This window comes from Falco punctatus (assembly GCF_963210335.1).
Source record: "Falco punctatus genome assembly, chromosome: 1".
Taxonomy (NCBI): domain Eukaryota; kingdom Metazoa; phylum Chordata; class Aves; order Falconiformes; family Falconidae; genus Falco; species Falco punctatus.
In genome coordinates this window covers 63,201,114-63,273,202 of record NC_137580.1, presented here as the reverse complement: position 1 = coordinate 63,273,202, position 72,089 = coordinate 63,201,114, and the positions used below count along the sequence as shown (strand labels likewise).

General features: G+C 40.0%; 1 long non-coding RNA gene across 1 annotated transcript; it reads right to left on the bottom strand.

Annotated features, from left to right (window-relative positions):
* Positions 1-26,896: 26,896 nt before the first annotated feature.
* LOC308060276 lies at positions 26,897-60,048 on the bottom strand. Its single transcript, XR_013926657.1, has 2 exons — positions 37,863-60,048; positions 26,897-37,261 (listed from the first exon to the last, which is right to left on the bottom strand). It is a non-coding gene; the product is annotated as an uncharacterized lncRNA (long non-coding RNA).
* Positions 60,049-72,089: the final 12,041 nt, after the last annotated feature.

Here is a 72,089-nt window from a genome sequence, read left to right as displayed (position 1 = left end):
TATTCTTACAGCTGTTGGAAAAGGCTTCTACCCTCCATCTTTGGTTGCTAGGCTTCCTCTACTGTCCAAACAATCCTGCTGCTGGGTTAAATATTGCACTGTTTATGTGGGTAGCAGATTCCTACACTGTACTGATACTCAGTGAGGATCTGGCTCTGTCTTGATGAGAATGGGAAGGAAATGACTTTACAAATATATTTTGGATTCAGGGATTTGTTTTCCAACCATACACATCTTTTGGTGGAAGCCTTGGCTTGGAGAAGTACTTTAGGGAGCAACATCAGAAGGTACCAGTGTTACAAGAACATATATATACCTGTGTATTCACATGGGGCTTACTCTCTACATGAGCCAGAAGACATCTAACTAGGGCACCAAGATGCTATAAGTGATATAATAGCTAGGAACTCACTCTCTTTTTTTCTTTGGGCCAGCTTGCTGCTGCTCAGGAGGTGAGAGATGAGCTGGATGATTTAGTAGCTATATAGCTACAACAATGATCAGTTCTTCCCTAAAGCAGCCACAGCCACCTGTACTTCTGTTCTCTTACTGTAATGCCAGCAGTTGCATTTAGCCTGCCTTTCCGGGGCTCTTCTCTTCACTCTTTCTTCCACTGCCACCCCTTCCCTAGCAGGAGCACTCAGCTCCCAGCTGCTTAATCATGAAGCTGAGAAGCGACACATCTTCTGTACCACCCTGCAGGATCAAGGAGCATGCTGATTCATAAAGACCATTATGGTTGATGCAATATGTACACCACTGCAGGCTACAGCTGCATACCAACCTCACCTGTCCTGGAGGAAGTGTGTGTGAAAGTTCCTGATACCAACATGCCTTGTTATATACTGAATGTAGATATGTAGTTTTATATTTGAATAACCAAATAAGGAATATCAAATGCAAGACAGAGAATGACATGTTTCTTTAGGTCACTGTAAGTGTATATTTGTAGCTGACGGAGTGCAGCAGTACACACTTTGGTCAGATGAACAATGTCACCATCACTACTTTGTCTCTATTTTAAATGACAGGGTAGACTTGCAACTATAGATCTGGAATGTTTGTCCACATGTGAAGGAAAAGGTGACTAAATTATTTTCATGTGCTCTTTCTGTGCTTCAGTATCTGGAAAACATGGAGAAAACAATGATTTTTCTAAACCTTTTTCTAAACTCAGTTGCAGTGCTGAGTGTCACAACAGTATTTATCTTACAATCCTGCGTCAGCAAATTCTGATAGAAGTCCTGACAGTTTGAGAAGGTCAAACTATTTACAGACCCATCACTCAAAAATTACACCCTGTGTCTACAAGGTGAGTGAGCCTCAGAAGATACTATTGGTCTCAAAATTTTGGGTAAGCGTTGAGAATATCTAAACCACAAAAACTTTGTTACCCATTTGCAAGCTGCAATTTCAGTTTAAGAGTTGACCTTTTTATCTCCTGCTCTCTGAACTATCTTTTTCCTGCCACCTTCCAGTCCTTCTTAATCTTGGAGTCTGAAGTACTTACCTGTTAAGCACCTTCTCACCTGTATTTGTAGAAAAGAACATCCTTATACTGTGTCTCCTTTTACAGCTCCAGGGCTGAGGCTTCTTTGTGCAGGCTTTTCATTTGGCCTTATGTTTTTTCCTAAGGTATGGGAAGAGCTGTGGGGCAGCTCAGGAAATACACATCACAGGGACCAAATTAAAAACCCTAGTCATTGAACGAGGAAGGCAGCTGATAGTAGGGCATGGGGTTGGTAAGAATGTGGGAAGGATGAGATAAGGGTCATTTTATAAAGGTATTTTATCAATGCAAAGTGCTGTACAGAAGAAATAAGAGGAAGGAGAGAAAAATAAGAGGAAAATGGGGTCCAATGGCATAGGGTTTTTTTTGTTTATTTTGCTTTTCTTGCTTTCTTTAACACTTCACGAGAAAAGCTGTTTAAATATAGCTCCTTTCCATTTGCAGTGTATCGATCATCTGTTGAAACTTTGAACCTTGCCATTCACCATGCTTTGGTCAGCCTGAGGGACAGCAGCATGCTTCCAGGGAGACAGGTACTGCAAAGAGAAAGGAGCACAGACTGAGCACAACCCCATTCCCTTCAGCCATTCATATGTATCAAAAAGAGCTGCCCTTTCTATGAAGGGAACAAAGAACCAGTCACTCCCTTCCTTGTCTCATAAAATAAATAAAAAACTGGGGAGATGAAATCACTCTGTATTTCGTACCTGTCTAGAGCTTGTAGGAAGCCAATGAGAAATTGTGTTTGATTTCACCAGGCAATATCTTCTTCAGGTGTAAACTGATACAGGTCATAAAAAAAGAATCTGGTGTGGAGTGATCATGCACTGGAAACATTTTAGAGTAGTCTCTGTCCCTTACAGCTGATGACTACCAGGGGAAACACATGTTGACTCAGCAGAACAGGTTTTCAAGGTCAAGAATTTATACTCTACTCTGGTTGTTTTTTCAAAATCTGTGGATCTGAGTACCACAGAAATAATCTGAAGAATTTTAATATTTAATTAGATTATCCCTGCACTTTAAATATGTGGGTAGTCTTGTTGCTTAATGGCATTGAAAAAGCTTTGAAGATGGAAGAGAACAATAACTGGCGAAAAACAGGGAGCCAGGTTTACTATTTTACTAGTAAAAAACATTATAAAAAAGAAAAAAAGCCTGGAATGCACAATACAACACAGACTACTTAATAAGCAGAAGGCTGTAAAGGCAAAAAGAAAAGCGAGGTCACTTTTAAACAGCTTGTTTAAAAGCTTATTTCAGTTTTGTTCAGAATGTATTTGCATAGAAGAAAGATTTATATTTGTTGTAAAAAAGAGCAGTAAGCATTTCCAAGATGCTTAGCCATAAAAGATCTTCACAGGGAGTACGTAAAATATTGACCCAGGTGATTTGCTAGTGTGGCTTTGCATATGACAATTAAAACCAGCCATGACAATTGAATCTCTTAGAGATCTTGGAAAAAATAGCTTCACTGTGCTCAGCAAGTGAAAAGATTACTTTTCAGCACATAAGAATATGAAGGTTCAGCTACAGTTTTGATAAGGTATCAAATCTACAAGAAAACAAACCCCCAGATACCTTTAAAGCAACCATCTAACCATTCCCATTAGGTGATGGTGCTTTTCACCCACAAACTGGTGAATCGTAAGAACTTTTCTATGCTCACCATGTTCATATGAAAAGCAACTAATTCCTTCTGGAGCAGTATCTTTAAGCTTAGCCAGACATCTGAATATATAAAAGCCTTAAACCATCTGTTCTTTCACATTAAGTCAACTGAAATCTTAAATGTCCTAAATCAAGCTGCTTTGAATGGAGAACATCAGGATGGGTTTAAGGACTTTTAGACGCGTATTTGAAAGCTTGACCAATTATTTAGGAATGAAGTTAACTGGAAAATCATATGCAATTCTCAAGGCCCTATGGGACCCTGCTGTACTTATATTTGTTGCCCTGAACCTTTTCCTAGTGGTCAGAACAAGCACCCACAGGAAAAAATATAAAAGATCCTCACAGATTATTAACCCAGAGAAGGCACTGAGTTATAGTACTTATAGCACTGCATTATAAAGGCATCTGTGTACAGTCTCTCATAGTCAGTGAATCATTGCGAAATATTTTCTTTCTGGTTGGATCGCCACAAACCAAAATATTTCAGAATGTTTTGTATAGATCAGTGCCAGTTCATACTACATGGTGCAGATCCAAATTACTGGAGGGCATCACGGATGTGAAGTGAGATATTCCCGTCTCTCAACCTCTCTTATAGCATGTGTCTTTTTGTTTACTCTCTGATGTCTTTGATACTTGGCAAGGTTAGGAACTGTTTCCACTTCATCATCGCATGGTAGTGGAAGGAAGTCTTTTTCCTTGTGGAAGAGGAAGAAGCAGAGACTGATTTTCCACGTTAAATGATGTATCCATGAATGGATAGCAAGCACAAGTGAAGAGCTTTTTCAGTACTTTGTCTTTTCCTCTATGTATATTTTTTCTTTGTATCTTTTGGGAATACAGGGCCTGTGAAAATGAATGGAACTGAACTTAAAACATAGTTAGCTTTTCCTTTTCCCACAGCAGTGTTTGCTACCACAGTGTTTTAAGTGATGGGGGCTCTTTCATAAAAACAAAAGCATCTTTCCTCAGTCCATTCATGTCTTCGGCATGTTTTCTGAGTATTTTCATGCAAACAGGGCTGTAGGAAAAAAAGTCTGTTGAGTTTCTAACACTGCCTGCTCTTACTGATGTTTCATGAATGTAGAAAATAATTCTTTGTCTCTTTGCTTTTGAAAAACCTGGACTCAGTCTCTTCAAAAATCACAACCCCCAAATTAACTGTCTAAAGATTTGAAAGAAAAGTGGGTTCTAATAATACCCTGAGAGCTTGATATCTAATCACTGAAACAGTGGGGAAGTTGAAAGATCCATTAATGAAAGCTTCTATTTTGCATTACTTTGATCAAAACAAACCATTTAAACTGACAGCTGGTGTTTCACAAAGAGGACTGGGGGCTGCTCTGTAACAGCATAAACCATGAGTTGCTTATACTTGGAGATCAGTGAAAGCTCTCTGCTTGTATGGACACAGAGCAACTCGGCACAGGGTGTGGGAGAGTGGAGTTTTGCCAGTGTTCTTGCAGCAAAGTGGCCTGGATTTGACTATAGGGGAGCCTTCACGTCTATTGTGGACATAGCCTTGGATGGTGCCATTTACAGGGATATAAAGATAGTGTTTGAGAAGGTGAAAGGCTGGTGTGTTAGAACTGAGAGATATACCTGCCTTGCCCCCTCTAAAAGAAAGTGGGATTTATTGTGGCATAGAATCAAAGGGCTCCTTTGCTCCTTCTGCTTCTTGGTTATCAAATAGCAGATGTGGTAACGCAGGGATTCAAGATCAGTCCATATCATAGCTGTACCCAGGCAGGCAGCTAACTCATGGGATTTTGAGAGGTATCTTGTTCTATATATAAAAAAATACCTCACTTAGATATGCATTGCTTCCTATTATTACAATCACTAATATTATTACAATCATTTTATTACAATCATTTATTATTATTATTATTATTATTATTATTATAGAGTGCAGCACTTCATCTTACAAGCTGCTGAGCACTTCCAGCAATGCTTTGGCAGCTTGTAGTTTTGCTATAGGACTGGCATCTGAGGACTAAGTACCTTGGAGAAATGAGTCCTGTTTATAATGACATTGCCTTTTTCACTTTTTTCTTGAGAATACTGTGCTTATCTACTTACTCATGCTGATTAATGCATATAGAAACAGCAATGAAAGGCAAAAATATACCCCAAGCCCTACAAAGGTGGGACTTGACAGCATCCAAACTGGATCATATCTCAAAGCAATTCTGTGGCAGCAACAATTTAATGTTAACTGTGAGATTGTCCTAAATATAAAACCACTGTGGAGTACAACACACAAATGCCAGGCTGCTAGAATGTACCTGATTCATTTATGAGGTTGCAATAGTTGTGTCAAATGCCAAGTAAAGTTTTCTGCTTGCACTGACTGTTGGTAAAGCTGTGCTGCTGAGCACATTTAGCCAACTGCTAAATAATTCATGGGCAGAGGTATGTTTACATAATGCCTTCTGATAGATTTCCATTTTTATAGACAATCCAAGGAGTTAATACACCCATTTTGCTTTGTACGAGTAGCTGTAAACTTCTAGCTGATGTAATGCCTTCCCAAGCAGCCTTGGGTACAGGGGAGGGGACATGAACACAGAGTACTCGGCTGTCTCCCAATCTTCTTCCGTACCATACGGGCAGTAAATTGGTTAGCAGGCTGATTGTTGACTAAAAATTGTTCAGTAGTGATAATATTTATTTAAGCTTTTTTTTTTTTCCCCCACATGTATCTTTGCTGAATTTTTCCTTTGTGCTCCTCTCCACTATTAAAGGAAAAAAACCAAACACTGTCCTTGCACACTGGTGCTTTAGCTACATGGTATTTCTGTGTATCCTCTTTGGTCTTATATCTGCAAAGGTGAACACTACTGCTATTAAGACCCCTACAATTTGCTGATAGCAGCAAGAAGGAGCTGCATATACTCATAGAGTTTGCAGAACTTATAGGATTCATCAGCTGCTGGATGCTAATAGCAGGGACTTCATGCAGCAGTAGCTGGCATCTGGGCTAATGGAAGCCTTTGCCATGGCAGATGTGTTCCTGGGTTCTCCGAACCCATACCTAGCTTGTTCTCTTGCCAGCCTCTCTGAGGTGATAAAATGCAATTTGTTAGTGATTTCCTCTGCCTAATGAATACTGAAGAAAATTCTACAAAGTCTGATTTGACTTATAACAGAGAATCATTATGTGATTTTTAATGGGAATTCTTGTGCACAGACTTATTCCAGGAGTCCAGACTAAAAAAGGTACATTTTTCTGTACTATGCACTCTTCTGGTTACATATGAGTGCTTCCTTTGGCTATTATTGGATTTCTAACAAATTGATTTCCAAACTCTAAATGACAAGTGCAAAAAACATAAGGTCACTTTTCCCAAAGGATTTGCAATCTGTATTGCAGTCTCTACAGTCTCAGATAAAGCACATTAAACAAGGATATGCATGCACAGGAGGAGCAGTTGCCTCTTTAAAATTCAGAGCAAGTGGTTACTATTTTGGAGCATAAAGAAACAAGGTTATTTTTTGGATACAAATCATGGAAACACTCTTGTCTACATGGCCTTTCAAACACCTCTCAGGAATGCACTTTGGATGATACTTGAAAAGGCACAAAATGCCCACTGAAGGATACTAGGAATTTGACATCCAGGTACTTCCAAACATGTTTAAAATCCATCCCTTTTTTCCTGCCACACTTCAGTCCCAAGTACCTGCTAGTTTAGATGAATGGTCATTCTGAAAAGACATACAAGAATGTGGGATCAGGACCCAGGAGCAGGAGACTAAAAGAACAGACATTCAGCTGCTGGCTTACTAGGATAATAAGTTCGGTACACATGGAAATAAGATGTGGCTATTTTGAAAATGAGATGTTTTCTAACAGGTGCTAGCAAGGAAAAAACTCTTATTTGTTGCTATCAAAAGTCATCTCTGCCATTTTGTTTTAAATTTCAGGAAATCAAGTAGAAGCAGACTTTTTAACTAGTAATAAAGTTGAATCAAAAGAAGAGCTACAGTACACATTTGCAATTCAGCACATTCTAATATGTAATAGAATCATAGAACCATTTTGCTTGGAAAAGACCTTCAAGACCATAAAGTCCAACCATTAACCCACCACTGGCAAGTCTACCACTAAACCATTCCTCTAAGCACCACATCTACATGTTTTTTAAACACTTCCAGGGATGGTCAGGCTGACAGCCCTGTAGTTTCCTGGATCCTTCTCCCTGCCCTTGTAGATGGGCATCACATTAGCTAATCTCTAGTCTACTGGGGCCTGTCAAGTTCACCAGGGCTGCTGATAAATGATGGAGAGTGGCTTGGTGAGGCTTCTCTGCCAGTTCCCTCAGTGCCCTCGGGTGGATCCCATCTGGGCCCATTGACTTGGGCATGCCTAAGTGGACCATTTCCTGCTGGACTGTGGGGGCTTCATTCTGCTCCCCATCCCTGTCTTCCAGCTCAGGGTGCTGAGTACCCTGAGGGAAGCTGGTCTTGCTATTAAAGACTGCTGCAAAGAAGGCATTAAGTACCTCAGCCTTTTCCTCATCTGTTGTGGCAATGTTGTCTGCTGCATCCAATAAAGAATGAGGTGATCCTTGGCCCTCCTTTTATTTCTAATATATCTGTAAAAACATTTTTTGCGATCTTTTACAGTAGTAGCCAGCCTGAGTTCTAGCTGTGCTTTCACCTCTCTAATCTTTTCCCTGCGTAACCTCATGACATCCTTATAGTCCTCCAGAGCTGCCTGCCCCTTCTGCCAAAGAAGCCAAACTCCCCTTTTTTCCTCTGAGCTGCAGCCAAAGCTCTCTGTTCAGACAGGATGGTCTTCTCCCCCGCTGGCTCATCTTTCAGCCCATGGGGATGGCCTGCTCCTGTGCTTTTAAGATTTCCTTCTTGAAGAATGTCCAGCCTTCCTGGACCCCTCTCCCTGCCTTTCAGAATTGCCTCCCAAGGGGGCTCTGTTGACCATGCTCCTATGAAGGCCAAAGTCTGCCCTCTGGAACCCCAAGGTACTGGTTCCGCTGATCCCCCTCATTACTTCTCTGAGATTTGGAAACTCTGTCATCTCATGATCACTGCGCCAAAGACATCCTTTGACCACCACATCACCCACCAGTCCTTCCCTGTCTGTAAACAGCAGGTGCAGTAGGGCTTCTCCCCTGGTAGGCTCACTGACCAGCTGTGTCTTCTCCCACACACTCCAGGAACCTCCTAGACTGTTTCTTCTCTATTGCGTAGTATTTCCAGAGAGGTCCTGTAGGTTGAAGTCCCTCATGAGAACAAGGGCTAGCAATGTTGAGACTTCTCCCAGCTGCTTGTGGAATGTTTCCCCTGCCTCTTCATCCTGGCTGGGTGGTCTGTAGCTAGGTATTGATCTGTGTCATCTTCCAATTACATGCCCCATCGTTCCCCGCAGCTGGCAGTGCAGAAGCAAACACTGCCTGTGCTCCTGATCCCTCAGCCAGTCGCCCCAAGGCCCTGAGGTCTCTCTTGGTCGCCCTCAGACTTCTTGTTGTTTGGACTTAACTGCTGCCTACTTGGAAAAAGCAATAATGTGTAACAATCAGAGGGCTGCACCAGTAAAGGGACATTTCTAGTAATGTCCCTGACCTGGGCTTCAGGGAGGCAGCAGGCTTCCCTATGGGTTGGGTCTGGTCAGCATATCAATAATAATGATAAAGAGCTGGATAAAAGACTTTTTAGTCAGGCCCTACAGTAGGGTTTTATTTTCCTTTGGAGGGACTCTGTTTTGTGTATGATGTATTGCTTTCCTTCTACAACATTATCTGTATATGCCCCTAATTCCTGCAAAATAGAAGTTTTTTTTGGCCTGTGGAGCCTTCACTGCTCCTGAATCCCTCTACATATTACAAGGTTTAGATGGTAATTCTGTGCACACTATATTTCTACTTAGATGATAATGCTTGTTAAACAGTATTGAACACAGAGCTTGCTGGCTGGAGACTCAGCAGAGTCAGTCTGGATGGCTCAGGATTCACTGTTGATGAACTGCCTCAGTTCAGCTGAAAAAAATTATAAGAATATATTAGGAATAATTTGGGTTGATTAGATAGTGTTATGCAGGATGTCAGGTTAAATAATCCACTAGAATTTAACATCTGTCTACTGATACGTCCACGTTGAAGAAAAAATGCAAAAAAAGTCTTCTCAGTGTTTCATTGTGAGATTGAATAATTTTACAGATAGACTTTTGAAAGACACCAACATTTTAGCTGGGGTACTCTTGCAACTTAGAGCAGACAGTCATAACTCTGAAGTTTATAATAAGCATTGCCAAGCATGATCTAGAAGCAAATGTTTTTACAACCATTTTGTGAGTGGGAAACCAAGGCACAGAAAAACCAGTATACTATAGTATTGCATATAATGCTATACTATGGTGCTACAGTACTATCTTGCACTATAAAGCTAGGACTATGCAGTGTAGTTCATAGTTTAAAATGAAATTATTCAAGTTTCTCTTTTTTCCAAATTCAGGAGCTCCATCAAAAAATGCGGCAAAGTTTGTCTTGCAATATCTGCTCTTATTAAAGACAATTTCTGCAGTTGTCATGCTAATAACCTCTAGGTCTGCTTTGATTTGATTCCTTCAGTAAAAATGCCATTAATGTATTAAGGACAGAATTCAGAATTATAATATTTGCTATGCTTTTTCTTCTCTCATCGCCTTTATTGTTGTTTTTTGAGTTTAAAATCTTTTAAAAGTTACAGAAAAGCCATGGCATTAATTGCAATTGTAATTTTAAAATGCAGGGGGTTTGGTTGTGAATTCATGGATATATTACCAAAAATAACAGAATGAGAGATCTATTTCAGTCTGAGGTGTAGGGATGAACAGTTTATGATCCTCTTCGGTAGTCCTTCCTCTTTGTTTTTTGAAGGAAACCCTAATTTTCTACTGGTCTTAAAAAGATGCTCAATGCTTCATAAATTCTGTACAGACTTACATTTGAAGGGAAAGTTAACTACGTGAAACAAAATGACAAATGTATTGGTCACACTTTTGCATTCTGTATACTAGCAGGGAGAAAAAGATTATTTCCTAGGTTTACAATTAAAATTAATGAGGTGTTATAAACCAAAACACATGCTTCAGGATGAGAAGTAGTAAGTTATGATGTACTTTTATGTGTGTATGTAGATTATAATGAATCCATTAGATTACTTGTATATTCATGTTATTAATGGTTTCTCTGCTTTCCTCAGCATTTTAAACTCACTGAATAGATTCGGTACCTTGAACAGGGCAAGTAGTAATTCCTGAGGAAGGCAGAATCAATATTTTGCTTTCCATTTAATTAAAAATGAAACAAAAGCTTACAAATCACAACTTTGACAGTACCTTTGTAAAATCCTGAAGCAGATTTGTCTTCATTTAGGGCTCATTTGTGCAGGAAGCTACCATGCTTTGCAGTGAATTTGCAGCGCATTTGCTGCTTCCTACTAACTTCCTCTGGACACAGTGCTGGTCAGAAATTGCTCACTATTTCCAAGACAGGTTTGATTGCATACACATGGTGAAGGCAAGGCAGGTAGTGTGCTCCAGTCCTCTTCCTATTTCACTATGAGCTGACTGATCAATAGCTGTGAATAACCTTTAGCAAAGTATCTATAAATCATCATGTGGTTTCATTCATGGGTGGTACTGGGTGCCTTAGCCTGGCTGGAAAAAAACCCCAAACAACACAAACCCAAACAATTAAAATAATCTTTTAAAGGTCCCAAAATAATAAAAAGGCCTTGGTCTTCCCTCAGTTATAGGCCATTTAGAGTATGTCTTCAATTTTTCTTGGACATTATTACAGAATCTCTGAATAGTAGAGCTTGGAAGGGACCTCTGGAGATCACCTCCAGTCCAATCTCCTGCTCAAGCAGGGCCAGCTTAGAGTAGATTGCCCAGGACCATATCCAGCTGGGTTTTCAATGTCTCCACACAGAGAGAGGCCACAACCTCTCAGAGCAACCTGTGCCAGTGCATGGTCACCCTCACAGTAAAAGTGTTTTATTTTGTTCATACGAAATTTCATGTGCATTCAGTTTGTTTCTTGTCCTGTCACTAGGTGCCCCTGACAAGAAGAGGCTGGCTCCATTCTTTGCTCAGCCACATACTTATACATATTCCAGATACTTACATATGTACTCCAGTCAGCCATATACTACAGTGATCCTGAGGTTCAGATCCATTAGCTGTCACTTTGAAAGATGATTATCACCTGTCTATTGAAGGTCAGGATGACACACTGGAGTAGTGAGAAACAGAGCTGTTAGTCCTCCAGCAGTATTCTACAGTCCTAGAACCTGAGGTCATGCAGGGGGCAGCTGCTTCAAAAAGCTGTAGGAAGGGAGCCCACTGTCCTCCTTCAACCCATTCCTGCTAGTCAGTATGTGCAGAAGAGAACACTTTCACTGAGAATTATCTTGAAGTTGTTTTTTCTAAGGCTGTGGTACTAGCTTCTGCAACACTTCATGCTTTTCATACAAAGAGCCAATTAATATCAGACAGCAGTGGATTACTTTCTTTAAAGGTGCTTAAGCACTTTGCTGCTTCTTCCACCATTGCATCACCCTCATGCTCCCCTTGAAGAAATTTGGTAGCACTTTCTGCCTCTAGGCTGTTCTGATTTTCTAGCTGAGCTGAGGATAAAAGCTAGTATCTCTCAGTCCTTAGGGCTGTAGCACAAGGGATGAGATTTATCATCTACCAATACCTATATCAGAGGCACTTATATTGACTGCTTTTGTAGTTGGTAGAGAGAACAATTCCTGAGCCCTATTGATCTGACTTCTTTTAGACATCTGTTTTGAGATCGGATGCATGTCACCCTGGAATGCATGTGTCTGTTTGTAAAATAAAAGTGTAGACAGCTATTTCAGAGGTATAGAGCTATTTCAGATGTAGATATATGGAACAGGCATTTCATATTAAGCAGATGAATCCTGACCAAAGCTTTCTGCTAAGAAGTTCAAGTGGTAACCCTGGTAAAGGAGGATCACTATGAATTCATTTGACTTCTGTGAAGAATGAAGTCAGTGTAGGTAACAGCTATCCAAACAGTGTGCCAGAAAGGATCACCAAAGATTATACCGCCTCTTTTTGATTTAATGCTGGAACAAGCACTGTGGAAAGTAGAATTAACAGCTATGAAGCTGCTTCTGCAGGTGTCTAAAGAGATAATGAAACACATAAATACAGATATGTATACATGTATGTTTCTCCAGTCCTGGGCCTGTCACATGACTTTTGGATGCTTTGAATTGCAGCAGTTGCAAAGAAAATGATATTTTAATACAGAAAATGCCTACTGCTTCTAGTATGCCTGTAATGTCGTCTAAGTGGAAGTGAGTGCCAGAGGAATGAATACCTATTACAAGCACACCTAACAGGTATATAGCTGACCTCAGCTCACACATCTGCATGCTTACCTGTTGGGCTACATGAGACACTGTTGCTTACTTGAAACACTTTGACCCTGAGCTAAATTTTGGTGAAGATGCTGGTTGCTGTTAATTGTTAAAGTAGGATGTTTGTCTGCTGCTACGTTTAGTCCAAATGGAGTGCATGAAATGTGTGCTTCTGAGTGCTTTTCTGTCATGGATGCCAAAACTCTTCCTAAAGGAAAGACTTGCAGGACTATTCAACATCTTGGCACACCAAATGGATGCACCATGATGACAGCCCGCTTTAATCTACACACCATGTTGCTGGTTTATTTGGAGCTGTTAAGAAAAATGGTGCATTATCTACTTTCTCACTTTGCTTCATTTGATTATAGTACACCATAGAGCCCAGGCAACCATAAAATAATATAATAAAACCATAAATAATAAAAACTGGGGAATGATCTATCCATAATACACACACTCAACCTGTATCAGATAGATATCATAAAATAATAATTTCTCATTCATAGCTCATCCTTGTAAAAGATTTAATATCTGTTGCTTCAGTGAGGTTAGGGTTGCTTTTCTGCAACAGGAGCTCATGTATTAAGTAAAATTAAAAAAGATAGAACCTCTTTAGCTGTAAAATGGTTTTAAATCAGTGAAAACAGGATAGTGCAGTGTTGTACATGGCAAAGGGGTGGAAGCCCTGTGTTTGTAACATCCTAAACTTTAACTACTCCCAAAATATTACAGAAGGCTAACTGGCACTCCTATTTAATTGCTGTTATGTCTAAAAGATGAATGGTTCTTGCCAAGACTTGTTACTATCCATAGTGTTAGAGAGTTTAAGTATTAATATATGGGAATTCAAAACAATAATTTTTTCTAATTGGTCTTATTTCATATTAAGTCCTACCATCTGTCTCCTGCTCCTGATCGTGAATAGAATGATATTGAAAAGCACAGTAGCGTGATCTTAAATGATCTTCTCTGTCTTCTGCAGCATCCTTTCTTTCAGTACATAACACTTATGCTTTCTACTAGCAGACACTGGAATAAATTTTACTTTCATAAAGGAAAAACTAAAGCTCTGACAAGATTTATAAGTAACTGGGGTGATCTGACTCACAGTAAACTGATCAGTCATAACACAGCTCATACAGTAGTTGCTTGTATAAATTGTTCTTTTATTTTTCATAGTGAAGGAAAAAAGCAGGATTAGCATACCAATGAGTTTTGGCTAACTTGATGCTGTGATAGTTTTTGCCTTTTTGCCATTGAGTGTCTTTTACCATCAGAAGTTGCTGCCTTCAAACTCTTCTGTAAGTTGCTTGTCCAGGATTGCTTGAATTTTTTTTCTGTTGGTATCTGCTAAAAGTTTTTATGAGTTTTTTTATTCTTTGCTGCGATGGTAAACAGGATGTTTATAGCAATGAGAAGGAACATTGTTACATCAAGCACATTGTGTTAGATTTTGATCTTATTTACAAAGATGTGAAAAATGGAATTATGCCTATCAGTGGATGGCAGATAAGAATCTCAACTGTAAATGTAAGCAGCAAAACATAAAAAATACTGATGTTTAACACTGACAAAAAAACTTCAAGTATATGACCACCAGATTATATTTCTACTCTGTAGATAGCAAAGCTAAAGTTCTTAGCTCAAAGCAAAGCTTTTCAAGGCACAGGGAATTTAAAATCAGTTCCCTGCAGTGCTACATCAATTCAAAAGACATTCCTTCCAAATAAAACACGTTACAGAACACACTTTCTAAATTACATATAAATGCCAAAATAAGTACAGAAGGACACCATCTTATAATTTTATTAACAATAATAATTTAATTATCAATTATGCCGTGCTGGAATACTGGTCCCTTGAACGGATGTGGAAAATGTGTAAAACAAGGCTGTGTCTCAGCTGTTTTCACAGCAAGTTATGTTTTGTTTTATTTTCACAAACCACCAGTCCTGCTCATCATCATTAGAAGGGTTTACGTGAGCCCTACATCTGCTTCTCTTTCACTTCCTCATATTTGCTGCAAATGCTGTCTTTAATGTTCAAGCTTAGCAATGAATGTGAAGTGAGACATTTAAGAAATGTCTCTGAGTGAAATTTGTAACTGTACTTAAAGATCCGTTTAGGAATGTTGAAGGATTTTCAGAAGCACAGACTCCCAGCTCCTACAAATCCGATCCTTAAGGGACTTCGGGGCACACATTCCTATGACCTTTACAAACCTTGCACTCTTAGGTAATTGAGCGCTTTGAAAATCTTGCTCTTAGCTTTGCAGTTGATTCACTAAGGATTTTCTCTTAGAGGTGAACTCTTCAGAGCATGGACAGTTTCTTTATGTGGATGCTATTGTTAAAACACACATAGCATAGGGAGTACAGTTTCACTGTTTCTTTAACTGGGCATATATACCCCCATGCCACTGAAAGCAGCAGATCCATCTGCCTGTTGTCCCGGGCTGCTCATTCCCACCAGCTCCTTATGCCAATACTGGTGATGGTTAGTGTCCAGCTGGATCAGTTCCCATTAATCCTGGGGTAAGGCCAAGGGGCAGGGCTTGGCAGCTGCGGTAGGAAGGGAAGGCAGCTGTGGTCTGTTCAATAGCAGCGTGGACCAGGTTAAGGTAAGCACTAAACCATTGCCTAAAAAAAATACAATGGTCTGGTAAAGATAAAGCTTCCAGTGCTGTTCATGCTTCATATGGGCAACTTTTGGGGTCTTGCTTCAGGTTTATATTATTATTCCTTCTACAAAAATTACCTCTCCTCTCTAACCTTTGAGCACTGAGAAGTGAACAGTATTAGTAAGATGCAAAGCAATCATTTCAGTCTGGGAATTAATTCTGAAACTGTAAATTAAGCTTCAGTTTAATATTCCCAGTCATCTGACCTGCAAACTAACTGGAAGAGTCAAGATATACAGCAAGAGAGACTTTTAAAGGGTATGTCATCTGGTTCTTGACATATGGTGCGAGAGAATTACTATACAAGAGCGTCAGCAGTACTTGAAAGGTTAATGGAAGTGGGATTTACAGAAACATGACTGATTCTTCTAGAACAGGTGAGAAAAAAAGATGATTTGGACAAAGACCTTTAAAACCCTTTTGCTTTTGCATCTTTCCATCTGAAGGGAAGAAAAGCCCTAGTATCTCTTTTAACTTAAATCACTCTAATTTTTTGGAGGGATCCAAGACTTGTCAAAGAACACATTTTCAGACTAAGAATGAGCTATCAGAATGGGTGAAATAGTGTGAAACTTATGAAAATGTATCTATCATGGTGTAGGTGAGCACCTTATAATATCAACAGACTTAAGGTTGAATGTTTTGGTTTTACTGTGTGTTGCCCTTTCTCAGACATGTATGCACATATCTGATGCATATGCACACATTTCTGACTCACTTTTTCCACATCTAGTTGAACTTTAGGTCCTTTTTTCTCTCTTTTTTTTTTTCTTTTAAAATGTAATAGGCTGAATTAAAATACCTTACACAAGGAAAGCAACTCACAAAAAGGAATTATTCTGTCATCAGTCCAAATGTGATTTAAATTCCTTACTTAGATTAAAATAAAATTAAGTAGTGGTCCTGTTGTCTGTTAAATATAAGACACGTTCTCCTTGCATTATATGAATCCACTCTAGGCCAACAATTAAATTTAAACATAATAATAGTATTGGTAATTTTGCTGGCTGACACCAAGACTGGGAAATATAGAAAATGAAAATAACCCTTCTTTTATTTTTTTTTTTTTTTTTTTTTTTTATAGAAAACAACTTCAAGTAAAGCCCTATAACAGTAGCTGTAGTAAGCATTAGTCTTCTTACTCACTTTAATTCCTAAGCCTTTGATCTAGATCCTGCTGCCTCAGCATCACTGAGCAGGTTGCAGATGAGTAGTGTTGGCCAGAATTCTGCATACATGAAACCCTCTTTGGTTCGGTGGTGCGATATCAAACCCATTTAAAGATGGGGGCGTGTTGACCACAGTTGTAAACTGTTCTAAGTTATGTAGTTGCCACTACCCAGTTTAGATTACTTTCTTAATATTCCCAGTGTCTCAGCTTAGTAGGATGTGGCACTGGAGACTTAACTTGGCTTGTGATGTGGGCTGTAACTGCTTCAATATGGCCTGGCTATAAAAAGACAATGAATGTTAAGCTACAGTGAATAGAACTAAGCTTTTCCTATAAAGAAGATATCCCATAACTGTTTCCTATTGTATGTTCATATCTTCCTGTACTACACATGAAATTAGAAGATGGCAGGCCATCTGCTCTGCATTCTGAACTCATTTGGCAGAGTCTACTTCTGCATCTGTATTCTTCTCTTGTGGCCCTTTTCTTATGGCCTGATGCTGGTAATTTGCCCTCATTTCAAGAGAGCAGCAATGCCAGGGGTCAGAACTGGATTATTCCTGCACAGGCGTTTTGCTTGTGTGATACTGGGAGATCATTCACCAGAACCTTTTCATTTTGTGGATGTCAAGACAACTTGTCATGGGAAGGGTCCAAGCTGGAAATGCCACGATATTCCTGTCATTACCCACAAGAAATGTATTGATGAAAATGAGAGGATTGTTAGAGGAGCTGTGAGCTTTGGAAAACCAACTGGAAAGTGAGCAAAGTCAAGAACTCAGGATTTATCAAAGTAATGGTTACAGATAGTCTAGTAGACTAAGATTTTAAAACCTAGATTCTTCCTGGAACTAGTGCATTTACCAGCAGTGAGAACAATTCATCGCTAGAATGGTGTGTCTGGGATTGTGGTGTTTTCCTCTGGCAATACTTTGAATTTCAGAAAAACTGGTTTGGATTTTGCAGGTCACTACAGGGGACAAAAGACACAGTCATAGCAGTTCCTTCTAGCCCTAGCAATGCATGAAGGCAACTCTCTTCCCTTAGCGGGCCATGACTTTCTATCACTGTGATGACCTACAGGGTGTCATTTGGAGAATGTTTAAATGACCATTGCTCTCCTCTAAGCTAAAGCATTCCTGTGACCATTTCCCCATTCATGTTCTGGTTTATGTAACATAAAGTAAAATGGATAAAATAAAATTAGTTTAATCATCACTTAGTAGATGGTGGCAATTCTAAAACAGCCCCTTTGTCTTTCATATATATAACATTATTGACTTACTTGCTTTGTTAACACCTTAACACTGCAAGGTAAAAGTAGCTTGGTGTTTGTTGTTAGATTAATTTTTTAAAATCTGTAAATCCTAAAAATAACATGAAGCTGTGTTATCCTCAACATTAATTTGTCTGCCAAAGGAGGACATCACATAACTTGATTTGATGCCCAGTAAAATAATGCAATTTGACAGAATGCACTGTTCAGGGAATTGATTGACTAATCTCAGTTGACATAACTGTTGGGTAGATGGCCTGAATTTTAATGGAATATTTGATGACATAAAGGACCAGCTAAAAGAGGGTAAGTATAATTGCATGAAAGTCACATCTCTAGCTTATTCAGTAATCTCCCAGTCTTAACCGTGGACTGGAGAGTTCATGTGTCTTTGTGTGCCTTTCTGATTGTTTTCTGGCTGTGTCTTTTAACATGTTTTCTGCCTGCTTTGTTTGGTGTAGGGCTGGGGGAACTCTGCAGTATTTTCCATCTACTTTATCTGGATTTCAGGGCTTACAAAACTCATTCTGATTTTATTTTTCTCAGGAGTTTAACCTCATACAGACTCCTGTTTCTCCAGTTTCCCACTGCTACAGTTATATGCTAGCCAGAAAGAATGCTAGGCTTCTGATGAAGAAAACTATTTACATGGTATAAGTAGAAGTGGTATTGGTGATGCATACACACACACATACATTCCTGTCTAATAGAAATACAACTTTCTCCTCCATGACACTGTTTTTATCAATCCCTGGGAAAAATATTTTGGCTACGTTGATTTCACACCATTTTAATATATGTTCAATTCAAACCAGCATACACTAGAAAAAAATATAAATTCTTGGCATCTTGGATAGCTTTTCTTCCTGCTTTTTCTTGGCAGGATATGTCAGCTTACACCTTTCTTAGGTTTTCCATCTCTTCATTTATGGTGCTGCTCCTTCATATATTTTCTTTCAGGCCTAATCCAAACAGTATTTTTGTGATTTTTTGCTCTATAGGCTGCATGTTATGCCTAAAAATAAACTGCATTATTTAAGAACGTGGATTTTTTTTTGTTAGTTTGATTTGACTTTTAGGTTTTGTTTTGAGAAACTTAATAATTCTTTGAAATATAGTATCCACATGCCTACTTACCAGCTGGTACTGATTGTCTGTCTTCATAAATGTGAATATGCATATGTGCAAACTATGTTTTTCTTCATTTTATCACTGTTGCAATGCAAGAAGATCCATTTATCTATTCATTTAAATCAAAATGTACCTTCTTATTCCATAGACCCAAGTCTTTGTTAGCAACAGAGTAAGTGGGCCACACTAATGGGATCTTTGCTCGCAATATCTGTAGTCAAATATTTTTCATAGCAATTGCAGGGGTTCAAAAAGTTAAAAAAATCCTTACAGCATAAAATTTAGGAAAGTTTTCAGTCTCGAAATGAGCCTAACTTTTTGCAGGCATTTGCTATGCTCCTGTGGGCCAAGGGAACACAAAAAAAGATTAGGAAATATAGTTTCAGATTGACAGCACAAGGGATACTGAATATTGCATCCATACGGTTCCCACACATTTCCAGTTTAAAACTTCCTTTTAAATGCAAATTCTGCCAACTAAATAGTATCTACATGTTCTTTATGACACTATAATTACTGCTTTCCATCTTGCCAGACCTGGCATACAATAAAGCCAGGGGTCATTTTGCTAGTCCCCTGAAAGTGCAATTGAAACCAAGAACTCATCTTCTGTTATTTGTGAGTGACACATATGTTTTAGGAAAGATCTGAGGATAGAGTTAAGTAAATGCTCTAAAATCATGCCATTGTACTTAAAAGAACATTCCCACTGAAAAAAACAAGACCACTCCAGAAGTCATCTCATCTAAATGTACACTCTAAAAGTTAGCCCTTTAACCTAGGGTAGTTATTGAGACTTTCTGCACTGTCCATGGAGGAAACTTTGTACTGCATTGGGTCATCTTTCCCCTACTAAGAGAAGTGTCCAAGACTGGGGGGAAAGTGCTTCCCTTTTCCCAGTGGCTGTAGCAGGAAGGAAGGTAACTAGCATAAATAAGAAGCTCTAACACTCAGATCTTAGCTGAGATAAATCCCACCTTTACTGTCTGTTGTTCCTTCCTGCTGTCTCCCAGAATCAGGACCTGTTTTTTCTGGCCAAGGTATAAGTGTAAAGCCACATTTAGTCTGTTTCAAGGATGGCAAGGGGCTTTCAGATCTATCATTCTGTGTTACATTAGAAGCCATGAGAGTGTAGAGAAATGAAGCTGGGTTAATTAGCATTGATAACATACAGCTGTGGGCTGGCTTCAGGGGCGGTGGGTTGGCCGATGTAGATAAGGTGCAGCTGTGGCTGGTTCTGTTCAGTGGCTGAGAGACAATGAAGAGAGAGCAGCCGAGGAAGAAGCAGAGAGGGGAGAGAGTGGGCTCTGGATGAGGTGAGGAGAAGGCAGCAGAGGGACTATATGAAGTGTATGCTGGTATGTGATGGTAAAAGACCTTGTTGAAGCTTGATAGTATGGAGAGTGCTGTGACATGTGAGGATACTTTTGCAAAGGAATATTTATGAAAAAACTCTTGATAGATTTTCTGCTGTTGTCTTGAAAGGTGATTCACTCCTTAGTCCCTTGTTTGTGTCCATCCTTTATCCAGGGATAATATGAAAGTGAAACATGGCTATTATCACCCTTTTTCTGACTCTGTGCCCTTTCAGAGAAAACAATAGTCATCAGAGTGAGTCTCCAGGCTTCTCTTGCCCATGGTGCTTGCAAAGCACACAGGAGAAGAAGGGTTATCTTTATTCCAATTTAGAACCCTACATAGACATGTGAGGCTTTTTAGGTACTTATCCATGTATGATATTAGCCTAATCCATCTATGGGGTAGTTGCTCACAATGCTCCTTTTGCCTACTGCTCACCATCAGCAGGAATATAAAATTTCCTGGGCTAATCAGAAATATTTTATCATTTCTGTTTTTCTGCAGTTAACCTTGTAGACTTGGGTTCAGATAAAGTTTTACCACTGTGACTTAAAAGTTTTCCTGGGTCATTTGGCTGATCTGGGTAACTAGCCACACACATTCCTAGCCCATAGCAAATGCAACATACTGCACTGAAGGCTAAACCTAATGCCCTTGCTTTTTCCAGAGACCAGCTGTGAACGCATAAGCAGTTATCACCAGGCTCTGTGGGGCTTGGTAACATGAACTGTATGTGTAATATATGGATACAGAAATGGTATTTAAGTTTATTGTTGTGTGTCCTTATGATATTCAAAAAGACAGGACTCTTAAGAGTATGATCTATATATTTGCAATAGAAAGTGAGGGGCAAGGTACATTTTTGACATATCAACCTTCAGAATATTAAAGTAATGGTTTGCAGCCTTGAGATTTTCTTTGTCCTTTTGTTGCAATTAGTCTGCACTGCTTTGCAAATGTGGTGGCCATTGTAATGGTAGTTGACACTTCTGAATGACTTTTCTTGTTTAAGAAGTGAGTAAATCTGCTGACAATGTGAGTTCCCCATCTCTGAGTTGTTGAATCATGTGCTATACTATGTAACAGCATCTCTGTATGTTGCTTTCCACCTTCTGTGTTTATCCTCCTTTTTTGGCTACAGTAAAAACAGAAGGCTGCTCCTGAAATTAGGTCTCTGCTGCTAATTAAAAAAGCTGTGTACTCTGCACATAAAACACTTAACATGCTGTTAAGACTTAACCAATTGGAAGCATCTACCTATGCTAGAATTATCCACACATAAAGGTATGCTAATTTAATCAAAACTGATTTAAAACCTAAGCTGATTAGGCTAGTACAACCCCCAGTATACATACATTTTTGTCCATTCACGCTTCTTTCCTATTAGTTAAGCTTACTGTGGTAAATTAGTTTATACATTGGTCTTAATTAAAGTAGAACAACCTTTGGGTGTATATCAACATCAAGTTTATTGTCTCTTTGGTCTGAATTTACAAGAGTTTTGACCTGAACATGAATTAGAGAGGCTAGCACCATGAGCCCACAGCTCAGTACATGTTCTGTACCTCATACACAACCCTTGAAATACACTCCCACTCTTTTCTAGAAACGTCTAAATGACAAAATTCTTTTATGCTAATTTAGATTAACATGAACCAGACAACTTATCAAGAATATTCCTGTCCATCCCAGAAAGGCATGATTTAAAAAATATTTATGCTGTGAGAAGAGATGATATTGAGGAAACATTTCTATCAATATAACTAAGTTCAGTGGCAATGAAGAAATAAAAAAATATATATATTATTTGGAATTACTAGGAAAGAAAGCAGAAAAATGGAAGACATCATTATGCCATTATAATTCTCAATTTATACTGTAAATATTGTGTGGCTCCTTTCCTACAAGTGATATGGTAGAACTGGAAAACATACATTGGAAAGTGATCAAAAGTCTGGAAGAGTCACAGTAAGGTAGAGTCTAGAGTAAGAGTTGCAATCCCAAATTAATCCATTGTAGGACTGAAACAAAGATGCTTTATTAGCTGCAAGGCTTTTTGCTAAATGCTGGAGCTTGCATGGGGAAATAAACAAATGGTCAGGGTTGGAAGGGACCTCTGGACACAATCTAGTCCAACTCCCTGCTAAAGCAGATTCACCTAGATTAGGCTGCACAGAGTTACATCCAGGCAGGTTTTCAATGTCTCCAGAGAAGGAGACTCCACACCCTCTTTGGGCAGCCTGTTCCAGTGTGCCGTCACCCCCAAAGTAAAGATGTTCTTGCTTATATTCAGGTGGAACTTCCTGTGCTACGGTTTGTGCCCATTGCCCCTTGTCCTGTCACTGGGCACCACTGGAAAGAGCCTGGCCCCATCCTCTTGGCACTGGCCCTTGAGACATTTGTAGACATTGATAAAATCCCCTCTTAGTCTTCTCCAGGATAAACAGGCCCAGCTCCTTCAGCCTGTCTTCATAATGGAGATGCTTCAGTATCCCTGATCATCTTCGTGGTCCCCTGCTGGACCCTCTCCACTAGTTCCCTGTCTCTTTTGAACTGGGGAGCCCAGAGTTGGACACAGCACTCCAGATGCACCTCACCAGGGCAGGGTAAAGGGTGAGGATCACTTCCCTCAGCCTGCTGGCCACATTCCTCCTAATGCACCCCAGGGTCCTATTGGCCTTCTTGGCCACAGGGGCATGCTGCCAGCTCATGGGCAACTTGCTGTCCACCAGCACTCCCAGGTCCTTCTCCACAGAGCTGCCTTCCAGCTGGTCAGCCCCCATCCTGTGCTGGTGCAGAGGGTTGTTCCTTCCCAGGTGGGATGAAGATCAAGATTTAGCATATTGAGAGACGATCTTCTGCACCAGACAGCTTTCTTTAAAATGTCAAAGGTTAAACACCATAGGTCAGGATACTTTATAAAATGGAAACATTAAAATTATTTTCTAGAGAAGAACTACTTCTAAAAATTTGTTTCTAAACTAAAACCTTTGTGTTTTGGTTTTTTTGTTTGTTTCTAACACCTCCCTCCCCTAATTAATAACAGTACATGTTTTTTAAAAAAGAATGGAAACATGCATGGTTTATTAGGAAGCTTTGAACTAGCTCTATTCACCATTATCACTATTTGTTTTTTTCTGAATGCTATTTTATAAACATAAGCTCAATTTAACAGGGAGGATGCAAGACAGTGTCTGCATGCTTTTGAAGTTGCATTATTTGTGCTACTTTTCCCCTTGCTGAAATGTTTGGATAAAGTCCTAAGGCCTTCTGGGCCTCTGAAATAGCCATTCCACATACTGCCAAGCTTACAGAGGCAATGGAACCTTTCTGGGTTGTGTTTTATTTGTGTATTATCCTAAAGAGATACATGAATGAAGGAAGAAAGAACTGGCAAAATCATTATTCACATTAGGTGGAGTGATATATCAGAAAATGTTGACAAGGCCCAAAGGAGGTACCCAAGGCACTGACTAATCCAGCAGCATTTCCATCTGTTGTTGGAGGCAGTAAAAATGGATGATGTGATTACTGAAGTGATCACAAAGCATTAGCAGCCTCTAGAATGGATGCTACAGTTGTCCCAACAGCTCCTGGTGGTAACAGTTTATACATTCCCCTATAGAGCACATTCTTGAAATATAGGTCACCTCATTAAAGTACTTTTGAAGCAACCAAGATATACACTGAGGCTTCTTCCACTGTATGACAGTGTCAAGTCCACAGGAGAGCAGAGAAATACTGGGAGCAAGGGGGTGGGGGTTAGGGGGTGGTGTCCTAGCAGAGAACAAAAAAAGGAAACTGGATGATGGAGGGGATGGAGACATGATAATGGTAACTTTAGTAGATAAAAGCTGGTGTAAGATTAAGGTATTTAACAGCCTGCCTCCATGCCCAAAGAAATTGGAAAAGTAATGAAATTAAATTCCAGCAATGTTTACTATGAGGAGACCTCTTACCTAAGAGGGACTAAACACTGCAATATTCTGCAGGAAAAGGAAGAAATCACCATCAGTGAAGGTCTGGAGGTCAAATTAGATCAAGCAAACACCTGCCAGAAATGCATAGATATAGCTGATCTTCCTTTGGGTACAGTGGTGGGCTAGCTGACCTCCTGAGGTCCTTTCCAGCTCTACTAACAATAGTTTTGCGAAGACTGATGGGTCACAGACACACCACATTTCAAAACTCTTTCAGGAATCTTTGAAAAGTTTGCTGAGTTTTGTCCATAGTACATAGGTGACTGAAGTGTGCAACAATACAGAATTTTACCAGTTGGGTGTGGAAACCTAATTTTCTCATCCAACTTGCTGAATCTCTTGTGTCTGGGTAGCATGCTTCATCCTCTTACTAGCATGGTAGGTGACTGGCCATAGAGCTTGTGTGGGAAGCAAAGCCAAGCATTCATCACAGGCTGGATTTGTGTTCTATATAGGGGAAGAAATTACTTTGTTCTTTTTTAAGGAAGACTTTTCTTTGCACCAGAAGCCTTGCATGTGCAGTGATACTATAAAGTTCAGTGGTACTCCATCTTCCCATATCCATTTCTTGTATAAGCTCTCAGATGTGTGACTTTTGCTGTGTATTCTGTAACACTGGAGTCACAGTAGAAACAGGAGTGACCCAAAGGCTAAAAGAGGTAATGGCCTCTCTCTTTGAACAGCAGAGTAAGGTCTGCAGCAATCTCTTTCTCTGTTGTTTTTGCTTTGGTTTTTTCCTCCGCAGGTCTGCAGTGTCTATAACCAAGATATTTATGGCCTACAGGTATGAAATATTCTGTGTCCATGGAAAGATTCCAGGTGAAAGGTAGCAGCAGATTAATGTAGTTTCTGTCCCAGTCTTTATTAAAGAATTTATGGTGTATGAATTGTTCATTGACTAAGTAATGGGGTAGCTGATTAAATGGAACACCTGGTTGGAGAGAGCAAAAAGATGATACTGTTAACATATATTACAGTGTCAAGTCCTTGAGATCTACTGGTCCTGGAAATGAATAGATGCAGTAGCTCCAAATTTAATAAGCTAACAGCTGATTCTTTTGCAAGGCCAGAAGGCAACAAGAGGTGGGAGGGAATAAGGAGATGGCTTGAAGGAAACAATTCAGAAGTGCTAATTGTTGTCAGAGCTTGCTCTGTGAGGACGTTCCAGAGGCTAGAAGTAACATGTTAACTGGAAAGACATCAGAACAAAAAAATAAACTGAAATATAGCAAAGCCATGGCTATAGAATAATGACAAAAGTCAAAAACACTAGCAAATGACCAGAAAAGCCAGCCCCATTGCTAGCTGTGTTGCATTTGGCTATGATGCATTCTTTTACTAAAAGTGTTCTGGTACAGAGTGGGATCATCAGGTAGGGGTAACGGTGAGCTGTATCTAGCATATAGGTTGTCTCTGGCATATTGAACAAACTGTTACAACAAGTCAAGTGAGTCTGTCATTGCTGCATTCCATGCAGTGATCTCTGCCATGAGTTTAAGGTTAAAATACAAAGATGTACCTCATTGGTAAGTCTTGTCAGTGGAAGGAGTCCCACAAAGTAAGATGTTATGAAATAGCCCTCATACCCCCATGAGGAGACATTCCTTGCTCTCTTGTGCTTTCCCTAATCACGCATATGCAATATCCAGAATGGATGAATCTCATCTTTTGATTTCCAGAGTCTTTCACTGTGGGGTTGTGTTATCGCTGAGTCTTTTGATCGGTAAATGATCATACCAAAAAACCCATTGTCTTCAGCAGACTGTCAAATTTGATGTATGGCTGGCCTGTCAGATTGGTAATTGGCATAAAGCATAACTATATTTTTTTACTGGTGTTTGTAGTACTCTTCTTTGTAACATGGCTGTTTAAACAAGAGTGAGCGGGCATAGAAATGGTTCTGTATACTTGCTTAGTAATGATTTACCTGGAAAATAGGCTTTTACTTTGATTTGTGGCAATTCTAAACTAAAAACTAAAGGACTTGGGGGTGCTGGTTGATGGATGGATGAACATGAGCCAGCAGTGTGCCCAGGTGGCCAAGGCGGCCAACAGCACGTGAGGCTGCACCTTGAATATTGTGTTCAGTTTTGGGCCCCTTACATCAAGAGGGACGTTGAGGTGCTGGAGTGTGTCCAGAGAAGGGCAGATGAGACTAGTGAAGGGTCTGGAGCACAAGTCTTACAAGGAGCAGCTGAGGGAACTGGGGGCATTTAGAAGAGGAGACTCAGAGGGGATCTAATTTCTCTCTGCAACTGCCTGAAAGGAGGCTGTAGGCAGGTGGGGAGAGGTTTCTTCTCCCAGATAAAAAGTGACAGGACAAGACTAAATGGCCTCAAGTTATGAAGTTAAGCCAGGGAAGGTTTAGACTAGATATTAAGAAAACTTTCTTCACTGAAAGGCTGGTGAAGCACTGGAACAGGCTGCCCAGGGAGGTAGAATCACCACCCCTGAAGGTATTTAGAAAACACACAGATGCAGTGCTTAGGGACATGGTTTAGTGGTGGGCTTGGCAGGGCTGGGTTAATGGTTGGACATGACGATCTGAAAGGTCTTTTCAAATGGAAATGATTCTATGATTCTCTGATACTCTGGCCTTGAAGGATCATCTGGTCCAACATTTTGTGAGAAGGGGAGTCTACATGTTATTATGCAGCACTCTGCGACAACTGCATCTTGAAAAACTTCAAATATGTCCTTTTTTAAAAACAAAACAAAACAACAAACTTCCAATTTGTCCATCGCTGCAAGCCCCAGCTTCAGAAGTTTTGGGTAAGTCTAACAGATGGACTATCATGGTTGTGTGCTAAGTATTTTAAAAGGCAGAAAAGACAGAAGTTATTACGACCTTTTCATTGCTTGGATAACACTGATCAGGTAAGAGGATATCCTAAAGGGTTAACCACTATAAACACCCTGTTTAACTGCACAAGAGGGAAATTTAGTATTTATACTCTGCAGAAAAATCTAGCGGTAAACTTGTTTACTAGTTTTAATGAATTTAAGGTGGGTAAGCTCAATGATATTTAAGTATTTATAATGTAACCAAAAAAGCCATGCCAAATTAAAAACATTAATGTTCTTGTTTGATTAGAATCAGAAAAATAAAGGGTAGTAAACACAAACCTTAAATCAAGCAACAGTTTCTCAGTGCACAGCATGCAGTGAAGTTTGTCAGACTGGCTTCTGGAGCAATTAGTTAGGTATTTAATGTGTCTAGAGCACTTTGAAAAATATGAAGTGCTTTATAACAGCTAGGAATTGTAGGTTTTAATTTGTTAATTCTGTATTTATTTATTTTTAGGTGATGCAAATTCCAAAGCAGATATAAAAAAACCTCAATAGCTTACTTCAAGAATTCAGATTGTGTTTCAGAATGTCTTTTAAAATATCTGGTCTTTGTATTTGCAATATCTTTAATTTCAATAGTTTTGTGCAAATTGAAATACCTTATTTCTATGCTTAAAGGATTTTTGCTTATGCTGTAATGAATCAGTGGGAGGCGGATGCAGAAAATATGGAGCACACTTTGGGGTAGAATCACATAAAGACTCGCATGCCAAAACAGCCAGGTTTCTTACTTTTCACTATTTTGTATCACTGAGGAAGGATCCATACAGACTACAAAAAAGTTATCTGAGGGAACACAAAAACCCAGGTTCTTCTTTCTAGAAATTGCCCTGCCTACTAGTCTACAGACTTACTAATTAATTCATTTGCTCTCTCATTCTCATTCACTCCTTGCCTCATTTTCTTTCTTCTAGAAGCTTTTACCATCACAGAAGATGTGCAGAGGAAAGGAAGACTTTAGACTTGTAGGTGAGTACAACAGATCTTTTTCCAGACATTGTTACATGTTAATGGCTGGTATCCTCTCAGAGATCATTGTGATGTGGATGGGTTTTAGAAAATTGAACTGTCATGGAATTTTGTTGCCTCTTGGGTAATTTCTATTAGCAGCACAATTTAATTTTCAAGGGACTAAATGTAATTTGTGTTCTCAAAACACTTCTTGTTTTGAACCTCTTTGTTAATTTCACTAATGAGAGTATCAGCTGTTTCTAGTAACCTCTGAAAATTAATTCAGAGTTATATGAATTGTAACAACAAAGCTGCTTCTAAATATTGCCTGGAGTTAGATATGAACTCAAAATTCATGGTTTCTGAATTTTAATGGAAAATTGCATTTTTTCAATAGGAAGTAACTTTTCCAGTGCACTGTGACTTGTTTTTCTTTCCCCTCTTTGCTCTTCTTTTTCCCAGTTACATATTAATTTGCTTCTTCCCCCACCACCCTGATGCCTTTTCCATCCCTCCCCATGTGTTTCAAACACCATTATAAAACCCAGCTGCCTGGCAAGCTCTTTCAAGCCCATTTTCTGGTGCACCACTGAACTGATGTTGACAATAAATTGCTGTTGGCTGGGCATGTAGTCTGTGTGAATTAGTTAATGAACTGTGTTCATTTATTTTAAATTTTCTCACAATAATGAGGCTCAGAACATGCAAATTTTTTGCACACGTAACCATGTGTTCCCCTTGATCTAGTTGTTGTTCCCTTCTGTTCTGTTGGCTGCATTTTCCAACACATTTGTGTGCATCTAGATTATAGTCTTGCAGCATGTACAGCAGCCAGCACAAAGAAACACAGATCCAGACCAGAATGTATGCTGCTGTCATGCTAATAAAAGATTTCCAGTGTATTTACTGTTCTCTCTAAAGCTTTTGTGCTCAGATGACAGTGGTAGAGCAGTCTGGCTTGGAGAAGCAAAAGCTGTCTCATTCAAACATCCTTGGGAATTGGGGGCTGGGGCGGGGTGGTGGAGGTGGAAAGACAAGGGGAGACCTTAGGGTCAATCCCCATAAGGGATTGTCTACATTGTTATTTTTTCAGAAACATGGCTGATGAGTAGGTGGGCACAAAATGCAGTCTATCCCATTATCAATCTATATGCACCATTTATTACTATATAACTGTCAGCACAGCAAATGAAACTAGATTATGCATATAAATGATAGACTTTGGCTGGCTAGAATACTAATGTAGGGAAACAGGGCTATATATAAGCATTGACATTTTAAAAAAAAAAAGGGTGATAGTTTTTTCCTCAATCATTTTGCATCATGTTTTGTGCTTTTATCAACATATTTATAAGCAATGCTCATTGTTTCTGTCCTTGGTATAACGGTCTTGTTGTAATGGATAGGGAAATATCAATGATGCACATCTGACTTTGTGTAGCCAGCTGATGGGGACTGAAAAAGAGTGGCACTTTACAGTGACTCTCAGGGGCCAATGATGTCTTCATCAGATGAGGAATATTTTGATGGAAGGCTGGGACTTGTGCATATTGGGACAGACAGGATATTATTCAATTAGTTCATACCAGATATGGCATCAGTATTTGAGAAATTTATGATGTCATCTTCAGCTCTAGTTTTCCAAGCTGGCTTGTACTCTTGCCCACCATATTACACCACTATCTGTAGTTTGTTCCAAGCATGTTGGAGATAAAACCTCCCAACTCAGGGGCTGTCTTGATTGTTGCAGACTCCTGTTGAATGAGGCTGGAAGGTATCAGTCCTGAAACATCTGTGATGTAGACAGGCTCATGGTGAACGTCAGGTTATAAGACAAACTGTCAACAGTGTGCAAAAGCTGTCAGGCATCTTGTTCCAGTCTTTCTAAAGAGAATCCTACCTTTTATTCTCCAGGTATACCTTCAGCCTGGTCTCGGGCAGAAACTAGAAGGCTGTTGCTGTTGTCTTAGAAAAAGATGTGAAGAGAGGCAGACAAAATATTCACCTTCTCAAATGTCAGCAGTCCACTACAATCTTTTCTCACATTGTACAAATGGATGTGGTTTATTTTGTGTGCCAGAATGATTGAAGACACTCTGGAATGCTATCACTTTGCAAAGGATTTGTGCCTTTTGTATGCACAAATTATCTGAACAAATATCTTGTAACTGACAGTGCTTTGGTTTATTATGTCATGCATTTTCCCCATCGCTGTAATAGGAGGCTCTCTATGCTAGATGTTTGCTTGCTCTTAATTTTAGGAGGCTGAGGCAGTAAGAGCTGTGCCTTATTCTGGATTATTTTTGTATTCATCTGGAATGCAGTTTGCTCCTAGCAGCTTGGGAGAGGAGCTGTTTTACAGCACTGAATTTAACATTCAGTAGAGAACTGTAGGAAAAGTGACCTGAAGTCTCAAAATATAGCTTTCTAGTGTGACATTACCCCCTCACCTTTTTTTTTTTTTTTTTTTTTTTTTTTAAATACTAGGTATCTATGTATGATCCCTAGGGCTTTTACAGTGTTGGGTTGTTTGCTTTTATTACTCTTTCTATTAACTGAAATGAAATTATTTTAGTCTCTGGTGTATTTTACTTGAAAAGACATACATTGTGATGGAGATACTTTCCACTGTGACTAGCTCAAAAGAATTTTACAGTACAATGTGTGTACTACATTTTAAATCCAAATTCTAACACACAAATGCCTTTTATTTTTTAATCTCTAGCATCATGCTTTTTTAATAAATTCCCTCTTGTTGGTATTTTATGCACCAAACCAAAAGGATATGTTTTAAAGGATCTGAATAAAACACAAAGTGACCTGGAAAAGTGTCAGTGAGAATTTCAATAGAAAAGATTCTAAGCCTGTGTAAGAATTTCCAATTGGGTTTGTGTTCCTCATTTACAGAAAAGACTGCCTATTTTTGTGTATCTTTCCTGGTTGGAGATGAAAATGGAAAGGTGATGTAGAAAACACTGCACATGATGTTTATTACATAGCCGGCCCCAGTGTTTCCTTGAGTCTTGAGAAAATATCCTCTGTGGGTTCACTGCCATCAGGAATGCCTGAGCCAGGAGGAACTCTTGTTTTCTCATCTAAAGTTTATAACAGGAAATACATCTTCTTTGACATGTAGTTCCCTGCATGCACATCATCTGGTACTTTGTTGCCTATTTCTTTCTGGTGGTGAAGGTTTCTCCTCTGGGCTGCGTGCTTGCTGTACTTCTTAGTGCAGTTTGGCCTAGTAGGCCTAGCTGTAGGGATCTTCCATGTCTTTGTTCTCAAGTGAGCTAGAAAGGAGAATTTCTTTGTGATCATGGCATAAGCAGCAATCTGACCTGTCTGTCATCTCAGCTCCCCACAGGCAGCCACTGGGATGTGTTAACAAAAGGGTTAAAGCAGCTAGGTGTTCCTTGCCGCACTGAGGCTGGGCTAGCTGGAAGGGTGTCACCGGTGAGATGGCTGAATCCGCCTGCCTATGCCCAGCTGAAAGTTGAGAAACACAACACGGGGTAAAGCCAACAAAACCATTTGGCTTTGTAATGTTTGGGGTTTTTTTAAGGCAAAATCTGGGGGAAAGGCAGCTCTGTGGCCACATGGCCTTACTGAAGCAAGATGTCCTCTTTCAAGCAAGATTTTGTACCGTACAGACAGGTTTGTTTCACTGACCTTCAGCTGGTTACCAGCTGGGCAGCTAGCTAGGCTTCCGCCATAATCAGTAGAAAGACGCACCTCCAGATGTGAATTCATTCCCCTTCTTGTTCTGTGTTAGGATGGAAGAACAAACTGTGGCTGTGCCAGGGGCTGCAGAGGCAGCTTGGAAAGATGCAGTATACTTAGAGGCTTAAATTATAAATGCCCAGCTGTGGGTGAGATGACTCCTCTCCATGTCAGCAATCCATTTACCTCTCAGTATACTTCCTTGCAGAAGCCATTTTCCACCTCAGCAATTACCTTAAAAAAAGAAGGTTTTGTCTAAAATGAGCCCAGTAAGAATTATTCATCACCCTTATCTCTCAGATCGCCTGTCTTGGCTATCACTGAGAATTTTCAGGCTGACTCCAATATGCCAAGCCCCGAAGCTCTCAGTCCATAGGGAAGAATTCAGAGGCTTTGAGTCCTCTGGCGTGTTCAAAGCAAATCTCATGGGCACTCTGACCCTATAGACATGTTACGGTCATTGACATAAGCACTATTACCATGTGGTTGAACAGGCGCGATTGCACGGGCTTTGGGATCACAGGCTTGGGATCCCGCTATCAACCTGTATCATCTGGCTTAAGAGCTCTTCTATTCAGAGCCAAAAGTTCACATCTGGCTCCCTTACTTACTGTATCTATAATATTTGTAAAACATGAATGATGAAAAAAAAAGAATTATCCACTTGTAAAACAAACCTTTACTGACAAGGAGCTGACCTTAAATGATCCATTGCTTTATTTTATACTAATACTTAAGTTGAGATCTCATAGTCACTGATTTATTATTTTTATACCCTGCTTCATTTTCCACTGCTAACTGGGAATTCCTTTATATAATAATCTTTTTTTTTTTTTTTTTAATGGTACTGTGTTACATGGGAATGGGTCCGGCTTTTTTGAAAAAGTCCTCATTTTTAGGAAGACTGGAAAGCATTTAGATATTGTTTAAACATCCTCTTTGACATTTTCAGAATGAAATCAGGAATGTATTTTTACATTTCTACTGATTTTGTTCTTCTGATACTCAGTCATTTTTGTTTCTAAAAATAAAAAAGGTCAAAACCAAAATGAAGTGGTTTAAAACTGGAAGTTCTGAAATTAAGTTGCAACTTATCAATTAGTTTATGAATAAATTCATAGTTTTTCCATTTTATCCTGAAGATGGAAAAAAATTCAAAACCTGAAAAATGTTTCTCATTTGGGAAAATTCTTTTTTCACCAAGTTTTGTTGAATTTCCATATTCACTATTACCCAAATCTGTCCTATCTGCCTTCTTTACAAAGATGAGATAGAACAGCTTGAAATTGTCTGGTAAGAAAAGATATTTCATAAAAAAAAAAAATAAATTTTCCTTGTTTCCCTTAACTGCATAATTTTTACACATGCTGCTCTGAAAAATTAAAACAAATACTTCCATTCTGAGATACTTTCTCATGCAGACTGCAAGGTGGCTATAGTTCACTGACTTCACTCAGCCTCCTCTTTATTCTGGTCATTTTTGATTAGGAAACTCTTCACTTCTAATAACTAACTAAAGCTGATATGCTCTAATTGTTTAGTTAACTAGATTTTATTGCATTCTAGTGGGAATACTTTACTCTGGGTTATTGGTTTGCCTATCACAGGAATAGCAGTTCATACAAATGTTCTGACTATTACACAATGTATGGGCCCAGTTCTGATTTGGGGTATTACAGTAGGTTTGCAAGGCTGAGTACCAAATGAAGCAATAGAGCACCAAGGGGAAATCAAATCAAGTGGTTTTACACTTCCAGTGACATGAAAAAAGGATTACTCTTCTTCTACTCACACTAAAAAGCAATTATTCTGTAATGAGGTTCACAAATTATCATCATAATCATGAAGCTTTGCTATGGCTTTAAATGCTTCTAATTTATTACACATATTTGGAATATTATTGACAATCATTACCTTGGATGATATTACTGGCCATCCTTGTAGTTCTTTGAAATTAGAAACTGATTTAAAACCATGACAGTTAAAGGATCATGGAGATCCCCATGGCTTTATGGAACAAACATACAAAAGAAACAAAAAGAGATTTTCTGAAAGCTTCTAGAAGGGAATGAGTATTCTTCAGGACAGGTCACACCTAAGCTACTGCTGGGAAAAACAGAAAGTGGATCAGCTTTAAAGAACTAAAAGGTTTAAATACATTTAGTGCAGATTAGACAGGGCCTATGCCATCTAAATGGATGCTGAACCGGATGCACATAACACATAGAATTTCCGTGTCAAGGAAGAGCTTCACCTATATTTTCTTTTCTGGGGAGCACTGTTCACTTGGAAGCTGTGGAGTTCACAGTAGCAAGAAAGAAGGAAAACCACAGTACAGTGACAGACTGAGGGCAGGCAAGCATTCCATCTTTTGTGCTTTGGGGCCTAGGAAGTCAAGGGCTGCATAAGACTGCCTGCCTTTCACCTGCCTTGGTGGTTCACAAGGGTAGGCAGGTTTATAAAGCCCTTGCTCTTCATGCAATTGTAGCTGCCCTGGGCTGGGGACTCGATGAGGAAAGGCATCTCAGCAGCAGACCTTGTACACTTCTACAGACCACAGACTCAGGGGCTGAGTGATCTTATCTGCCTTTCCCACGTGCATTAATAAAGGAGGATAGTTTGGCCACCACCACAGTGGACTTGCTAGCCCCAAACTAGTTAAACATTTAACAGCAGGAGATGTGAGTAGTGAGTTTCCACAGGGTAACTGTCACTGCCTTCAGTACAAGTATGGGCTTCCAAACTTCTGTTCAGCAAAGCACAGTTCTATGACAGAGAACCTCTGCCATGGCCCCGTATTTGTCCCTCGGGGCTCTGTATTGGGACCAGTACTGTTTAATGTCTTTATCAGTGACACAAACAGTGGGACTGAGTGCACCCGTATCAAATTTACAGCTGACACCAAGTTGGGTGGTGTGGTTGACACACCTGAGGGATGGAATGCTGTTCAGAGGGACCTGGACAAGCTTGAGAAGTGGGCCCACATGAACCTGAGATTTAACAAGGTCAAGTGCAAGGTCTGCATCTGGGTCGAGGCAATTAGCAATGTCAGTACAGAATGGGGGATGAATGGATTGAGAGCAGCCAGTGGAGAAGGATGTAGGAGTAGAGATGGATGAAAAATTGGACCTGATCTGGTAACGTTCACTCACAGCCCAGAAAGACAACCATAACTGGGCTGCATCAAAAGAACTACAGCCAGTAGGCTGAGGACAGTAATTCTGCCCCTTTATTCTGCTCTGGTGAGACCCCATCTGGAGTATTGCCTCCAGCTCTGAGTCCTCAGTACCTCAGACAAACATGGATATATTGGTGTGGGTCCAGAGGAGGGCTACAAAAATTATCAGGTGGATGGAACAACTCTTCTGCAAAGAAAGGCTGAGAGAGTTGCGGTCCTGTAGCCTGGGGAAGAGAAGGCTTTAGGGACACCTTATTGCAGCCTTTCAACACTTAAAGGGGGCTTATGAGAACGGTGAGGACAGACTTTTTACTAGGGCCTGTAGCAATAAGACAAGGAGTAATGGTTTTAAATGAAAAGAGAGTTGATTCAGACCAGGTATCAGGAAGAAATTGTTTGTGATAAAGGTGGTGAAACACTGGAACAGGTTTCCCAGAGAGCCTGTAGCTGCCCCATCCCTGGAAACATTCAAGGTCAAGTCGGACAGAGCTCTGAGCAACCTGATCTAGTTGAAGATGTCCCTGCTCATTACAGGAGGGTTGGACTAGATGACCTTTAAAGGTCCCTTGGAACACAAGCCATCCTATGATTCTATGTTTTGCACCCACAGCTGGTTGTCCCGTGTCCCAAAGAATTTGCTGCTGCTTTGGCTTACCACAAGATCCTAAGGTTAAATAAGGCTCATTATTGAATGGGTGGCCCTGTACAGGCAATGAGGGCAGCACCTGCAATGTGTTGCCATCATCTTTATGAGTTAATTGGGCAGAATGGTATTTGCAAGAGTGGCCTTTTAAAGGACTTGCAGTAACCCGATTCTTCTGTGATAGATTTCCATGGAGTAGATCTGAACCATCTATATAGAGGTGCATGCTTCACCAGAGGGACTGAACAAGATCCAGTCTGAAGTAAGACTTAATGAAATGCCTACAGCACGGATGTTGGGTCCCTAGTACCAACTGCATCCATGGGCTAGTCTACCCCTATTGGACCTCCTTTCTTGCAAGAGTGGAGATGATCTGTTTCTATAGGACTGCTTTTAGGTCTGTTGTAATTAAGAAGTTGCATAATCAGGGCAAAACAGTCCTGATCATTTCTTGAAGCACAGGAGTAGGATGCTAGCAGTTTCCTTTCTCAGGACTCAGGAGACTAATTTGAAAGTAAGCTTAAAACACCTTATTAAGGGGAATTCTTATTTTACTGCTGCAAGTATCTTGCTGTGTAGCAAGTGAGTCATCTGGGAAGCTCATGACTGATAGGGGTAAGAACAGGACAACCGAGATAAACTATGTGCTGTGACACTATGAAATGGCCTCTGAGTGGCTCTCTGAGGTTACTGACAGTCTTCTTGCTACTGTGAGCTCCCATCTACTCCCCCCATTCACAGGTGGCAAACTGATAAGGGGAGTAACGGTACTTATCAATGCAGTAAAAGATTTATATCAGGAGATGGGATGCATCTATAGCATGGGAAGGTATGGTGTAGAAACACTAAGTAGTTTTAAGCAGCTGCAATTACATTATCTCAGCTTATTATTGCTGTTATAAATAAAAGAGCTGAACAGTAATAAAGTACATTGAGCTAGACACATGTCAAACCCTGCATGAGTGAACACCATAGGGAAAGCCATTTTCATTGTCCTTCACAGAGGCTGGAAAAAATAATGTCCCCATATTGAGTGGGAATGAGTATATCACTCAGCTCACCGTGGAGCAGGGACCATGCTACTGCCTTCTCATGGCTGGTGGAAACACCATAGGGATATATGTCCCAACCCTTCAGAGAAGGCATGTCTGACAGGGAGCTTACTTCTTGCTGGAGGCTCAGACCTTGCTGCATGTCTTGGTTGTTGTCAGATTTTGGAAGCAAAGTCTATCTGGGCCTTGTGTTTCCAGAGTTCCTATTTTTGATGAAATTCTGCCTCATTGAGATAACTATTTACTTGAAGGAAAACAAGGCTTCATCCTGTCTTTGAAATAATTTATTTCCTGTTCTGAATTTCACCGTCCTGACCTCACTTTCATCATTGAATTCAGTCATTAAAAGGATTCAAACCCAGATCCTTTTCTGTACTGAAATCTGCCTACGAGCGTGTCCTTATAAATCAAAGCTGTTCTTCAGAGACACAATCTAATAAAAAATTATTAAAAAATATGAATAAAAATGCTTGTGCTTCAGACTTTGGCCTGAAGTATAAAATTTTTTATCTTTGCCAAACATATCTCCAGAACATTTTTTTTTCTCAAAGTTCAATGTCATATGGAGTTTTTTAATTTACTCAGAATAACTATTTAGTGTATATTTTATTATGAATAACACAAGAAAAATGTATCAGGAAGAAAATGAAGATAACATAAGAATGATATTTTACCTACTCCCTGTGATGTGCGGAATTAGACTCTATAACTTGAAAGTTATAAAGTAGGTATGTTTATTGCGCGCAGATGCACGGGGGATCGCTCCTCCACAAGCGTGCATACCCAAAGTGAGGAACCATCCCACATTTATACAATGAAACAAATGAATATTCAATTAACGCCTATACATATTCGTTACCTAAACCCCGCTTCCTATGTTAATTAGCTTATCAGTCTGTTTCCTGGAATGTGGTGGTCTTGCAGGTTTGTAGGTGATTCATGTTCTTGTGACCATCCGTGGCCATCCGGATCTTCTCCAGCAAGGAGACTTAGCACTCCCTCCCTCTAGATAGCATTGGAATATCTCTCATCCTTTTCTCATTCTTTTTTAAATAGCCCCTTTGTTAGAGGAAGAAGGGCAGGCGTCTCCCCGTCTCCCCTTTGTTAGAGGAAGAGGGGCAGGCAGCGTCTCCTCAAAACTGTAGTTGTCTCCTCAAAGCTGTGTGCCTATGTGACCAGACACCGCACCCATGACTAGTCACCATACCCACATTCCTGGGCAGACATATACAATCACAATCGATGTCCATTGTCCCCATTTCACACTATTTCTCCATATCACCTGCACAACATTTTTAAACTATTACACTCTGCCATATCATCATCTCTGTAAGGTTCCAATGTAGGAGCCTTTTATCTTTTAGGGGATTCTTCTAGTTCTTGCTGCCAAAAGGAGCCATTAACTTGAGAAATTTCTCTCTAAGGGTTTGATATTGCTAAATCAACAGTTGTTTAATAGAAAAGCATTTTGTTAGAAAATGTGGATCTGAAACAGTCCTGGGTATGAAAAGAAACACTGTCAGGATGTTGTCCCAAATCTGTGCTCTTCACCCCATGTGCCAGAGCCAATCCAAACACAGTGGAGATGCTGTTCATTGCATGTCTGTGCAGAGATGGGTGCTGGGTGGTAAATACACAAAGCTGGCACTCCTCTCAGCACATCGTAAAACTTTTTATACACTTCGAACAGTTGTTTCCAATTACATTTAGTCACATTTAATTCTCAGTGCTTCTTACAAGCCTTGTATCCGTTTAAAGGTACAGTGTTCTTTTTTTTTCCCTGCACATTCTGTGGGGAGGGAGCTTTGTTAGTAGGGGCTTTGTTTGCTCCAGGGTGGATCTTTTAGTATGTTAGTTCAGATAGTTCACACATAGTTCCAGTAATTTTCTGTTTAGTCTCATTAGCCTTTTGGTTCTCCTTGAGCTTACCTTGTTGTGCCCCAGCTTGATGTATTTATGGTGTCTCTTCCTTCCCCCAAGGCCAGGCTTTATTAACTGTTTGTAAGGATTTAACTAACATGCTCTGTTTCTCAACTTCTTTCTTGTTATTCACTATAGATATTGCATTTTTCCTCTGTTTTTCAAAGTAAATAATTCTTATATCAAGGATGCAGAAGTTTGGTAAAATTTGGCTGTCATATTATGGGTATGAGTTACTAGTTGTATCTGCCCATTCTCCCTTTTATGTGAACTGAGTGTTTTCATCTGAACAAGACAGTAAAGGAAAATATGCAAAGATTTATGACATCTTGGCAATCTGAAGCTTTTAAAGGGAGCTCATAGACTGGTTTTGAGTTTGATAACTACTTACTTTGTATGTGATATCATTAAGCCTATATTCATTGTGGTAGTACACTACAGGTTACTGAATTTTCTTTAGGAAGTACTAACATTGTGCACATGGATGCATCTTGTACCTTTGTGGCAATATATAAACGTGCATTAATAATCTGTCTTGAAAAAGAGAAATTATAATGACTCTTAGTATCCCTAATTAGTAGCCGCAGATATAATTTGTGCTTGAGTTCTGGATGAATATTGGCTGGTTTCATGCTGATGGAATTACAACTCTAAAACTACGCCTTAGATGTAACAGACATGCCAGCTCTGGCAATTTGATTAGCCTACCAGGTGTCTGATTTCAGATGATATTTCTGAAAAGCAGCCAGCAGCAAAAAGTAAATAATCTAACAGGATATCAAAAGACGGAATGAAGCGCTCGTCTCTCTGCTGCAGTCCTCCTTAAGGACCAAATTTGGAGTGGTTGCGAAGACCTGCATCTCCCACAGACTTTGCTAGGAGTTGCAGGAGCAAAGCACTATTTGGCATCAGCAAGCCTGGTCCATTTGCCTGCGATACAGATAACCTCTGCTACTGTTCTGCTGATGTGGAAAATTTCTTTCTTCCGAGCACTTTTCTCAATGAGAATAGAGCAAGACCTCAGATGCAGCTTGGGAGCACAGTCATCCTGCTTTCTTTCTTCACCTTTCCCATTGACATTAGGTATGCCGCAGGCAGAAGTAAGCTGTACCGCTGAATCCTTTACACAAATTCAGAGACAACACTACTCTGCAGAGACTTCACAGCAGAACAAAGACAGCAAGTGATAGATTTTACAAGGCAGTTGCACAGGCAGAGAGTTAAGTGTGGTCAATATATCTCATAAATGAAATATATGTTTAATGGCTGTAAAGCAGTTTCTGAAGATACTTACAAGTCTGCTCTCTGAAAATGTTAGTGTAATTGTAAGGACACTTCTAATAATATTTTTATAAAAAACAGCAACAGGGTTATTTATAGACTGATCTGTAGAGTATTAGTTGTACTTTGTCACACTATTAGAAGATTATGAGCTTCATGGCACAGATACAAACTTTTCTGATCTCTCTGAGAGTTTACCTAGTATTACATCATGTTTATAGCTCAATTACTTAGACTCAAAACCTTTAGGTATTTCTCATATGAATGCTCATGTTAGAAAGATGGGACTCTGCAGTACATTTATAATTTCCTTACCAGAATCAATGCCAGCATGGCCATGGTTAAATCTCAAGATGGGTGCTTGCTGAGTTGGAGCCAATGTAGAAGCTGTGCCCTGCTTGATTCATAGATTCCCTTAATTTCAAGGATGATGACACATGGACACATGGCATGATACATGGAGGACATGACATGTTTCTAAAGGTATGCAAAAACAAACAACAACATTGGAAGGCAATAAATACTGAAGTATCTCTATGACTAACTTTCCCTGTCTCTTCTTCCTTATCTTATGTGTGTACTGCTTGGCTTTCCTGTGCTTCTGCTCCTTTTAGCAGGGAACTATCACTTACAACAGAATCATAGGATGGCTTGTGTTCCAAGGGACCTTTAAAGGTCATCTAGTCCAACCCTCCTGTAATGAGCAGGGACATCTTCAACTAGATCAGGTTGCTCAGAGCTCTGTCCGACTTGACCTTGAATGTTTCCAGGGATGGGGCAGCTACAGGCTCTCTGGGAAACCTGTTCCAGTGTTTCACCACCTTTATCACAAACAATTTCTTCCTGATACCTGGTCTGAATCAACTCTCTTTTCATTTAAAACCATTACTCCTTGTCTTATTGCTACAGGCCCTAGTAAAAAGTCTGTCCTCACCGTTCTCATAAGCCCCCTTTAAGTGTTGAAAGGCTGCAATAAGGTGTCCCTAAAGCCTTCTCTTCCCCAGGCTACAGGACCGCAACTCTCTCAGCCTTTCTTTGCAGAAGAGTTGTTCCATCCTTCTTGCATGGCCTCTGATCTCTGTCAGTATGGGAAAGTACTGAGATGAAGCTGGACATTCATGAAGGGATGAGATAGACCACTGCTCTCAGCCATAACCCTATAAAGCCTTATAGATACACACAAAGTTTAAAATATCACAGTACCTGGTGATACCATGAGAGTGTTTTCAGAGTTGGGCTCTGCCGTGGGAAATTCAAATGATGCTGTTCAGCCATACTTCTCCATACTCTTTTAGCTAATTTGCATTAGCACTACAAACTCTGAAATTAAAATTGCAGGTTAAAAATCAAAAGTTGCTTAGAGAGCAGAAGGAATGAAGCCTGGTTTCCTGCAGGCTTCTGGGATTTCACCCCTGTCTCCTAAATGACTTCTTTCGCTACAACTACCAGAGCTTTCTCATGTAGTGGTACAGCTCCTCATCAGTAAGAGGCAGTGTTGATGTTTGTTTTGCCAGCTAACTGCTGCTGTGAAAAAGTACAACACACTGCCTTTGTGGTTTCCCCTCCATGGTATTATTTACACAATCTCTTTCCTCTGCTTGATCATGAAGCTTATTCAGAGCTTTTTTACATTTTAAACTGCAACTTCCTCCTTCAAATTTGTCAGAAATGACAAATTAAAAAATATTATATCCATATGAAGCCAGACTAATAAACAATTCCAGTGTCCACCTCTACTTTAATTCAGAAAAGAAGCGGAAGGTATGTTGTAACTCAGGAACAGTCACATGGAGTTATGTAGAAATAAAGGTTCATTCTCACACTATAATACTGCTTCAATATGTGGCAAGGTATCTCTTGCAATTCTGTTGAAGACTTTTGCTGTCACAAGTTACAAAAACCTCTGTATTATCTTGTACATTCAGGCTTCAAGCAGAGTAAGCATACAGATTCTTTAAAAAACCCCAATATTAAAGTTGTAGTCAAAGCCTGATGATGCATGGATAATTTAAAAATAGGAAAAAAGAAAAAGGAAGGTCTCAGGAACATATATGAGTCAGGTACAATGTAGTTTTTGTTGCATGATATATTTCTACATTTACCGCAATGTATCTGATTACGCAGGTCAGAATTACAGCCTTCCTTATCCATAACTTCTCAAACACTGACTGTTATGCATGTCTCGGTGTTTATTCCAGAATAAAGACATTATTCCAGAATAAAGACCCCCTAAAAGACATTTGGATTCTCAGTTCAGTGAAATGAAATTAGTTGCCATCAGATGCCGGTAAAGTCACTGCTGTGATAATATGACTTGCTCAGTATGGTGGCTATGTGCCTTGATACACATACAGAAATTGCTGCATGAAAGGCTGAGGTCCCTCTCCTGGGGCCAGGCAACTGCAAATGGCCTCCTAGCCTTCAGAGGCAGATAGGTGCAGGGTGTAAACCCATCACTGTGAAAAGCAAGAGGGCAGTGCAGCGTTTTTGGGCAGTGTGCCCAGGGAAGTCAGAAAAAGTCTGGCATGTTGCATGTGCAGCTGATGCATGCAACCCAGGCTATGGCGACTTAGAGCAGAAAAGGTAGCATATTTCACTTCATTGACATGCCAGCCATATGTCACAAAACTGTCCATTGGTATTTCACCATGTGGCAGCAATTTGTATCAACTGTGTTTGCAGTGTGCTCAACTATTTGATAAATAGCTCATCCATGGAGAGCTCAGAGGAAGGCTACGCTGTCTATGCCGTACACATTCAGCTAAGGGACATTATTTCTCATGCAATGCTGGTCTTAGCTGTCTGCTGTATTCTGCACCTGGTAAAGAAGCCCACTGCATGATGGAAAGTCAGCAAGTTATATGTGGTAGTATGGTTCAAAGAATTAGAGGTGACTAATGCCTGCTTGTTGGAGGAGATATGTAAATTTGCCTTCTAGCACAACTGCAAATATTGCCTCCTATATCAGGAGATACTCCGCATTAGCTGTTTTTTCTTCCAGCTGCACAGAGGTATGCAGGTACCTCCTTGGGGCAGTGACTTTTATCATTACTGTCATCAAAGTCATATCCAAACAATTTCACTGCCTGTTAATCTGTCATCATGCATTGGCAGCAAGATATATTATCTCAATGTTTACTATTTCCCTGCTACTATTTTTTTGTGCTTCTGGCATCATATGCTGTTCCCTTTTAAGAAAGCTTATTGTAGGCTAATCCAGCAAAACTCTCACTGAAGCCAAGGCTTTGTGTGATCAGAGAGAGCAGGAGCAGTGCCAGCATTTTCCCATCAGAATCCATTTTAAGAAAAGGTAAATGTAACTTACTGTAGTCCTAAATAGAGAGCAACTCCAAAAAATTATATACTCCAAAAAATGCAGAATATAAATCCATGAAGAAGGAAAAAAGCTTGTCTTGTTGAAATCTTTCTTAGTTTGTCCAACATATATGAATGTTTTTTAGCTGCCTTTCTTCAGTTCTTTATATTTTGATAATGCTGCCTGGACAGCTTCTGAAATTATTATTAAACTCCATAAGCAACGATACAGGATATAATAATTCCTTAGTTTCTTTGATTACTTTTTTTACTTTTCCCAAATTGTTTCTTGAAGGCATAATTTGTGCTGCAAAATTCCTTGAACACCATTCCTCTAAATGGTCTTCTCATAGTTAACACCCTTATTAGAGCTTTTGCTATATATAACACAAACTAGTTATTGCTCTTTCCCATTCCTGTTGCTTCGTCTTCTCTGCAGTAACTTTTATTTCTTAGATTTAATCAATTTTACATCAAAGATGAAATGACAGAAGAGTTTCACTTAAAAATACTCAGAGACAATAAAGTCTAACATTGTTCTCTGTGATTTAGTGAATAAATCTTCACAAAAAAATGGTAATGTAAGCAGAATAACTTCAATACAAGATTTCCATTATAAATATTTAGTGTGTTCATATTGAAAAGCTCTGTATAAAACTTGTGGTAGGGGAGAAACAGCTTTTAACTGCCATTACAGGGAAATTAATACTTTATCTTAGGAGAGTTTTTTCTATTGATGTCTGGCCAAACTTTCATGCTTTGTTGCTTTAACTTCTGTATAGTTGCTTAGACCAATACAAGAGGAAGCACTCACAACATCAAATCCAAATGGTGTTGAAAGTTTTCTTGATCTTGATGGAAGTTACTACACAAAGTGCAAGTTGTTCCACACAGACCTTTAATCCTGAATGAAAAAACAAACAGTGCATTTAACTCAAGTAGGTAACAGTATACCCAGAAATTATAAGATCCTGGCACTTTGCAACTGCTAGTTAGTTGCATTCCAGCATCAATAGTGATTTTGTTAATAGAAGACTTTTCCCAAGGCTTTGCCAAATGGCTTGCTTTGAATGGCTAAACCTTATTAGCAGTTCCATTTAAATAAAAGTGGGCATAATAAGTTATGTGAAAAAATCAAAGAAACTGAATTGTTCAAGTAGATGTATAAAAACAACATGGCAGAAAATCAAACTGTGCTTTTCTCCCTTTGCCTTCATATTGATTTCAAGGAAAAACAGCAGCAGTTTGTTTTTCTGGTTTTCTTGTTCATAAATCCTCAGTTTTCCTTAATGGTTAAAAGCTTGCTCTACTGCAAACAGGGCTGTTGTATGTATTCAAAATTTAAGCTCATAGAGATAATTGGATAGCTCCTCCCAACAATTACATTATATTTGACAACCCACATTTTCTGTGCTAATATGTCCAAAGTCTTCTCGCCAATCAATTGTTCTGATGTACAAAAGAGCACATGCTCTTTACCTGTAGGGCCTGCGCAAAAGAAAGTATGTAAATGACATGGCATAAAACTAAAAAGACTCACAGTTAATGTCCTAGCCCTGTGTTAGCCTGCAATCTGTAGTTGCATTGATCCTGAAATGGGAGAGACAAGAGATTGTTTATGTCCCTTCTGCTAGGAAGAAGGAGAGCATCTGAAGGATTCAGATGGAAAGGAACAAATGTACAATGAGCATTAGTTCTCTAAAGAACTGGAACTATTCCCAGAACTATACACAAAATTAAGCCCCTTTCCCTTCTGTCTAGCTGCCCATTCAAGTTAACTGTTCTAATGATTGGTTTCTAATTACTGAATTTTCTCCCTGGTTCCATCCTTTTTCGTATTTGTTTCCTGCAATGTAGTCTAACATTACATGCCTGCTATAAAAACAGTGTTGTCTGGCTAAGTAAATTTTCTATTATTCTGTATGGGTATAAGTCCTACAGGCTCAATCTTTCTTCAGCAATCATAACTGTTTTGCCATCAGTACACTAATTGTAATGGGAGAGGGTTCTCCCTCACACAAATGGCAAAGATCTTAGGATACCTCCTGGTACCTCTCTTCACAGAGGCCTCAAAGCATTTCTATTTTTCTGCAGTCACCATTAATCTTACTGTAATCACTACTGTTCTTATTTCTCTGCAGCTACAGATAAGTATGAAGAAAAAGTAAAAAATCCTCTTTCCCTCTACTTTACAAAAGACAGCAGAAAATAGTGCAAACTTAGTATCACGTAACACTAATCTTCATATCTGTGCAGCAACACATTGGGAAACTGAAAGCAGTTCTTAACAGGACAACCATCTTGCAGCTCATCCTGTGGTTGAAGGTCCTTCAGCTACCCATTAGATGGTATTTGCTTCCTGTGTACATCCACGCTACAGGTGCAAATGGATCATTGTGCCCATCTGGTTAACCCTGGCAGTGAGGGTACCACAGGACAGGCTTCAGTGTAAGTTACATGAGTCTCCTGTGGACTCTCCTATCTACCCTCAGCTGCTGAACTCCTGGTGCCATGTCCAGCCCAAGCTAGTTACATAAAGTTGCTTTAACCTGCTTAGAATCTAGCACATGAGCATCACACTATCTCTCTGGCATGCAGGACTAATTCTTCTCAGGCAAACAGTTACAGGATTAAAAAAGAGTACACCTTTGGCTTAGGTCTTATAATCACGCACATTTTGCTTCCTTAAGGATCCATGGTCACAGAATTACAGAAAGATTGAGGTTGGAATGCATCTCTAGATTATCTGGTCCAATCCCCGTACTCAAGCAGGGTCACCTGAAACCAGCTATCCAGGACCATGTCCAGACAGCTTTTGAATATCTCAAAAGATGGAGACTCCACAACTTCCCTTGACAACCTGTGCCAGTGCTCAGTCACCCTCACAGTAAAAAAGTCTTTCCTATGTTCAGGAGGAGCCTCCTGTGTTTCATCTTGTCCCCATTGCCTTTGGTCCTGTCACTGGGCACCACTGAAAAGAGCCTGGATGTGTCTTCTTTATGCCTTGCCTTCAGGTGTTTACATACATTAATAAATTTCCCCTTGAATCTTCTCTCCTTCAAGTTGATCAGTTCTATCTTTCAGCCTTTCCTCATAGGAGAGACAATCCAATCCCTTAATCATTTTAATGGCCCTTTGTTACCCTCTCTCTAGTATGTCCATGTTTCTCCTGTACTGGGGAGCCCAGGACTGGACACAGCACTCCAGTTGTGTCTCATCAGCGCTGAGCAAAGGGGGAGGATCTGTCCATATGACATGCTGACAGCACTCCTAATGCAGCCCAGAAGGCTGTTGGTTTTCTTTGCTGCAGGGGCACATTGCTGGTTCATATTCAACATGGTGTCCACCAGGACCCCAGGGTCCTTTTCTGCCAAGATGGTTTTCAGATGGTCAATCCTCAAAAACTTTGTATATCTCCCCCAACTGGAGATCCTTCTGAATCTGCTCAATTTATAACCAATTGAATAAATCAGTGTTCTTCCTTTTGGAATAATCCCTTCCTCCAAATTTTTCGACCTACTCATTCGCGTTGTCTGTGTTACTGTTCTGGTTAATAAGAACAGTTGTTTGAATAAATCTCTCTCTCCCCTAAAGGTGTATCTGCTCAAGTACCTTTTTTTTTTTTCCTTTTTAGAATAATTATCTTTGATTTTTTGTGTTTCAGTAAGTAATTGTTGGTGTGATGCTGAACAGGAAGTTTAGATTTCTGGAGAAGCTGGATGAACTCTTAAGGTGTTTATGTCTTCATCAAATAATCCTAAAAAGCAAGCAAGAAAGCCAAAAACTGAGGAGCAGAGAAAGGAGAAGCTTATATAAGTATTTTCTGTAAAGCAAGTTTTAAATAAGTTTCCCAGGGACATCCAGTGACATTTGTGAAAGGCTATTATTTGGTTGTTCACAAGGAAAATTGTATGTTCAGCTTTAGATTGAGCAGTCTCCTCTTTCTTTAAATGTCTTGGAAGTGATGCTAACATGCACTTAATCCAAACAACTATGATGAAGACTTTAAAAAACAGGATCATCTAAATCTGCATTGAAGCACAAACCTGATATTTGAAATTACTGTGTTCAGCAGTTGCTCTCCTAGTAATCCTCATATTTACCCACTGAACAAGCACTTTGGCATTAATATTTTACCCCATGCACACACTAACAGGAAGTTGAAGTGTTCTCTAACCTGTATAGATTTAATCCAACCATGACTGCTTGAAAACTGGAGCAATGTGCATTTATGTCACACCCTTCGCTTGAAACATTTTTTTTACCTTATCACCGAGGAAACTGTATTTGGAAATTTTTGATAAAAGGCTGTGCAATAACTGAGGCTTTTTTCCTAGTTGATCTCTTGAGGTTTGTGAATCATAATGAGATTTTGAAAAAAGTGTTTAATCCATGTTAATTCGCCATGGTCTCTGTCATGATCTTGTGATAACTTTATATAACAGACCTTATAGCCAGTCTATAACTACATGTGCCAGTCTTAAATGTAGATGCTAGTCCTTTGTCACTGATGGTCAGGCAACATCTTAATAAAATCTTCAGAAAACATTTCAAGTATCTGTAATTGCTTTTACTTCAAAACAAGGCCACAGAGCCAGTACTGTGTAAGCATTTGTGCCTTTAGAGACCACTCTTGCTATGTCCTGATAATCATGCTTACATCCTTGCACAGTGCTAATTTCCTCCATTCAGATTGCAGGCTTTGTAACAAATTTAAATTACAAAGCAAAGTGGTCATGAAAAGTGCATTAGCTGCATAAGCTAAAAATACAGAAATTGAATATGTGATTTATGCAAATTATGGAACTGCAAGTGCTTTCCAAATTAAGCCACTAATCTGTAATGTAAACATAGTAAAATGTTGCAAAAAACATTCTTTGAGTGTAGCATGAAAAATGCTGTATAGCTGCTGTATGAAAGGCTTTATTTCCATTTGTGCCTCCTGAAAACAGGAAATAGAGTTGATAAGGCTGGAGAACCCTCAGCAAGGCAAAAAAATGCTTGACATTCATTTTGTTTTGTGGATTGTGATTTCTTCTCTTCTGGTGTTGAACTATCAACCTTTGCATAAAAACCAAGAATTTGCATGCTACACTTTACTCCACTTTGTTAATTTGGTAAACATCAACTTATTTTCAAGGTTTTTAAGATGATTCTAAACAAATCTCATCATAACTACCTAAGGACCTCTCCTCTGAAGGCTGTGATCTTCTTTTTGCTGAGACACAGACTTGCTGTTGGGCCTCTGCCCACACAGAATTTGACATTTTACACAAAACTGTCATCTTCTTGGACTTCATGCTGTGAGGACAACAACCCCTAGAGCTCCAAGTAGTGGACAATATGTAGTTATCATATCCCATTAGATCCTCAACTGTGCAGGATCCTAACAAGGTGGTGAAACCTCTCCTGTTCATCCTGGAACGTATATGTGTTCTCTCATTCATGACCAAAATACTACTCTGACCCTATGGCCCTAGATCCTGGGGAGAGAGCAGTAGATGTCCCATGTCACAGTAAGTACAATTATCTTGTTATTATGTAAAAACAAACCAAAAGTGCAAATAATTTAATATGAAATCTGTAAATACTTTGAAAATTCAGGATGATATATTTCTCATGGGAAGTCAATTTGATCCATTTTGATAGCATCAGAATTACAATCCTAACTTCAAAACATTCTTTTATTAATGCCCAACTGTAAATTTAACCATGCTTATTCAAAATAAACCTGAGTCAATATCCATAATATAAGTTTTCTAGACACAGCTTGTATGTCATGTTGTCTACATGGCTCCACTTTTCTGCAGAAAAAATACTTGATTTAAGAGTTCTGATATAAATCCCATTCACATTAATGGGTGGATTCTCTGACACATGGATTTGGGTTCAGGCATGGAAGGGCCTGCCCAATCCTTTGTGGGCTGGAGAACTGGTTAACAGAGCAATGCTATAGAATGAAAGAATATATCAAAACAGAATGATGCTTTACTTTCATCTCTGGAACAAGTGCAGCTGTGGAAATGCTTCAGCAGTGATTCAATTTTGTTATCATGTACTGAGAAGCCATAGGTCTGCAGCTTGGTTTAGAAACATTTACTTTATTCACTGTAATTCTTCTTGTTAACACTTGGAGTACCAGAGAATTACACATAGAATTAAAATAGTCAAATCTGTAGCTGTGGTAGTTGGATGATGTTGCACTAGAGCACAATGAATCATACACTGCAAGAACTTCCTTAATAAATTTGTTTTTAAAAATCAGATTTTTTCATGCCCTTTGTAATATGTGGTATCTGACTGCTGTCTCCTTTCATCAAATATAACTGTGGGCCCACATGATGTGTATTGGAAAATCTAATATTGTGCCAGTACTTGGAGAATCATTTCTCTGTTGAAGACCTTGTACAAATTGTCATTAATACAGTGGGCCTGAAGGCCCCTTGACGATGTGTAGGATAAATTGCAAGACAGTGTGAATGGCTATGCTGTGCCGCGTCAAAGTTCCCTGTAGCCCAATACCCTGTTTCTGATGGGGCCTGTAAGGAAATAACAAGGTAAGCATTTATCATATGTCCCCTAACTGATCTCAGTCACCAATTTTAATAAACAATTCAGTTCCTGTCCTTGCTAGAAAGGAAGAATTCTGTATGATGATTTCTCCTGTCTATACAACATAAAAGTTTGAAGCTGCTTTCTGTTGAAGTTCAGTCATGTATTAGTTAATTAATTAATATTCATATCAAAATCTATGCCAAAAAGATTCTGGATACCATGGGACTCCCTTGCGCTGGCATGACTTAAATGTGAAGGAAGACAAGTTCTTCATCTAAAATACACTTGGGTGTACAATGTACATTTTTGGAAGATCAGTCATCTACAAGAAATATGTGTCTGAGGAGAGAGATGATTGAACACCTATGTTGTGACAACTACAGATACCTGTGAATAAGGTTACAGGGTGGACAGACACTCCTACCAGTGAAATGGGGTTTCAAAAAGGGATAAGGGAGCAGAAGAGAAACTGTATTAAATTGCAGTGAGACTGCTAAATCACAAAAGATCAATATGTTTGCCCAGTTACAGACAGCTACTTTTCAGTATCTTTTCCCAACTTTCATTTTCCTGGCAATTATAAAGCTTCTTAAATGAGAAGATTAAGTACAGTGATCATCTTACAATAATCAATTTGCTTTTAATTTCTGAACAGGTTTTACAGACTGAATTAAATCTGAACATTTTAAAACTTTTCCCTTGGAACACACTGTCATTACATTCATTAAAATATCCCCTGTGGAGTCAGCTTTTATCAAGTAAATTATAGGGACTATCATCCATTTGGCATTTCACAACTTTTGATCATACATGTCTCTATTCAGCAATGTCAGGAAGAATTTCTGGGTATTATGTAAGGTCTAGCTTCACTAAGCTGTTGTTTGATAAAATGGATTGAGTGTATGGCCAGGTAAAAAGAAATTGTACCCAAGTTAAAGAAAAGTACCCACAAATGTAGGACCCTGCTTCGGTCTCCACCCTCCAGCATCACAATCAAAAACAGATATGAAGCTTTAGCAGCTATAGACACCCATGAGCAAGGTCTGCATGGAGATACTGTACCAGCAGCACACCTTGGATACTGCAAAAAGAAACGTCAGCTGCTTGTAGCAGGTGACTCTCTGACTGAGGCACTCATCTACCAGCCTGACAGGGAAGCACATGTGACATGGTGCCTTCCAGGAGCTAAGATCCAACATATTGCTGAGAGGTTACTACATCTTGTCAAGAGCATGGACTGCTATTTCCTGGTACTCTTTCACACGGGCATGGATGACACCACAAGCCAGAACCTGGGCAGAATCAAGGACGACTTCAAAGCCCTGGGGTTGCAACTGAAACGTATTGGTGCCCAAGTTATTTTCTTTTCCATTTTACCAGTTAGAAGAAGTAGTGCAACCAGAAATAGCTGATAATGCCCGTAACTTCTGGCTTCACAGCTGGTGCCATTGCGAGTGGTTTGACTTGTATGACATGGAACATTCTTTGACTATAACCTGTCAGGGAGCAATGGGATCCATCTGTCTAGAAAGGGCAAGGGAATCTTCAGCAGCAGGCTGGCCAACTTGGTGAGGCAGGCTTTAAACTTAAGGACTTGGGAGGATGGGGTCCAGTGTGGCAAGGCTCATGCCATCACATCCAACTGGGGAATAAGCCAGGCCAACCAGAGCAACAATATATGTTCCTTAGCTGCCTGCCAAGATGAGCATCAGAAGGCCAGTCACCTCAAGGGTGTGTGTGGATATGATGGATCCTTTTGCACCCCTCCTGAGAAATTTTGTGCTCAATTACCTTTCTGAAATGCCTGTACACCAACATGGACAGCATGGATAATAAACAAGAAGAACTGGAGATCTGTGTGCAGTCGCAGAGCCATGGTCTCATTGCAACTACAGAGACATGGTGGGATAGCTTTCATGACTGGAGTGCTGTCATGGATGGCTATGTAGTTTTTAGGAAAGGTGGGCCTGCAAATAGAGGTAGTGGAGTTGCTGTTTGTGTGAGGGAGCAACTGGAATGTGTCAAGCTGTCCCTAGGGGTGGATGCAGAATAAGTCAGGAGCTTATGGGTGAAGATTAAGGGGCAGGATGATACAGGTGACATTCTTGGGGATGTTTGCTACAGGCCACCTGATCAGGAAGAGGAAGTTGATGAGGCCTTCTACAGACAATTGGAGGTATCCTCATGATCACAGGCCCCGGTTCTCATGGGGGACTTCAACCACCTTCATATCTGCTGGAAAGACAACACAGCTAGGCTCACACAGTTCAGGAGGTTTCTTCAAGGCACTGATGACTACTTTTTGATACAGCTGGTGGAGAAACCAACAAGGTGAGGTGGCTCCTAGATGTTGTATACACAAAAAAAGAAGGATTGGTTGGGAATATGAAGGTTGGGAGCAGCCTTGGCTGCAGTGATTGTGAGATGCTGGAGTTCAGGATCCTGTGTGGAGGAAGCAAAGCAATATGTAGGATCACAATCCTGGCCTTCAGGAGAGCTAACTTTGGCCTCTTCAAGGACCTGCTTGGAGGAATCCCATGGGTTAGGGCTGTAGAACATATGGGGACCCAAGAGAGCTGGCTAATGTTCAAGCATCACTTTGTCCAAGCTCAAAATCAGTGCATCCCTATGAGTAAGAAATCAAGCAAAGAGGCCAGGAGGCCTGCATGGATAAGTAAGCAGCTTCTGGCAAACAGAAGAAATAAGTTTATGGGACATGGAAAAAGGGACAGGCCCCATGGGAGGAATATAGGGGTGTTGTCAGAACATGCAGGGAGGAGGCAAAGAAGTCTAAGGCCCATTTGGAATTAAATCTGGTGAGGGATTTCAAGGACAACAAGAAGGGCTTCTGCAAATTCATTAGCATGAAGAGGATGACTAGGGAAAATGTGGGCCCGCTGCTGAATGAGGTGGGTGCCCTGGTGACAAAGGACACAGAGAAGGCAGTTACTGAGTGCCTGCTTTGCTTCAGCCTTCACTGCCAAGACCAACCCTCAAGAATGCCAGACCCTTGAGGCAAGAGAGGAAGTCTGGAGAAAAGTCGAGGAGGATCATGTTAGAAATCACTTAAGCAAATCTGACACCCACAGATCCATGGGCCCCAATAGGATGCACCCCTGAGTGCTGAGGGAGCTGGCAGATGTTACTTCCAAGCCACTCTCCATCATCTTTGAAAGGTCATGGAGGACAGGGGAGATGCCTGAGGACTGGAAGAAGCCAATGTCATTCCAGTCTTCAAAAAGTAAGGAGGAGGACCCAGGAAACTACAGGCTAGTCAGCCTCACCTCCATCCCTGGAAAGGTGATGGAACAGCTCATCCTGGAGGTCATCTCTAAGCATGTGGAGGAAAAGAACATTATCAGGATTAGTCAACAATGGATTCACCAAGGTGAAATCATGCCCGACCAACCTGATAGCCTTCTATCATGGAATGACTGCCTGGGTAGACAAGAGGAGAGCAGTGGATATTTTCTACCTTGAGCCCGGCAAGGCTGTCCCCTACAACATCCTTGCAGGTAAAAGCTTAGGAAGTGTGGGTTAGATGGATGGACAGTGAGGTGGATGGAGAACTGGCTGAATGGCAGAGCTCAGAGGGCTGTGATCAGTGGCACAGAGTTTAGCTGCAGGCCTGTAGCTCATGCTGTTCCCCAGGGGTCAGTGCTGGCTCCAGTCCTGCTCAAATTGTTCACCAGTGCCCTGGATGAAGGGACAAAGTGTGCCCTCAGCATGTGTGCAGGTGATGCAGAATTGGGAGGAGTGGCTGATACCCCAGGAGGCTGCGCTGCCATTCAGTGAGACCTGGACAGGCCAGAGAGCTGGGCAGAGAGGAACCTAATGGAAGCTCAATAAAAGCAGAGTCCTGCCCCTAGGGAGGAACAACCCCCTGCACCAGCACAGGCTGGGGGCTGACCTGCTGGAAGGCAGCTCTGTGGAGAAGGATGTGCAAGTTATGGTGGGCAGCAAGTTGCCCATGAGGCAGCAGTGTGCCCCTGTGGCCCAGAAGGCCAATAGGACCCTGGGGTGCATTAGGAGGAATGTGGCCAGCAGGCTGAGGGAGGTGATCCTCACCCTTTACCCCACCCTGGTGAGGTGCATCTGGAGTGCTGTGTCCAGCTCTGGGCTCCTCAGTTCAAGAGACAGGGAACTAGTGGAGAGGGTCCAGCGGGGGACCACAAAGATGATCAGGGGACTGCAGCATCTCCATCATGAGGAAAGGCTGAGAGAGTTGGGCCTGTTTATCCAGGAGAATAGAAGACTGAGAGGGGATCTTAGCAATGTCTACAAATATCTTAAGGGCCAGTGCCAAGAGGATGGGGCCAGGCTCTTTCCAGTGGTGCCCAGTGACAGGACAAGGGGCAACGGGCACAAACTGTAGCACAGGAGGTTCCACCTGAATATGAGCAAGAACATCTTTACTTTGGGGGTGACGGCACACTGGAACAGGCTGCCCAAAGAGGGTGTGGAGTCTCCTTCTCTGGAGACATTGAAAACCTGCCTGGATGTAACTCTGTGCAGCCTAATCTAGGTGAATCTGCTTTAGCAGGGAGTTGGACTAGATTGTGTCCAGAGGTCCCTTCCAACCCTGACCATTCTGTGGTTGTGTGATTCTATGAAACAAGGGATGTGGATCTCAAATGTTTTATCATGAGCTTAGAATGTAGTACTCACTTTCTACTTTCTAATTTCCTAAAGAGCAGCAGAATAAATGTTTGTGAAGAGGTTTGCAGATGTGTGATGAGAAAAACTACTCAAGATTTTACTTGTCTTTGAAAGTCTTCATTGCATATGATGAAGTTGTCTGTGTTGCAAAGTGGTCTCTATCCTTTTCTGCACACTGATGATATTCTTGTAGCTGAGGTCACAAACATATCTCAATAGCCTTTCACTCAATAATGTCTCCCCCTCAGATTGTTTTCTCTAGCCATCCGCTGAAACCTTTTTGCTCTCTGACCTTGTAGAAACATCTGTCTAGAATTTTCATCCCCTTTCATACCTTGAAAGTCAGTCAGAGTCCTGAATATTTCCTTGTTAATTTTTCCATGGTCAGATTTAGCTCACGTGAACCTTCATCCCACTGAAGCCAGAAAGCATACTATGCGTAACATTCACAGCTGAGTAGCAATTTGCATTTGAGGGTGAATAAAATGTAAGATTTGGCCTCTGCACTATCAAATAGGACAAATTCTTATATTTGTGTACTTTGATTCATGAATGTAAATGTTCACTATTTATAAGTGTCAGGAATACAACCAAGAAGGCTTTCTTGTTATGTGACCAGAACACATTGTGTACAGGTGCAGCATAAGCTTATTGAATCACATAATCTCTGGCAATTCTATTTCAAAAATAAGCATTTAATAGGGAGTGATAGAAATTACTTGTTACTTTATAGTATGAAGTTTGACCTTGTAACCCTGACTTCTGGATACAGTGAAACATAAATTGTAGTGTCATTTCATTTCTCACTACCAGATTGCCAAGGAATGAAGTATTGTCATTACAACCTATTTGAAGTTATCTGCTGTTTTATGGGAAACTGTGAAAAACACTACTCACCGAATGCAGCATATAGCTGTTATTTTATATCTGACTTTTCTCAGACAACTTTGGAACAAATATAGGAGTGCTGTTTCTTCCTAGTCCATCTACTCTCACCTAGAACAGGAAAGATTTTTAGATTATCCTCCTGGTTAAATACACAGTACCAAGTGGGTGGTACAAAGGAGGATTTTAGTAAATGCTAGTGAAGAGGAGGCAGCTGGAGAAGCAGAAAATTAGTCCCTAGGAACAGGGATCCTGTTTCATGCAAATGTTTCTATTACTAAGGAACAAAGAAGAAAACCACTGAGAATCATAATTTATATAAAAGGTCTCTAAATAAAATATTTTTTATTCCTTGAGATGTCAGCAACTGTTTAGTGTTTGATGCGTCTATATAGGTATTGGTGTATTACATATAGCTACATGTATTTTTAATACCTATAACACAGGAATTGATCTTTCTGATTACATCAGTGTGCTTCAGTACGATTTGCTGAAACACACACAGAAATATGCTTGATTGCAAACAATACTTTAAAGACTCAATAATTGACTATTAAGTCTAGGATTAACCAAAAGGAGATCATAAAACAGCATGATACAATATGCTAAATGATTGCAAAGATGTTTGAGGAGGTAACTTTTAAACAACTTTGACATTCCTCTGGGCAATTCTGCCATCCTTACTCATGCTGGGTAGTATTTTATTCCGCTAATAGCCCTGATCTGATCAGTGGGACTCATTGCAAAATAAGACACAACTCAGTGTGAGCCAACATGGCAAAAATGGATCTATGCTTTACTGTCTTTATATGTTTATATGCTCGTTAGTAGTTACTTGGGGAAATGAGTTGTTGGTACTGACTTTTTGATATGAAAATACAAATTAAACACAAATGTGTTTTTCAAGAACCTGCTTCTTCCTCTGGGATTTCTCTGCATCATGAGCAGAAAGATTGCAGCCTGACTAGTTATCCATATGATCATCATCAGTCTGATGTTTAAGGACTGAAGAAGTATGAATTCCTTGGAAAAAGTGTTGTTCTCACTTGACAACCAAGGAGCTGAGCCACACATTAGATGGAAGATTTGAAGAATAAAAGAAGTTGAGGTTGAAAGGTTAGTGTCCTAGACTTCAAGAAAAGGCAATTTTATTCTGAGTTATAGTCAGTTTTTATTGGCTTTCTTTATGTTGAGGATGAAATGGATCAAAATGCTTATTCATGGGGATTTGGGCTTTTTTTTTTCTTTTTTTTTTTTTTTCAGTCTGCAGGCACAATCTAGTTCATTTCTTCTTAATCTACATGGATTGACATACTTAAAAACCATGGACCTCCTCTATTCTGAGTTTATTGCCTTTCTGGTAGTTACAGCTTTTCTAAAAAATCCATGAATTTGTAAATTACCTTCATTTTCGCTTGTTTATTCTGAAAACTAGTAATGACAAACATGCTGTCTCCACTGAGCTTTGCACTGTAGGCTGTATTATCAGAGAGATTTTCTTAATAAATGTGTTTATTCATAGTTATTTGATCAGGTAGTGCTTTTGAAGAGGCAGGAAAGATTTTTAAGTGTAATAGAAGATGAGAAAGTGAGAAAATAAGTGTTACACTTGAGGAAGGTGCTAGTTTAGCATGAACATACCTTTCCACTATTCCGCTACACGGTACACATTGATCCCTAGCTGGTCATATTGTCCTCTTGATGGCTTTGCCTGCCTGATGTATCCATTTATTCTTTTTTGTTATTATCATGTGGTTCTTTTTAGTCCAGTAGCCTGTGTAGAAAGGTAGAGACAGGTCTCAGATGTTCTTAGGGGAGACTGCCTGGGGCTCAGGTGCACCAAGTCTAGTACTGCATGCTTTCAGAGCTCTCCTCTCTGCTACAAGCTGGAGAGCACACAGCACAGCAGAGCTGTATTGCAAAGGGGCATACATACTGCTTGAATATTGATTTGTGTTTGTGTGTGTGTGTTGTGTTGCAGCTCATACTGAGATTGCAATGTGTTTCCAGTGGTACTGGTCAGCAAGTCAGGTATAATGGCAACATTTCAGCCAGCTCTATGTCTGAAACATGTCTTAAAAAAACTACTTCTGTATCCAATTAGAAGGGCCAGGCACTTCAAAAACATTGACTCTAGAGCTGATTCAGAAAGAGTCTGGGATATTAAAAATCAGGGTTTTTTAATGCAAGTCAAGACCTTCTCCTGTCAAGGCTTTCTCAATGTAAGTACATAAAACCAGAAGAATGATCAGTCATGAAACACACCTTCCCAACATGTCTTGGGCAGTGGTAAGCAGCCAACATTAATCACAGTACCAACTAACCACAACAAGCAGAAGTGATTTCTACCAGTTTCTGATTGTCAGCAGGTTAGGGACCACCTGTTCTGGAGATCGCATTCAGAACAGCAATGGAAAAGAGTTCATCCATGTGTGCTCCTTCACGGCACAACCCTGTTTCTTTGGGGTTTTTTTGTGTGTTTTTTTAGTGTAGCTGATTTTTATTCAGAAGATCACTTACAATGAATACAATGCAACATGCTAGGAAAAATACGGTGTTTTGCCAAATAATCTCTGTATACTTGCATGGAAATATGGGAAAATTTGATTTAAAAAGTGGATTGCTTAGACAACCTGACATTGGTTTAGTCAATTTTAATAAAAGTTATTTTTAAATACATGTTATATAACTGTGTTTAACATAACCAGGTGATTGTTAATACTGACATTCACATTCTGGAGGATTAATCCAGTCGAGTTTTGCTTACATCTGTAATGTAAGATAAAACTCCTTAAATGTGCTGTTACCTATCTGTAATATACCAAAAAATGGAAGGCTTACAGTTTGTATTACAGCAACAGCTCCCTGTTTCCTAGTGTTTCTGAATGCTTCAGGTCATGCTTTGGTCTCTCACCCTTTGCCTGGCCTTGCAAGGTAGGAATTTAATGACTGTCAGCCACTCACCATACTGCATATTTGACACTTATGTTTCCTCCTTTCAGTAGTTTCTCTTCAAGTATAATTTCCATAGAAAGTAATTTTTATTTATGATTCATCTTTTTTTCTGATGCTTTGCTAAAGAGATTATGCATATACTTTTCACTGCAACTCAGGTAAGAGAGGCTGATCCTTAATGGACAGCAATGAAACAAGCTCAAGTCCAGCCCATGGTGCATGTTCTTCTCCTGCAGGAAACTGCATGCTCATATCTTTTCAAGGAAGTGTACTTTGCCAGCTCAGACTGGCCCCAGATCATGTCTACCCCACTGAACTCTTTGCAGACCCCCTTTTTCTTAGATTCTTTGGTTTCAACTTGCAGGTAAAGACTACCAAAGATAGTTGATGCAGGAGTGAAACAGCAGGTTGCAGTTTTATTTACATGTCTGTGTGCATATGATATACATTAAAATGTGCATACAGATACATGACATATATAATATATAAACATGCAAAAAAAACCTTATTCTGTGCCAGGATGTGAACTGTACCTTCTCACAGGCTGCATAGAATACTTGTATGATCAGTTTGATCTTTTTTATGGGTGACATTGCTAAAAAAACCCCCATAGTCTGAGATCTAAGGAAATTTTGACCTCTTTCCACAAAGCTCAGGATTCCCCAGACTGCACCTGTATGCTCCCTGCTGCAGAGTAGCCCTTGAAATAACCTGAGGCCTCAAGCTGCTCCTCTACCTCTTCTCCCCAGAGACCAGCCTTTGACCATCCAACCTCACTGGAATCCTCTGTGCAGGAATATGTACCTGCCAGATTTGCCCAGCTTTCCTCAGCACTGGCTGAGAGAGTTGGTGTTGTTCAGGCTGGAGAAGGAAGGGTTCTGGGGAGACCTTATTGCAGCCATTTGTATGGGGATTACATGACAAGATTTTGATAACAGAGGGACTGCAGGGGTGGCTTCTGTGAGAAACTGCCCGCATGTTGGACAGAGCCAGTTCCATCTGGCTCCAGGATGGACCTCCCTTTGGGCAAAGCCAAATGTATCAGCAGTGTTGCTAGTAACTCTGTGATAACATGTTTAAGAAAGGGTAAAACCTGCTGTAGTTACAGCCTAAAGAGAGGTGTCAGAACATGTGAGAGAAAAAACTCTGCAGACACCAAGGTCTGTGAAGAAGGAGGAGGAGGAGGTGCTCAGGCACCAGAGCAGGGCAACCCTTGCATGGTTAAGACCATGGATAAGTAGGTTGTCATCCCGCAGCCCACGGAGGACCATGGTGGAGCAGATATCCCCCCCTGCAGCCTATGGAGGATACCACACCCAAGCAGGTGGATGTGCCCTGAAGGAGACCATGACCCCGTGGAGACTCTGCACTGGAGAAGGCTCCTGGCAGGAACTGCAGCCCGTGGAGAGATGTCCATGCATGTTTTCTGGCAGGACCTGTGACCCAGTGGGATACCCACACTGGAGCAATCAATTCCTGAAGGACTGTACCCCATGGAAAGAACCCATACTTGAACAGATCTTGAAGAACTGCAGCCTGTGGAAGGATCCATGTTGGAGAAGTTAGTGAAGGACTGTATCCCATGGGTGAGACCCCATGTTGGAGCAGGGCAGGAGCTTGAGGAGGAAGGAACAGCAGAGACCAATTATGATGAACTAACCACAACTTTCATTCCTCATCCTCCTGTGCCACTTGGGGACAAGGGTTAGAAAAGTCCAGAGTAAAGACAAGCCCAGAAAGAAGGAAGGGTTGAAGGGAAAGGTCATTTAACATTTGTTCTTATTTCTCATTATTCTACTCTGTTTGAATGTCAGTAAATTAATTTCATTTCCCCAAGTCAAGTCTGTTTTGCCCATGATGATAATTGGTAAGTGAACTCCCTGTTTATCTCAACCCACAAGCCTTTCATCATATTTTTCTCATCCAATCCAGCTGAGAAGAGAGAGTGACAGAGAGGCTTGCTGAGCACCTAGTGGCCAGCCAAGATCAGCCCACCACACTGTTAAACAATTAAAGGGGGTTTATAAAAAAGACAGCATAAGAATTTTTACCAGGGCCTCTAGTGACAAGACAAGGGACAATGGTTTTCAACTGAAAATGAGTAAATTTAGACTGCATTTAAGGAAAACATTTTTTGCAATGAAGTTGGTGAGATACAGGAACAGACTGTCGAGAGAAGTTGTATATGCCTCATCACTGAAAGTGTTCAAGGTCAGGTTGGATGGGGCTTTGAGCAACCTGATCTAATGAAATATGTCCCTGCCCACAGCAGAGGTGGTGGGTAGACTAGACGATCTTTAAGGTCCCTTCCAACCCAAACCATTATATGATTCTATCATTCTGATGTTTGGATATCATGGCAATGGGAACCACAGAAGAAATGGAGATAAATAGATTTTATTAAGAGAAGAAGCTTGTAAAACTATGCCTTTTCACCTACCTCAGCCATTTGTTTCATTTGTAATTTGTAATTATCAGACAGAAGTTACGCCCTCTTTTGTGAAGACAGAGATGAAACTGTTCAGCTATATAAACATGGGCATCTGTCCCCATTCACATACTCTAGGGGATTCCCACATGGCCTCCAGCAGCCCCTTCACAGTCTATAAGTCTCCTTGATATCCATCTGCAGCCTTGTGAAGACATCTTGATACTTAAAGATGATCAGAATTGTGTTGCACACCTATGTTTAGTCACTCCCAAAATATTTTGACTGTGCTGTGCAGGCCTCAGTTGTTTTTCCTTCCTCTACTACCTCTCTCCTCCAAAAGTCATCCAAGTCCAAACTGCTTCTCTGACTCCTTCTGTAAAACACTTGGGTCATGCTGTCAAAAGACAGAACCAACACAGCATGACTTCACCTCATGTGAGTGGGGCTGCAGCTGGTGAGTGAACACCTTGCCAAAGAGAACAGTTTGCAAGTCATTTACAAGCCAGTGTTTAGCAGACAGATCACACTAATGTACAAATCCATGCAAGTCCTGATTCATTCCTAAATAATCTATACTGAGAATAGATGCTAAAGCTGGGTGAATTAGAAAGAGAATGGATTCCATGCTAGGCTTGATAAGGTGGCTAATTCATTCTTAGTGTTTTGACCAGTGCTATTGTAAAGTGTCACTGAGATTTTCTACTGCGGAGATGTCATGTAGATAACTCAAATTACCTGCTTTTATTACAGAAGATCTTGAGCACAGTTTACTAGCAGTGCCCTGCCAGCCATTTGAACAATGGGTGCTGGCCAGAGCCAGCTATTTACAATGGTCAGCCCTGAAAAGACATAATAAACCTGCTGAGCTATAAACGTGTCACAGTGGCCCACACCCTCTCTCCGCTGTGTAGAGAAATGAGATCTGCAAAAGATCTTTAAATATCATTAAGCCCAATTACATTCTAAGTAATACAGACTTTCCCCCTTTGCTCATCCACACCAGGATGCATTGTGTCCCAGTTCTCCAGGTCCCAAACAGGTTGTTTTGGTGCACGGGTAGAGGAGTAAAGTTTTTTCGCTTAATACGTGGTCATATTGTCACCATGTACTGTTTGCCTCAGTATAATTGCTATGGGCTGTTTGTTTCACTATAATTATTACAGATAATTACCACCAAACAGTAGTTATGCAACATTATATTGTTAAGGGAAGGTTAATCAATAATTCCAAGAAGGAACTAAACCAAAAGTGCTTCTTGCAAAGCCAGATCTGAATCCAGACTTGTCAAAAGAATTTAAACTGTGGTCAAGACAAGTCCATACAGGGAGAGGCAACTGGGGTTCAGTTCTCGGTCAGCTGTAACTAGAGGGTCAACTATTGTTTGAGACGCCCAGCAGTTTTCTTAAATAGCTGTAAGGAGCATGTGTGACACTTAATTAACATAGTAACACCTATTCTTGGGAAATAAATGAATATATATGACTCTTCAAAGACATGTAATGCATTAGCCTTGCCTAAATGTAACATACAGCATGCACGTTAGGTGAAATGATCCCTTGTGCATCCAGCACTGTAATAAAGGAATGTCTGCTTCTTAATGCTACGTTGGTGTTAAGGAATTTTCTTATTCTGGATTTTGACAATAATATTCTGACAATATCCATATTATTAAGATTTTTAAATGGTGCTTACATTAGTAAACAAGCTAAATAATTATAAAAATGCAAATTTAGGCTCCTAAGAAGCAATAACTTTGCATATAAGTTTTATGAAAGACATTTTCATTCCTTATTTATAAGGTGGTGACAATTAAAATGAGCAAAATTTAGTAACAAAGTGTAAGAGATGGCCTGCAGTCATTTTGTTCTAAGTAAATTTGAACATTGTGACCTAGCACAGCCTTTATATAGAAGTAAACTTGCATTAGTACTCTCTGTCATTAATAGCCAACACAAATGTAGGTCGAGCTATTATCCATGGCAGACTGAAATTTGAATTACTTCCATAACCCCAGGGTGCAGACCGTAATAATACTGTAAGCACACCCTTAGATTGATAAGATGGCTTCTGTATACCACAAAGTGAGACAAAAGTGACATCCTTGCCTTGATGTGAATTCGAAGCCAGGTTGAGCTGCTTTTGCAAAGTTCAGCCAGCTGCTGTCTTGGGCTTCAGAAGAAGTTCAGGATGGGATGAATAAGTATGGGAAGAAGAGCAAGCAAGGATGTAAGGGCATAAGGAGAAGGAAGCACATTTAACTTTTTTTTCTTTAGCATTGGTACAGAAACCTGTATGGGACACTTCTGAGTGGAACATTTGGTGAGGTCAATAGAATTTTTGTTAGTACTTCTTTCTCTCTCTTTGAGAGAGCGCTCACTTTAATTCCATCATGCTTGGGAGGCAGAGGGACAGCTGCCAGTACCATTGCTGTGACCTGGAAGGAGAAGTTTTCCTGCGCTCTGTGCCTGTGAGAAGGGAGCTGATGCTGGTCTGAACATGATGGCAGCAAACTGTGGATGTTTGCTGAGAACCTACTCGACTTCTGTGCTGGCCTTGCCTTTGTCACACTGCCTGTATACTGACAGAGCAGGACCAGGCTAGCATCGTGATACTTACTTCCACTTTCATGTCAAATACCATGTCAATTTGAGGGGAATCTGCTCTAGATTTCCTCTTGCTATTGATAATGTTCTTTCCTTGCAGATGACAACCTTCAACCAGGACCTCTTGCCATTTCTTACTCCTCTGACAAAGTAATTAAAATTAAAAGACTTGCAAGTAGAAAATAACCAAGAAAATAGGAGAAATTTCTTTGCTAGTCTGGGCTTCCCATAGGAGGTGTAATTCACTTCCTCTGTAATCGCTGTAACAGCTCCCACTGAATCCAACAGCTGGATCTGTCCTTGCATTTGGATTTTTTTGCAAAATCTTGGCACAGTTTAGCTAGTATGGCTTCCAACTCTATAGTCATATAATGCATGATTTCATGCATATATTAATGCATATAACACATTAATATTATATGTGTATATATGGTTATCAAAGTGATCACCTAATTGTAAATGTTGAGGTACATCTGTCAGTGCAAAGAGAAGCAATCCATTCCAGTGGGACTGGCAGGAGTGCGTTTGGAACCCACTGGCTCAGCCACATGGGAACCTGAAGAATGTTCTGGTCACCCCATGTATTCAAAACCAAAAAAGCAATCCTAGCTAGTTTTCATGTGGATCTGATCTCCTCTGGGAAGGTGAGTCAGAGACACTCCCTAGTAGTGCAGCTCTGCCAGAGCTGGACTCCTTTGCTGCTTTCAGCCTTCTCTTTGCCTGTTTTTTGTTTTGGCAAAAATAAGCATAAAGAGTCTAACGCAATGTGCAGTAGACTGAAATTTCCAGTAATTGAATGCGTACCTGAACGCACAAAGCTACCCACATAAGAGAGTGAAACAGCATCTTAAGGTAGATTTAATTATTGTCACCATCCCTAAGAGACGAGACACATTAATAAAAGAGCGGGGAAGAGCACTGTCTGATATTCTCCCAGATGGAAGAAAAGTAATACTCTATACAATTTTTACAGCTTTTCAGAAGCCTATCCAGACAACAGATTACCAGGATGATCTTTCAAGAATACTAAAAGATTATGTGCATAATGATGAGTTTTCAGTTCTTTTGGGCATCACATTATCAAAGAAGCATCAATTGCATGCCATCCAGGTTGAAAAGTACTGGTTTTATTGCTGCCTTTAGATCTCTGATGCTTTTTATGGGGGGACTTGATCATTTCAGGGAAACTTTTCAATCCTGTGTTTGAAAAATACATTCCCTCACATGTGATCACGAAAACCACAAGATCAAACTGTTCTTGTGCACCTGTTAATAGCTAAGCAATATCTCTACTGGTTGAGAGTGCCAGTTTTCTTAAAGCATGACTATGCAGCGAGGTGCAGATGATGGCATGCTAACTCAGTCCACACTCTGAATTGTCAGGACATGAACCCGTTTCATATCCAAAGAGGTTCTGTTATTACAGTGTAGTACAAGTCCCATATGAAGTTGTTTCTGATAGGCTTATTACTGCAGGTAAAGCCATGCTTTACTGTCACTACATGGAGGTATTCCAGCTGGTCTGTGCTGCCATGGTGCAGGGCGTGGGCAGACCTAGAGCAAAAAATGTTCCATGTGGCTGCATGGGTGCGTATCTCTGTGCAACACCCTGCATAAGAAGGACTGAGGTGTGGAAGTGGAAACTCCTGAAGGTCTAGTCAGGTACAAACTACAATTAACAAAGCAAAAAAAGAGAGAAAATTACTGAAGTTGTTTAGGAGAGATATTTCTGGGGATTGTCTGTGTTATAAACAATAACAATTAAAACAAATTTATTTTGGGTTCAATCAATTTAGGTTGAGAAACAATAAGCAAAACCAGCGTTGGGTGCGCGGAGAACTCAATTAGTTCCACCACACGCACACCTGAGTCCTAGAAGCAGCGTCTTTTATCCCCGGATCTTGACCAATCTCCTCTCGCCAGATGTTTGCCCTGCTCTTTCCCCATTGGGCCGTTAGGGTACGCCTTCTCCTCCCACTGGCTCTCCTTTGGCGCGCTTTTTCAAATCTCAAGGTCTTTGTCTCCTTTGGAGGGCCTTCTCTGGTGTGGTTTCGCTTTCCTTATCTCCTTTGGTGGGCTTTTGCAGGCAGCGATTGCCTCAGGGGAAGGGGAACCCATCACATTGTCTCAAAGGAGAACCACACGTGGCCACTCACCACAACTGCGATACAGGTCCCAGATTTACACAGGGTACAACAATTACACTTATCACAGTACATTCTATTTTTGACATGAATCATGACTGCGTTTATCACAGTCTGTCACTTAAATGAAAAATGAAAGGAAAAGCCACTTGCATTTAAAGGGTAGGGGAACAATCTCAATGTATTAGATAGGGCAAAGAGTAGAAACAAATGAAGGGTAAGTGCTATTTCTGTTATAAGAAGACACAACATTTCAGGTGTGGATTTTTACATGGTGCTTCTGAGTTCTCCAGTAGTCACACCAATGTGGCCAAAGTAAGAAAGGTTCCTTCTACACTCTACCAGTGTAGAAATTAAAATTAATAATAAAAAATATTCTTTCTTAATTAACTTGAACTACATGCTCTTTTTCTGTGCTGCTCTGGGTATGCTGCTGACATTCATGCTAGCTACTCTAAAGGCAACTGAGATACCTGCATTACAACTGTTACTTATCAGAATGTAAGGTAAGCATTTCTGAAATTCAGAACATCATCTGAAATCCTTGTTAAGGTCTGACGCTGGTGTTTTAGCTTTCAGTGCCTTTACTTCTTTGATATCACCAAACTTACTTGAAGAGACCTGATTAGCAGTCTAAACTCCAGAAGGTGCCCCCTCAGATGACCAAGAATGAAGTTTGAGGAGATCTTCAGACAAGTAAAGGTCTACTTTGCACCTGGATACCTCAGCTTGAAATGTGATCTAAGTGTGAGCAGTATTTCAGAAAGGACAGTAGTGGCCAGTCAGGTGGCCACCATTGGGATTGTGTGAGGAACCACTTCAGCAGTGATCTGGTAATTTGAGTTCTTTGCTTTTACATAAGCTTGAGAGATTTTGGACTCTTGTGGCCTTGCAACTGGGAAAGAAATAGCTGTTAGAGAGTTCACAGTTATTTTCTTAGAGCTGAAAGAAAATAGTTTCTGAATACGGCCTTGAGCTGCTCTTTTTCTGTGTGTCATTTTCGCTAAAAGGACCCATAGGCATTTAGAACACAGCATTGGTTGCTACCATCGACTTGCCTGAGGAGCTCTACTGAAAAAAAATACATTGCTACCTTGTAGCAGGGTTGTGCAAATTAGTGTTGGCAAAATGTTTTTGCAGTGCCATTGATGAGAGGCCAGTATGAGCCTGAAGTATTATTAATATTCCCTCTACAGAGGGCTTTGCGCTCTGACAGATATTGATGTCTGGTCTGGCTTTTCCAGTTTTGCATTTTTCTCTCTTTCTTGCTCTTCTTTTCATAGCATCCTATTTAGAATGCCATTAGTCCAGACCCTGACTTGACTGATAATTTACAGGCATTTCAAAGTAAAGGCTTTGTTCCATAGCCGGAGACACTGTGTGGATCATTGGATACCTTCTGTAACATAGCGGCACTATCTCACAGTAATGGCAGATCAGTCTTTTGTTTGAATAAATCAGCCCTCAGATCATCTAGGAATGAAACAGACATCTGGAATTTATCTTCTGTGAGTACTCCTAAGAATGGGGAGAAAATAGCAGAAACATACAGAAGGCTAGGTAGAAGGAGAAACAGTATGTACAAGTGAGTCCAACAACTTGGTTCTTTCTTCCTTTAAAGAACAGACCTAAATAAATGATTTAACTAGAGATTTGATCTATGAAAGTAACCCTTTGCCTGTTAGAGTGGTCTTCCCACTAATACTCCCTACCTGGGCACGCACATCTCAGTCGGCTCCATGTTATCTGCTTGCGGTTACTTGCGTAGTAGCCATGTTTCCTGGTTTTCACCTCTCTCTTGCCTGACATCCTTGACAGTGGATGTTGTACTCCATTAAAGCCCTGCCAAAATCAGTAAGTACTGGTGGAGTCAAAGGTACCTTTGTTATATTTAAGCACATGCATACTTTTAAGCATGTGAGTGGAACCATTGATCTTAAAGGGATAAAAAACATAAGAGAATATTTTCTGGGTGACAAGTAGGTTACAAAGGAGAAGCTAATTTTAGAATTAGTTTGGGAGAGCAAGTAATTCTGGGGTATGGGTATGACAAACTCTAATTAACATCTGTGAGGAATTAGAGGAGATTTGTAGAATAATAGTTCACACAATGTTCATACTTTAAATAACAATTTGGTCTGAGTGTAATTATAAATAAGCTTTTCCTTCTCATTAATTTTCTACTTGATTACTAAAGCCATTGTTCAAGTGTAGAGCAGAAAGAAACCATTAGAAACTGTTTACACTCTGCAAATAATAGCAGAAATTATAAAGGAAATGTATATTAATGAATAAAAGGACATTGAGCCATGTGCAAAAAATGTTGTGTCTGAATGAGAGTAAATTGTGTTGATTATTTTAAGGCATAACAAAGAATAAATACGTGAACTACTGAGCAGGCTGGCAAAACCTCTTACTGATGCTTTTGCAAATAATTCTTTCTTTCTGTCTAGTCTGGATATGATGTTTCACCATAATACTTCTTAAATGCCTTATTTATAAATCTCCTTCAGGCATGATAATTGCAACTTATGTAAAACTACTAAACATATAATAATTAAACTTCTTATGTAAAAGTATTTAAACAAACTTTAAATCCAAAGAATATGGTTTTGTTTAGTCTTTTCTTGCAAACTTTGAAGCTAAACCTTTAAAATATTTCATGAATCATGAGATTTGTCACCCTCATGGCTGCACGCATGATCCCAGCCACAATTAGCTATTCTCTCCATAAAGCTATACACCTATCTGTTGTCTGACACACTGGTACAGTCATGAAAATTGGGCAAATATGAACATTCCTCTGACATGCGGAATTAGACTCTATAACTCGAAAGTTATAAAGTAGGTATGTTTATTGCGCGCAGATGCAGATGCACGGGGGATCGCTCCTCCACAAGCGTGCATACCCGAAGTGACGAACCATCCCACATTTATACAATGAAACAAATGAATATTCAATTAACGCCTATACATATTCGTTACCTAAACCCCGCTTCGTATGTTAATTAGCTTATCAGTCCGTTTCCTGGAATGTGGTGGTCTTGCAGGTTTGTAGGTGATTCATGTTCTTGTGACCATCCGTGACCATCCGGATCTTCTCCAGCAAGGAGTGGTGATTCATGTCCTTGTGACCATCCCATCTTCTCCAGCAAGGAGACTTAGCACTCCCTCCCTCTAGATAGCATTGGAATATCTCTCACCCTTTTCTCATTCTCTTTTAAATAGCCCCTTTGTTAGAGGAAGAAGGGCAGGCGTCTCCCCGTCTCCCCTTTGTTAGAGGAAGAGGGGCAGGCCTCGTCTCCTCAAAACTGTAGTTGTCTCCTCAAAGCTGTGTGCCTATGTGACCAGACACCGCACCCATGACTAGTCACCATACCCACATTCCTTGAGCAGACATAGACAATCACAATCGATGTCCATTGTCCCCATTTCACACTATTTCTCCATATCACCTCTCCATTCCATTGCAGACTAACAGCTGAGACTGATGGTACCAAAGTATTCCCTTGCAATTCACATATTTGCAAGGGAGAGATACACTTTTTGTATTCTTTGTAAGGTCAGTCTATTTTATTAGGACCCTGTTTATTGCTGGTTAACCAGTAGCTGGTTAACCCACATATGGGTACTTCTGTTTAGGTACTGCAGATACATTGTCATCTCCTAGACTAGACATTGTTCCTTCCTAACTGTTATATAGTTCTGTACATTTGATTCTCTTAATAATCCCTGTTCTACCAGATTACAAAGTGCCCATCATCTCAGAAAGTCCTTTTTCACTTCTTTCTCTGGCATTAAATAGGAAAGCAATTATCTAGAAACATTATGAATTTTACCTGGAGCATTAAGGGTCTTTGTTTTGTCTTTTAGAACCAGCTTTCTCCTTCTTTTGCTGTGAACTTAAGTGTGACCAGTGAATTAGAAGTAAGACAGGATACCACAGGCTCTTTGTGAGAAAGATCTCACATGAGTTATCTCTATGGTGCATTCTTCTCCACATCCTCCCAATAAGATGACAGAAAAACCTTACATTTGCTTCTGGGCAAAGATTTAGGTTTACAAGAGAAGATCCGATTCCCACTCCCCGCCCCCCCCCCCCCCCCCCAAAAAAAAAAAAAAAAAAAAAAAAAACAACAACCAAAAAAACAACTTTTCTTTGTTTAAATGCAAGATCTTCTACCCTTCTTCCTCTACTGCTGGGGAGGGGGGAGGAGGAGCAAGACATGGAAAAGCTTCATAAAAACAATCAAACATTCCAGATAGCAATTGAGAAGGGAACAATTTTCCAAATCTCTCTACTTAGGATGTTATTGGTGTGAATGCAAAAGTTTAAATTAATTTTAGGGATCTACAGTTAACGTACTACTATGTTTGTTCAACCAGTTACCTTTCACATCTTTATCAAGCTTACAGAACCCCAAAATCACATAGATTTTAAAATGTGACTCACTTTAATCTCTGCTTTGAGCAGATTACTCTTTTGCTATAGAATTTAAGAAATGTCCAGATAAGGATAAGTTTAAATATGAGTTTAAAACTCCACCCTATTCTAACAGTTAATTCTGCAGGTTAATGTTTTGCTGAATCACTCCTTTGCATGCACATGGGCAAAGGATGTAGTGTGATTTATGCACTTCCAGTTGAAGTGTAGATCCCTTGAAATCCTGATTTTCTTTTTGCTTTCTCATGACAAAAGAAGCTCTGGCAGAAAGTCACTGATTTCTCTGATGTTGCTGAATATCCTGTGGAAAGCAGAACTGAGTCCTTTTATATTGGTGCATTTAGGGGGGATGGATGTGAGCTTCAGCAGGGAGGTCTTCGATATTGTAACTACAGTGGGACAAAAAACCCACGCAACCAACCAACTAACAAAGCAAACACACATGCACCTGGCCCCTATCCCAACGTTATTGTCATCTAGATTAGAGCATAACAGAGAAATTGTTCAATTAAATAATCCTTCAGAGCAGGCTGAAAATCACAGGCTACGGGTAGAAGTGACTGGTGTCTATTACCACACTATTTTACAGACAGGCATTCAGTTAAAATGCCACTTAAACGCCAAGAAAATGCAGGGGTTAAAGCCCACCATATGTGGGAGAAAGGTGGGGAGGGAAGAGGAAGTGGTTCTGATGAAAGAGGCGAAGGAATCCGGGGTTTTTCCATCTGAAGTTTTAGCTTCTGTTTTGAATTTCAGCCTAATCTAAACGATTTTCACCACAATTTCCAATTAATCAAGCATCCAGCGCTCATCATGCCTCAACAGTCTTTCATTCTAAACACAAAAGAACATCTTTAGGAATGATTAGCAGGTGATCTTAGTCAACTCTTGTGAATAATCTCCTTTTCCCACTGAATGAGAAAATCACTCTGAGTGCTACCAGCTGCCTGTATGGGTGTGAGAAGACCATCATTCTTGCATTTCCAAGGAGGGTTTGGATTATATACTTTTTTTCTCTTTCCTACATACCTTGTAATTATCTTTTTTTTTTTTTGGTGGTGGTGGTTTCTTGTTTGTTTTTTTTTTTTTTTTTTTTTTTGTTGTTGTTGTTTCATTTCCTTTGGTTGTTTGCAGTTTATTTTGATTTTAGTTTGTATTGGATCTGTCCATCTGTTCCACCACACACTCCAAAGTAGGAAAAGTGAGCATTCTCTTACAGTAACTGAAACTAAAGTATGCTATTAGCTTTGCTATCATGTGATAACAAAATATGATGTAACTGATATGAGGAAATAAAGATTTTGTAACATCACTCTTTTTTGAGGTCCTAACTATAGAGTTTGAAAATCTGAGGCCAATTTTGTAGATGGGATGTTAGTAGCAGATGAAGTGTTTTTCTCAAAGTTCAGAAAGAAGCAGTGAGAGCATCAGGAATAGAAGGTGTGATATAAGAGTTATTTTATTTTAGAAAGAAAAAGAGAGAGGGGAGAAAGTAAATGTCTGTAGTGAAAAACAAGATGATAGTTAAATCCTTACAAACAGTTAACAAAGCCTGGCCTTGAGGGAAAGAAGAGACACCATAAATATGTCAAGCTGGGAAACTCAAGGAGAACCAAATGGCTAAGGAGACTAAACAGAAAATTACTGGAACTATGTGTGAACTATCCTAATTAGGGTACTAAAAGATCCATCCCGGAGCAAAAAGAACCCCCTCCTAACAAAGCCCCCTCTCCAGAGAACATACACAGTGAATAAAAGAACACTGAACCTTTAAACAGAGACAAGGCTTGTTAAGAACCAATGAGAATTAAATGTGACTAAATGTAATTGGAAACAACTGTTTGAAGTGTATAAAAAGTTTTACGATGTGCTGAGAGGAGTGCCAGCTTTGTGTATTTACCACCCATCTCTGCACAGACATGCAATGAACAGCATCTTGACTCTGTGTGTGGATTGGCTCTGGCACACCAGATTGGTGATTTGGGGCAACAGGTGGGTCACCTCACCGTTACCATCCTTCTATAAAAATAAGGCCAGTTGTTGCTTTGCACTGGTAGGCCCATGGGAAGCTTGCTGTGCTAGGGAAACAGCTATTTTGTACATTTAGAGAAAATACAGCAAAGTGTAATTGCTTTTTTTCACTTTGGCCTTTTGTTAAAAACAAGCGAATAAAAAAATCCAAAAAATTATCTTATAGAATTGTTCAAAAGAGAGAAAATGGTGCATCATTAGCCAAGTTGTTTCAACTAGAGAAGGGAAGTGTTGTTCCATAGTTTACTGTGTTTGTTATTCCTGTTGGTTACCAGTGGGGCTGGAT